Genomic DNA, 72089 nt, shown 5'->3' on the forward strand with positions numbered 1-72089 from the left:
AAACACCTAATAAAATCGTTTTAAATTCATTTATTAGTATTTGTATAGAAGTTTCAAAAGTGGTATAGACATTACACTCGATCGTACTAAAATTTTGTTAATTGTCAACGTAAACTTTGATACGAGTACTTGTCAAATACGAGTACGTAGTAGGAGAACCAATAAATGTGTAACCCAAAGGTGAACAAGTATTTAATTACAATAACTTAGGAAGAATTATAGAAGCTCAGTTATATAAACGCACACTCATGCAATAGGAATTTATTAAATACGGAGTACTTGGCAAGTTATTTAATTTAAGTTGAATAATTAGATACCCAAGTCTTACAAAAATAACCAAATCGGAATAACATAACAGTCAGTACTCAGTAGTAGGTCCATTGACCGTAGCTGTACGTTATGTACAAGTAGTTTATGAAAAATTACAGTGGCAAGTAGTTAAAGAAGTAAAAAGTAAGGTACTCCGTATTTAATTATTCATTAAATAAATTAAGGGACTTAAACACGGCTTACGACATAAATGGGAGATAGAAAGTGATGTTGAATGACAAGTTACGGCATTCAATTCTTTACTAGAGCTATGTTTATTTACCTTACACATAATTAACTCACTAATTAAAGCTATTTTTTGGTCCATTTTCTTACCCAGATTTATATTTAAGACTGAACCAAAATAGTACTCCATAGCTCATTTATAATTCAGTTTGTTGCCCTAATACTTCTATATAATTCGTCCATATTAGCCCTCACTGGCGGATTCAATGTGTACGGCATAGTTCATTCAAGGAAGGTGAGATTGAGTTACTTATTCTATTGTTCAATTCCTCTAATTGTTGTTTTTGTCGTATCCCGATAACATCTCAAGAAGGTAGATAATTCAAATAACAAGACTCATACAATTAAACGTTTTTCTTTTTGTGTTCAATTGGACTCGTTGGCTTTTTATTACATTAGCCGTAGCCTAATTCAGAAACGCACTTCTCCGTAATACACTTTTCTTTATACAAGTTTACTATTAATCTTAAAGTGTTTCCTAACCAAAAAAACCTCCGCACATAGTAATCCAAAGGTATATATGTTGATTAAAAGAGGTTAAAAATGAAATAAATGTTAGCTTCAAGTGTTGAACAAAAAAAACAATGAATGAATGAGATGAAAGAGAAGGTATCCTTTTTACTTCCCTTCCCACAAGGTCATTTCCAGAGTAAGAAACTAAGAATAGTGTGTGTGGGGCCCACTTCCCTCACCTCATACTATCTGCCCAGCTTCAACTGTCCCTCGACTCTTTTGTCTTTTCCTCCATTTTTATTTTTAAAATTTAACCTTCTTTTCCTTTAATTTTTTTTAATTAAATAAAAAAATAAAAAAACAGTGATAAGCTAGAGAAAGAGAAGTTTCTCTCTCATGGCCCCGGTGTTATTATAACCACCCCCCTCACATTCCGCTTCCTCATTCTCACCTCACCTCCCCTCTCTCTCTCCCTCTCCCTCTTTCTCTCTCTTCCCCCCTTCAACCTAGCCGATTTTCATGGGGGTACTATTCAATATTCATCCCAAAATTAAAAAAAAAAACAAAAAAAAAAATCAAATTTCAGAATGAGTGAGGATGGAAGCATATGAGTTGAGGGGAATGTTGTCTGGCTCGAGGACTCGTATGGATTTAGATCGAGATCTTATAATGGTCGCCGGACCAGGCTTCATTCCCCCCAATTTTCTCTGCTTCCCAAACACCTCCTTTCATTTCCTCTTCAATGGCCTTTTTCTTTCTTTCTCAGGTAATCTCAATTTTCTCTCTCCTTCTGCAGAGTTTTTTTATTTGGCAGTTTTGGGTTTGGGTTTGGGTTGATTGGTGTAATCATGATAATCTTTGACCCTTTTACTCTCTAAATAGATTCTGTAAAACCCAGTCAGAATAAAAGTTTATCATCATTACTTCATCATCTACTTATTTTTATTTTTATTTGTCAGTCAGATTTCAATCTTCTTGTTTTTTCAAAATTTAATCATCATTATTTATCCATAGGGATTTGTTTTCTGTTCAGATCTACTCTCCTTTTCACCCTTTTCTCTTTCTCTCTCCTAGGGTTTCAATTTCATCAAATGTTTTTTTCTTTTCAGATCTACTTCAATTAACATAAAGAATTGTACTACGATCTCCTTTTCGGAGTATGACAGATGCATGTATGCTGTCAAGTTACTAGAGAGAATCTGGATTGAATCGCACTCGATCCTATTCATACTAATTAAGATAAGATCTGTGTTTCCCAATTTTTAATTTTACTTTTTTTTTTTTTTTTTTTTTTTTAATATAAACTTATAAATTATGAGCTTCACATGTGGATTGTTGTCCTAGTGTCCTTAAACAATTAAATCTGTGTTAATATTGTTTGAAAAACTGATGTGATGCTTATTTAAATTAGGTGATGATAACCTAGGGAGTTAAAATCTGTTCCAAATTCTTTTAATGTTGTTTTGAATGAATGCAGGATACGATGAGAGAATCAGTGCAACACACTTAATGAGGCTTTGATTATTGCAACATTATTTTGACTGACTTTTCTCTGGGTTTTAATTACTTAGTCCTCGTACTAATTAATTTACCATTTTCTTCAATCATCGTCAACTAGTACAACTTGTTGTATTAATAGACTCCTCTAATTGCATAACAGTTAGACAAACGTTTGGCTAAAAAAGGGGAGCATACAAGTCAAAAGTTAGACAGGTGAAAATGGTGTGGGTACAGATTACCATGCTCATCTGTTTGCTAAAAGCCTACAACTCTTTACAATACTTAACCTCTTTTTTTGTCTCAAGATTTCCTTTTCTTTCTTTTTTTACAAATATTGAACGTGTGATTTGTGATGAGAAAACTCAGGACACAGAAAAAGTTAAAACAGTTGATTTGAAAAGATAAGAGCGGAGGTTTTTATGCATTACACTTTCCCCTCCACAAACTCAATTGTACCACCATGGAAATCAGGAAATGTATTTTCACTAATTTAATAATGGTACTAAATTGCTGTCTAGTTTTTTCATAGACGCTTCAAAGAGAAACCAAGTTCAAGTTGGAGATACGAAGAACAACATGCACTTACAAGTTACAAACGCATAGGATGATAGGAGTACCGAGTACGGAATAGTAACCATGGCATTGGGACATTGTGATCGATTATCAGCGTTATTATGTGATTATCCAAACAGCATTTAATTTTGCTATGCTATAGTCTTTGTTTAGAGTGATACTCCCTCCGTTCCTTAATAGGAGTTTAAGACACTTAAATTGACTTATTAATTTAATGTGTGTGTTTTTTTTTGTTTTTTTCATATAGTTAGTGAGAAATGTGTAGAAGTGTAGGTGAGTTAGTAGTTAAGTGTGAGAAATATTATAATATTGGTAAAAATTTCCATTTATAGAAGCGGTGCAAGTATTATTAGCCGGCCCGAAAAAAAAGCGGTGCAAGTATTAAGGGACGCAGGGAGTAGTTTGTACTGTATAAATACAAATCGAAGTACCAAGTATAATTCGTAATGTTTCAACTTTGATTATATTTGATCAGTAAGGACTAAGAAGTATTATGAAGGGAAAATATGTTTAGTAATAGTGACAGTCTTCACTACAAGAAATAGTACTATTAACGACGGGAAATCCCGTCGCGAAAGGCCAATAATTGTTGATTGACGACGGGATTTCCTGTCGCGAACCCGTCATAAAAGGGGGCCGTCGTTAATAGAAATCCCGTCGTAAATCCGTCGTAAAAGACATTTGCGACGGTTATTCCCGTCATTGTTTGGTTGTTTGCCCCGTCGCAAAAGTCTTTTGAGATGGGATTTTTGACCCGTCGTAATTAGGTTGTCGTTAAAGATACAAATTCTTGTAGTGCTTACTTAATTAGTCCACCTAGCTGTTTTATGTGTAATTAATCAATATGGCCGGATTTTGTATTAAGGTCCAATGTTCACTAACTAAATACGGAGTATAAACCATCAATTTCCTTCAAAAAATAGTATCTTCAATGTACGTTCTAATACGGAGTTAAAGTTGTAATATGCTAACAACGGGTTGAATTATTGTTAAAGGGTAGTCCGTACTAACAAAGATGTTCAAGAATCAAGCATTCTAACTTCGATTATCGACGTTTAACTACAACTTGAGAAGTAGTTGGAGTTGGTAACACAAAGCAGAAAAAAAGAAGAAATCCGTATCAAGAATCCAATTATAGACAACTTCATTAAAAGATGTTTGATGATGTGATTGGTAATTGAATTTAAAGCTTTAACTATTATGAACATCTCTTTAATTACTTCATAACCAAGTCAAAAGGTTATATCTTTTCAGAACTTTTAGTTAAGGGAATTAAAAGTGGTTCAATATAAATATATAATATCTAGATCTTCAATTGTAAGTCATGCCTGTTTGTCGTTTGATGTCTAAAAGGCTACTACCCATCACAAATTCAGAACTCGTACGAATAATGTTGGTAATAATCTTTTTTACTTTGTTCGATCATACAGAATTACAGATCAATAAAAGACTAATAATGCAGCAGCAGATAACATGAGAATTTTAATATTCATATAGGTCTGTTCTTTAGGATTCTATTTCAATCAGTTCAGTTCAGTTCAGTTCAGTTCAGCTCCATTGTGTTCAGTTTGATTCAGTTCAGCTTCATTCAACAAGTTACATTACATGGGAATTCTAATGCATGTTCATAAAATAGTCTCAGCTACTAGGGGATACATATATGTTAACTAATGATAAAATTGAAAGATTTCACGAGGAATAACAAAATTGCTTTCGAGTTGTGGTCAATTGTTGCCTCGCATATTGGCAATCCACATCAATGTCTTCAGATGGAGCTCTCAAGGAAGACAAAACTAAAGGGCATGGGTTCAGTAAACACGGGCTTCACTATCACAAAATAAATGCATTGGTGAATTAGTTGCCGGTTATGGACACCCTAATAAAAGCTAAGGGCCTTAATCAATTAAGTTGTTTTATACGGAGTATGTAATTATTGTATGCGGTGGAGTAACCTTGTTGCTACGATCCATTGAGATTCAAACATACGTTGCTTTAGTTCGTCTTTCTTTACTAGTTCCTCTTTACTAATTAATTCTTCCCTCCTTACGAATTATTACCTCCGTTTCAAAATGATTTTTTTGTTTTTTTTGTTTTAGCCTGTTTTATTACTCCGTATGTTATTTACATTTACTTTATTTTTTTTTGGACGTGAAATTTTACTATCACTTTCCACTACAATATTTATCACTTTTCACTCATTTTCTTTAATTTTATTCATTTTTCCTTACATTCACAGTCCACCCACCTTTTTACACTCTATACTTTATCTGTATTTTATTACATTCACCTACATTTTACAAATTCTTATCTTTTTGTCTTAATTTGTGTAAATAGTAATCGTAAAGAATAATATGAAACGGAGATAGTATATATATTGTTCATAGAGGTTAGCTGGTGAATAACATAATATTGGCTAATTAAGTACCAAGGCATTCATGCAATCCTTACACAAAATTATGCTATATGTTAGGGTAACTCGATGGCATACATGGGTGTTGGATATGCCTTTGCCAAAAAACTCAAGAGCGGGATCTTGATCAGTTTTACGAGGGGGAAGGTACAAAAAATTAAGCTATATACTATATAATTATACAATTATAACAAATTTTAAGATGGCGTAACTTTAACAAATGTGGATTTTCTTGGAAGAAATAAAATTTTCCTTAGATTTATCACTTCCCGATATTATAGGTGATGCACTGATGCATATAGGGGTCATATAAGGTCTTCTAGAACCATAAACGTCTACTTAATAATCGCATAGACACCGAGAACAACACGTCTCATGTGTGACCAGCCACACCATCAACTTGAAAGTGTGACGCGCATAGCTAATATGGATAAAGTTATTGACGGGTGTTACTTGACTTTCTATGTTGGTGTTACTTATACATTATATTCGCTGTTACTATTTTTTTTTTTTTTTTTTTCTGCAGTTTCTTGAATTTCTTTGAATTTCATGTATGAGGTTCCTTGTATAGACTGATGTTACTTGATTTTCTATGCTGGTGTTACTTTTACATTGTATTCGTTGTTACTTTTCTTGTTTTATTGTAATTTCATGTTAGAGGTTCCTTGTATATAGTCCGGTGTTACTTGACTTTCTATGATTATGTTACTTATACGTTGTATTCATTGTTATTTTCTTGTTTTACTACAATTTCTTGAATTTCATGTTCGAGGTTCCTTATATAGACTGGTGTTACTTGACTTTTTATGTTGGTATTATCTTTTAGTTATTGCAGTTTATTCAATTGCATGTTAGAGGTTTATTGCATAACTGATGTTACTAGACTTGACTTTCTATGCTAGTGTTACTTTTTCTTTTTCTTTTTGACGGGGAAGAACAATATCCATTAATAATAAGCCATACGGCATCTACAATGATAAAAAAGATCTGCATACCACAGATTCAAAGAAAATATATAACTGTTACAATCAAAACAATTACTATTCTGCATCCTAAAGCACATCTCGTACTCCACCGCTTCTAGCTTGACGCGAGCAGTGATTTTCGATGATTTCACATCTTTCAATTCCAAGTAGAGCCCTTCGCAATCTGCGCACGAATTGTTCCGATCGACGAGTTGATGATAAACCCTAAACCCAGTGGCGGACCTTGAACGGTTTTACGAGGGGGGCCGGTAGAAAAAAATTAAGCAATGTACTATATAATTATACAATTATACAAAAATTTTAGGGGGGGCCGTAACTAAAAATACACTACAAAAATTTTCGGTCGGGGGGACCAGGCCCACCCCAACCACAACAAAGATCTGCCATTGCCTAAACCTGTATGAATCCAAATCTCCTTCCCAATTATTGAAACTCTAAAAAATTCTCATCCATGAATGAGAATCAAGAACCTAGAAAAATCTAGGAAAAACCCAAATAAATTGGGAACAACTCAATAATAATTGGGAACAAATCAACGGAAAAGAAACCAAAACAAGAAAAAACATGAAAAGAAAACAATGAAAAGCAAGAAGAAGGGTTGAAAATAGTCTAATTTCCGAAGAAATTAGACTACTTCGGGCCTAAACGGCCAAGAAAATTAAAACCCTAAAAGATGAGAAAGAGAGAAAAAGGAGAGGGGGGGAGAGGAGCGGCGAGAGGAGTATGAGTAAAAAAGAATGCTAGTGTTACCTATACATTCTTTTCGCTGTTACTTTTCTTGTATTGAATTTTATTCAATTTCATGTTAGAGGTTCTTTGTATATATTGATGTTACTTTATTTTATATGTTGATGTTACTTTATATTCTTTGCTGATATTACTTTATTTTCTGGGATTTAAACACGTTGGGCTTATTTATAAGTGTGAACATGTCACACCATCAAGTTGATGGTGTGGCTGGTCACATATAAGACTTGAGGCACTGAGAATAGCTTTTCTTCAACAAAATGAGTAACAAGAAACCATCGCACGAAAATGACAATTAAAGGGGGCTTGAATAAATGGTTCTATACACGCAATATTCAAACTTGGGTCTCACGGGGTATATCAGTATATGGAAAACGTCCACACCCTTAACATTTTGGGGTCAGAATTGAAAATTAAAGGTATAACTTATCCAACATTTGAAGGCATTTACCGTTTTGGACCAAATTTTGAGATTTGCGAGACCCTGTCTCAAAAACTCCAAAAAAATTTGGAGGCAGTTTTGAAACATAAACACCCATGAATTTTGTAAGAAAATGGCTAAAATGCCACTTAAGAGTTGAAGGAGATGATTTTAACCACCTAGTACAACTCTCGGGATAACGTGGAGTACATGGAAAGCATCTGAACCTTTAATCTTTCAGGGTCGGGAAAAGTCCAATAACCCAAATTTTGAGAAATAACTTCTAGAGTCATAGAACTATAGATGATGGTTTTAAATCTTTCAGGGTCCAAAATATTGCTTGCGATCAATTGTTCCCTCGCATATAATTGGCAACACATTAATTGTTCAGATCAAGCCCTCAAAGAAGACAAAACTAAAGGGCATTGGTTCAGTAAACATGGGCTTTACTGTTAGTCTGTTAGAAAATAAATGCATTGGTTAATTAGTTGCTGATGAATGTTGTTAAAACTCGGCTCATTTTATAGTGTTATACATGTATATGCATGTTTTTCTTTTCACACAAATGTAGTACACTACCAAATGTCTGTTGATTCAGGGGTGAACTTGATAGGGAAAACTCGTGTTCGATCCCCCGTAACTACAATTGGAAGGGGACTGGAACCTATCCACCCAGAACTCGCCGCGAATCCAGATTAATCCTAAGGATGAACCGAATACTAACACCAAAGAAAAATATAGTACACTAGTACGTATTATACTTCGTATGTTATCATATTACTCGCAACTCCTAACGCTTATATGATTAAGACACCACTTTTTTCTATTTATGCAAATATTTCTTAATTGTTAATTACCAATATAATTTAAAACCTTTCACCCAAGCTAAAGAATCTTAGCTATTACGCAGCTACATTTCTTTTCTTAAAGGCCATATGGCCTTGTTTGTACGCGCACTCACTTTCGGTCCAGAAATAAAAAGCCTTTTCAACATTGGGCCACCACAATCTCATTAGTCATTACCAGAATATATAGCCCACATCCTCGCAGTCCAGTAGGTCCAACGACCTTCGCCTGTAACAAAACACGACTCATACAGTCATACATCTCACAATCTAATATATATATATATAAAGGGGAGTTTTTTGGAGAGATTTTGGAGTGCCACATAGGATTGCCATGTCATTAAGTGTAATTTAAAATAAATATTAGTTACAAATAAAAATGAAAAAATAACTTTTGAAATAGTTTATTATCCGTTTACAAATCTGAGTCCAACAAACAAAAAGATAAATTTTGTAAAAAGATAATATTTAAAAAATAAACAAAAGATAAAAATTTGCAAATTAAAAAAAGATAACTATAATTATCAGCTTTCAATATACGGTATTTTTTTGTTGATGATCTATATATATCTAAACCAATAAAGATTAATCAAACATGCCTTGGGAAAGAAGATGATCTGTGATTATCTCAATTGTGGAACCACACCACGCCATAAAACCACCATCACATTATGTAACTTGCTTGCTTATTATATGTACAATGATATGGCAAAACTTTTGTTGATTGATATTCTTCTTTTCGTTCCAGGTTGTTCAATACAGTACACTCCGTATCACATACAAAATACAAAGTATATATATTAGATTAGATTCGGACGATCGAGGATTATGCGAGAACTTCATAGAAAACTACAGAAGATGAGCGTGAAATTGAGATAATTGTACATAATCTGGTAAATATTTGGTATGTTTGGATATTCACTTAAAATATAATTGTATATCGACTTATTGAGTTTTTGTTTTGGAATTACAATTTTTTGAATTACCGGTTACAATCATATATGCATGTGCTATTTGCTTTTTTATCCTAATTTATTTAGGTGTGATCTCAAAATTTTCACGATGTATTATTGTCTTTTTTTTGTGGTCAAAATCATTCTTTTACTTTGGATTATTTAACACCTGCAATTAGTGGAATCATCATTTTGATGCACTGGAATTTTTTTTTTGGTTATATATAAACTTAACTTCTCATGTAATTCGATCAAGAGTATATAGGAAGTTGGTATTGAAGGATAACGTATTTTTCGATTGATGAGAAGGATGACAACACCGAGCAAGTCATTTGCGGTGATTTTAGTGATTCCAAAAAAAAATCAGTGCATCACCACAATGATGATTTTAGAGATTCCAAAAAAATTATCAGTGCATCACAATGATGATTTGCATTTCCTTAAGCGTATTACGGGTGTATAAACACACATGCAATAGGTAACTAAGCTATACGATTGGATAATTGTTAACAATAAAACCAAAATTTACATAAAATAAAATAATATATTCAAATATAATAGACATATATGAACAAACAATTCAATATGCATTATTAAAATTATTTGTATAATAATAATAATAAAAAAAAGACCCGATAAAAGATAATAATAATAAGAGAAAAAGATAATTTATCCCGTTTAAAATAATAAAATAGAATTACAAATGTTATCAAATCAATCATATGTTAAGTAGTTATGTATTGTGATAAAAAGACACACGTAATTGATTCTCATATGAATTCATCAAGGTAAAGTTAAAAAATAAATCTCACAAACAAAAATAAATATATTTAACCCGTGCATCGCACGGGCTTTAAATCTAGTCCATTATAATCACAACTTTTTTTCCTTTTTAAAGACGCAACAAATAGATATACACTTAAATTCATTCTTAATGCCCATAGTCAAGATTACACAAACAAAGATATACACCTATATATGTGCAAACTACAATATTATTTACCTTTGTTAATTACATGAAAATTATTAGGTGCATTCGGGTGCATGTAATAACGTACATGTTCATTTACTATGTATTACTACCTCCGTTCCAGAAAATTCTTTACAGTTACTATTTACACCGACTCCGATGCAATATTTAACTACTAATATATCCAATTTCGTATGTGGAAAAATTATAAAAAGTTGATATTCTGAAAATACATACCGAGATCAATCTAACAAGATCTTATATATAACGTTTTGATGTATATAATAGTGAGGATTTACGGTCAAACCTTTCATATTTTGGACACATATTCCAAAGCGTAAAGAACTTTTCAGAAACGGAGGAAGTATATTATTAAGTGTATAATTCACATGTGATAATAGACTAGTTATCTCACTTCAAAAAACAAAGAGAGATTGACTAACATATAAGATTGGTGGGATATTCTACCTATCACCAATTGATTTTAAATGAAACTCCATCAGACTTATATGTTAGTCAATCTACATTTATATTTTTCCACTAAAGAGAAGAGAAGTGTATTCATTCCAAACCCTAGTTCTGACTCCAAAATTATTGCAAAATTGTAATTAAAACTCTGATGAGTATAGACAATGATTGCACTCTAGGATCATATATGTGTACTTTATAATTAGAAAATAACACTTTTATTGTCAAATGATTTTGTGTTAATAACTATGAGTTTCATGTTAACAATTATGATTTTTTATACTATTAAATTTTTTTTATAAAGTTACACCTCATATAAAAATAATATAGAAAATCAATTAAATCCGAATATCATTGGTGTTTTGTTCAAAGATCTAAATATTATCCAATCAATTAAGCATCAAATACGGACGGGAAACAATTGGGCCCTAAAACAGAATATTGTTTGAAAAACAAAAGTTGGGAAATTTGTTTTGGTAATTTGCCGCGGATACCCCGAAATTGCGGTCTCCCTACCAATTTGCCGATTTGGGAGTACATATTTTGTTATTGTTACGTACCTGTCTATAGTCTATTCAAAGGACCTCCTTGTTTCCATTTACCTTCATTTCCCAAGGTGACTTATCTTTGATCGGTAACTCGACATGAACCGAACACGAAAAAAATAAGTTACTGATCAAGGTTTATGACCCGTTTAATCAAACATTCAAACGGGTCAATACGACGTGACACATTTAATTAAATAGCCGAGTTAGTGTTGAAACTTTCAACACGAAACTGACACGACTTAAATTAACTAAGATAAAATAAATTAATTAATTAATGTATTTGGTGAAAATCATTTATCAAGGAGCCAACTTTATTGAACAAACACGACATAGCATGAAACAGACAAAAAGAAAAGGTTAGTGTCAAGAGATTCCGACACGATTACTTAAACGGGTCAACACGACACGACATATTTATTAAACGAGTCAAGTTAGTGTTGAGAATTTCAACTTGTTAGCACGAACACGACCCGACACAACATTTTGTAAACTCTACACCGATGCATATATAATAACGTTGTATTTGCATTAAAAAATAGAAGGTGTAATTATACTCCGTACGATGACTAGTAAGACCGTCAACTATAAACTTTTTAGTAGAAGGTTTGTTATATGGAGTGCATTATATACGGCTAATATTTACTATATCCATTTGATAATGATATTCTAGTTTAGAATTTAACGTTGTTTATAGTTAAAGGAAATTTTTTAAATTATTTTCAACATATAAGAAAAATAAAAATCATGTGAAAGTCTTGTTTGATTCATCTCATTCACAATGGGTATTTTAAGAATATTGAAATTTTACAATTTTTAACATTGCATAACTAGAGATAAAAATGATATAAATTGTGTATTGATAGACATGAAAACAAAAATCGAAACATTATTATGGACCGGATGAAGTAGGTTGTGAGGTAAAAGAATTCCGAGCAAAACTGAAAAATAGATAGAAAGTATGAATTACCCTTTGTTATTTTTGTATTCGAGATACTCTCTCCGTTTTTTTAATTAGTTTCCGTTTCGCATTGTGATGTTTTTTTATATTTTAATAACCTATTTTGAAATCTATCCTTATTTGTTCAACAATTATTCATCTTTTAGCCTTATATTACAATTGTAATTTTTTTTTCCAGAGCAACTCCAATGGTGGGCTATAAACTGATGTAGCTAAGTTTGCCACATTATATTTCTAGCTACAATTAATTTAAGGTACAAACTTTCACATAGGTGGGCTACAATCCCTTGTAGCTCCCTATAATATTTAATTTATATCTTTCCCCTTAATTTTTTTTGAGCTACGTGCCCAAAATAGCTACAATATTTTAGTAGCTGCTAATGTCATTATTGCAACAATGGTGTGCTACCTGCTCATATATTCTTTTTTTTCGTAAGCAGGTCAATTTTCCAACCATTGGAATTGCTCTCATTCCAAATCCCAAATAAGTATACAAGTGGTTCCTCTATTTTCTAATTTAACCAACTAAACACTCCACTTACCCATATTTTCTTAATTGTTCTCTATCTCCTACCCACGTGGGTGAGATTATTTAGATATTCATATGCAATATGTCCTTTCAGTGGATTGTTCAAATTACATAAGAAACTAATAAACAAGAACGGAAGGACCGTTAAGATTGCGACATTTAGTTTCTATGTTTCCTTAAAATTAAACAGTAAGGGATTGTTTAGTTGATAACTAATTTTTCCATTTACAATCGCTTTATGTTGCTTTTTTTTAGTAAGGGGTGAAAAATAGTATCATTGATTGAAACTTTGAAAGAAATCATTTGCAAAACGTGTTTTACTTTGAAAGAAAGATAAACTACCCGTACCTTTTTTCTCTACTTCCCATTTCTCTCTTCCCATCGATAATCACCCATCCACTCCCATTTTCTGTTTCTCCATAGCTTTTCTCACAAGGGACCAAACACAGAAAATCTAGTTTGAACTATTTTTTTTCCTATGAGAATATTTTCCATCCAACCAAATGTTGTTTGAGATGATGAAGTAAATTTCAATATCAGATATGTATTACAAAAAATACATCTCAGCTAACAAAACGAAAATAATAGGCTAAAGACAAACTCTAAAGAACAAAACACAACAATCAATTTGTACTGTTAATGTGAAAATGGCGTTTGTTTTGGTAAAATGGCGTTTGTTTTTGAAAAATGACGTTTGTTTTTCTCTATTCTGTCGATTTACGTATCTGATATTGGTCTCGCTATTCTCGTTTAAGCCGGCCAACAAACCTCTAACGTGACATGGCACTATCAATCCTTGTCATCACCCATGTGTATTACGCGTGACTTAAAACATGAAAATCCCAACCCTACCCTTCATACGTTTAAAATAACCACCAACAGTAACAGGTAAAGCCGTCATCTCACATTCTGAGTTAGGCCCACAATTTCAGCGGGCCCTTACCAAAGAATGAAACGGGTTTCAATTCTCAGCTATTTAAACCCAATCTCACCTCCACCAAACTTTCTCTCTCCTCTCAATTTTTCCTCTCTTCCTAGGTTTTTTTAAAAAAAAGAAAAATACAAATACAAAAACCTTAAAACATGGCTTTCACCAAAACTCTCGTAAATTTCTCCAAATCATGTCCCCCAATTTGCTTCGTTTTTCTCTAAAAAATCCTACCCCCCTGATTTCCCCCTGTTTTTAACACCCTCTTAATTTTTTTATTTTTCTTTTTAATTTTTTGATAAAAAAATCAAGATGGGGGCAAATCTTAACCTATATCTGCCCCACAAGAAGCAGCAACAGCCGCAGCAGCAGAATCAAGGTTCATCAAAGGGTGGTGGTGGTGGTGGCGGCGGCGGGATTGGCGTTCCAAAGGGTTGTTTGGCCATTAAAGTGGGCCACACAAATGAAGAACAGCAGAGGTTTGTGGTGCCTGTCGTGTACTTTAACCACCCTCTCTTTATGAAGCTTCTCAAAGAAGCTGAGGAAGAGTACGGTTTTGATCAGAAAGGTACAATCACCATTCCCTGCCACGTGGAGGAATTTCGTTATGTGCAGGGTTTGATTGATCAGGAGAAATCTGTTCTTCATCACCACCACCACCACAACCATCATGATCATCACAATCCTATTGTTGGCTGTTTTAGGGCTTGATTTTCTTTTTTGTTTTTTTTTTAAATTTTGATCTAACGGCTGTGATATTTTCTTGTAAATTCCGTCGGCCTGGATCAATCTTATTAGTTTTGTATGGGGGGTAAGGGGTTAATTAGTGGGTGTTCCATGAATCATAATTATGTTTTTCAGAAATTATTATGATGATGATGATATGAATGATAATGACGATTAATTTTAATTGTTGTTCTTTTTAAATTATCTTTTTTTATTATTAAAGAGCATGACGTTATGATGACGGAATTATGTGACATGCGAAAAAATTGTAGTTAGTTGTAACAATTTTTTTTGATAATTTAGAGAGGAACAAGAAGTAAGAAAAAAGAGGAAAAAGTTGCGATTTTTTTTTTGACTATTTTGCAAACAGATACAAATAGAATTGATTTTGGTGAATGATTGTGAATGTGATGTCATTGTTTTCAACATTTAACAACTCCAATTCTCTCAGTGTTTTCACATTTCACAAGTCCATTTAGTAAAGATTAATTTTCTTAGTATTTTTATTCACAATAAAAATAATATTTCCCTATGTCAATTTTTTTTTTTTTTTTTGTAGTTTGACACATTTTGTTTTCCAAGTTTGCCAATGTAATAATTTAATTTTTAAATATCATTGGGTAAAAATTATAAAAAGCGATATCATAAATTTATATAGTGAGAAGATTATAACAAAATCTATACGACTAGAATATAAGAATATTGTCAAAATTTAAACGGTATAAATAAAAAAGAACAAAGAAAATACTCCCTCTGTCCCTTAAGACTCGCACCACTTTTCTTTTCGTACCGTCCCTTAATACTTGTACCGTTTCTAAAAATGGAAATTTATACCAATATTATATTATTTCTCACACTTACTAACCCCACCTACACCCGTATTAAGGGACGGAGGGAGTAATGAATAGAATAGAATCGAAAAGGAAAGAGATCAATAGAAAAAGAAAGAAATTAGAGAAAGTGCGAAAATGATTTATTATCATATAGGGATGGTGAAAAGCACCATCTCACCAAATACAATGCTCAATATAAACGCCAATAAATTTCACTTTAATTTATCAAATGCCAATCACTTTAGCTTAAAGCACAACGACCGGTACACATTAATTACCATCTTCGCCATTGTTGTGTTGTTAAATTCTTGTGGAATGTGATTATCAGTAAAGTGAAAATTATTAGGTGTATCAGGTGTACGTATCTTATATGTACTGTAAGTTAAGCCTATTTGGGTATCATTAAGCATGAGAAGATTCAGATATAATATCACTTTCTAAGAGTTGATTCCCTACTATTTATTTTAAAGAAAATCATTATTGCTAACCATAGATTATCAACAATGATTGTAGTAGTGGACACTAAACTAACTAATTTGCTTACATCTTACTAACTTAGCTTAAGCCATATTTTAGTTTATTATTAATTGTATATTGTCAACTTCAATTTAATAAACTCCAATAGTTTGTGACGCAAAAAAAATATCTATATGCAAACCATATAATTTAAAAACTTAACAAGAGTTGAATATACCTGCCGTATTCATGTTCCCACTACTTGTTAGTTGCTAATTGATTAATAAGCTGAAATATAATAGATACGACCGTTGAACCAATGAACCGAACATTTCACCATCATTAGCCCATGCATGTAACTATGTAAGGGTATTAGTGTATTACCAAAGGTTGATTAACACTTTACTTATAAGGGTAGTTACTAATGAGCGTGATGCATTGATGCTACAATGATTTTTTCTAGTAATTGACTAATCAACCAAATAACCTGATTTTCTAATACCCTTAAGTAGCCCCTGTTCTATCTGCCTTATCTTCTACTTATTTCAGGAAAAGTAAGGAGATTCGAGTGCAGTTTATAAATAAGATAAGTTTTATAAGTATAGAAAAACTAAATGAAAATTAAGTGAATATAAATGCAGTTTTAGTACTCCATATTATGTATATTCCCTTTATTTCGCAAAATTCTTCCATTTTATATACGTTTCAACCAGCTTCATAAAGTATTTTCTACTTTTACATTAACAATGCATTTTTGTCAAATACACGTAGTAATTAAATTTTATTCTACCTAACTAATGTTACTCAACTCGATCAACTCTATGAGGTTGAATTTCTTATTTCATCCTATCGGCTATCTCCTCAAAGGTATTCACATGAAACCATATACACTAAATTAATTTTTTGGTAACTTAGTAAGAGTGTAGTAGGATTGCATGAACATGACCACTTGTACTTAGCCATATATAAAAAAAAAAAAGAACTACAAAAAAATGATCAAGTATAAATAGGACATGGACGTCCATCCACTTGTACTTATGTCATGCACCCAATAGGAATATTTCTAGAAAGTCTAAAATCAGTTTAGAATTTAAAGACTTTGAAAATTTAATGGTACATTAATTATTAATTGAAGAGTAAAGACAAGAGCAAACTAAAGTGCATGGAGCCAAGAGTTTCCGGAGTGGCCTCTTACTATTTCATCACAAGACTCAGGTGTGAATGTCCTCCTCGTGGCACGTGCTACTCGCATGTTATCTACTGCCCCACACCTATTACCAAGCCCATAATTTGTAGGTCATATGCCCCAAGCCCATAGGGCTTGTGATCTTAATTTAAGAATTTCTTCTCATCAACTGTGTACACTATATATTAAAAGGCGTAAAATTTTACTCTGCTTATGAGTCGTCGTTCGCTTTATGTAATTATTATATACATAAAAATTTCAAATTAACATGGTTTGCATAAGATTTGAACCCTTAACCTTAAATTTAAAGGATAAAACCTTTACCACTAAGCTATTAGATGTTTAATGTTTTCATTTCAAAAAATAATATATAAGTAAAAGCAAATGTTATCAATGTACTAACCCGGGATATCTCCTGGCTAAAAAACTAGTTATTGATTTATACAGAGTAGAAATCATTTCTCAACGAATGCTCTCCCCGTAGTCCCGTCTTTAATTATTAGTCCCATAGGTAAAATGTGTTTTATTAAAGTTTTGCCAAACTTTTATAAGAAAATGTGGGTATTTTTGTCTTTTTACTTTTATGAGTCTATGTAAATGGGGTAAATGATGGAAATATGTTTTTTTTTCTTTTGACGGAGGGAATATGTTACTATATAAGGAAACGCGACAATATTTAAGGACGGACCAAAATAGCATATGTGGTAAAACAAATAGAGACGAAGGGAGACTAATATGGTCTCTAGTACTCATAGGGAGAGTGGTGCTAAACATTAGAACATATTACATACACTCGGGTGCACCGTACACCCTCTCACATAATTTTCTTCTTACGTGTGAAGAGAAAGTGTAATATGGACAACCAATAGGCATAAAAATACATTTGGCTGCACGGTGCACCGGAATATACCTAATGTTTTTCAGCTAAACATCACTTGATCAAAACTAAGAGACTATTTCTATTTTAACAAAAGCTAAATTCCATGTTCGGAAAAAGTAGTAATTGGCTTAGTTTTAGATTATCATTCTGATTGGGAAAACAAAAACTGTGTAGTATGGTCCTATCCTTGGCTAGAAAATTCTAAAGGTCAACGAAAAAATGGTCCATGATCGAGCATGTAAATCAACCGCATGGCCATTATAGTCTTTCTTTCAATTTCCACAATACATGATGGAGAGATCGAGTACCAAGATGTAGATAATTGAGGTTATCAAGACAAACTTTACTCCATAGATAGAGTAATTTTCATACTTACTTTTCTCAAACTTTTCTAGAAACAAGAGTTTATAGTGAGCGGTATAACAATATGAAACGGAAAGAGTACATCAAAGTTTATGTTTTCAATAATTGTTTCTCATGAAAGATTTGACATAATTGACTTTTGAACACCAATGTTAGTGGCTACTATATCAGATATGAAAAAATTTCTCGCGGTTCTAATGATGTACTCTGTATATTTTAGAAAAACAAGTTTATTTTATTTAGACAAGTACAACTCTGAAAAAATAAAGGTTATACAAGCTTAATTTAAATTAAAATAGATTCTTAATAAGTTAAAAAGAAGTAAGTGGAGATACTCTCATCTTTAAGCTCCGTTTGGTTCGAAGTAAAAAGTGTTATGAAAAACGATTTCCCCTTTTAATCATTTTACGTTGTTTGGTTTGTCAAGGAATGAAAAATAATTTTTCCATAACTTAATCAAATGTGAAAAAACCTTTTCCACTTAAAAAATCGAAAAACTACTTTTCCACTTTTTCCCTTACCTCCCTTTTCATTATTCCATCAATCTTCTCTCATTTTCTATTTTCATTAATTTTCTTATAAGAAAATTAGACAAAGAAAAACAAGTTTGAAATTATATTTTACTTTTAAAAATGATTTTCCGAAACGCGACTGTACCATTGGGTTACTCAAACAAAAAAATCTATACACCTATGGCAGTTTTATTCCACAAAAAAGATCTCTTTTTCATTGTAGATGATTAAGATTCTTTTTTGTTTTTTACGTTTTGATAATTATTTAATGGGAGATAATTTTATTGATAATGATGTGGGCTTTATGGTAGGGCCAGGCCTTATGTTGTCTACGGTAGAATGGTCCATTAACAAGCTTTGTTAATAGTACAAAGAACAACTTCAAGATTTGCTTTTAATCAAATCTTCCAAACAATGCGTAAAGGATGTCCTTGGTGTCCTTATTGTGTACTAGCCTCTTGTGTTTAGCTTCCTTTCAGGTATTCCAACACTATCTTACTTATACAGTAATCACAATTGAAGAGTAGGCCTCATATAAAACCACCGTATACTTATACAGTTATATTAAAATAAATTTTAATAAATTAATGAGTCAATCCTAAAATTTTATATCGGTTAAATTGGGGCGAGTATTAAGTGATGGGGGAGAATACCTTGTATCATTGTATGGATTAACATCAATGTGTGCTATGGGCCTACGGCTTATTGGCAACTTTAAGAGTTTGCTTGTAAACTAAGAAGCATATACTTCATTTTAATTCGATTTATATTATATTTCAACATTAACTGGAAATGACATTCTAGTACATAAATCGAATAAAAACAATATTAAAAGACTACGGAAGTGATTAGTGTGTTCTAAGGAGATTTCTCCTGTGTACTGTTGGACACTTTGTCTTTAATTGAGCATTAAAAGTTAAGCCATTAATGAATCATCTGTCAACGCGTCACTCCCTACAAATTTTCATACAAATTCATTCCTATTGACATTATTTACGGCTGGCTACCCGGACCGTTAATGTATACGTAAAAATATGAATCAAAGCATACTGGATATTGACAAAATGTGATCAAAAGAGAGAGAGTTTGTATTGATGATCAAAACTAATGAATAATTATTACAGTAATGAAGGCCTTTTATAGCTTAATACATTCTAGAAGCTACTGAAATCTGTTACAACTAACTCCTAGAAATAAGGAAGCTATACTAACTGAAAGTGCCAGCGTGGCAACTCTCATGCACTACAATGTAGTACGTACTGAACTAATGCTCAAGCTGATCAATTGTGCAACATGTATAAGCTTAACAGTCCCCCTCAAGATGGAACATCACAAGTTCCAATCTTGGACAATAATAGTTGAAACTGTGCAGATGAAAGAGGCTTGGTAAAAACATCTGCTAGTTGATGTTCAGTGGGTAAGTAAGCAAGATGTAGAAGGCCTTCTAACACTTTGTCACGTGTAAAATGACAGTCAATCTCAATGTGTTTCGTTCTTTCATGAAACACTGGATTCCTAGCAATGTGTAATGCTGATTGATTATCACAGTGAAGGCAAATAGGTTTAAGATTAGAAACTCCCATGTCTTACAATAAGTTAACCAACCAAGTTACCTCAGATGATGCTGCAGCCATTGCCCTATATTCTGCTTCTGCAGATGACTTAGAAACTGTGTTTTGCTTTTTGGATTTCCATGAAACTGGTGACCCCCCTAACAGCAATACATAACCAGTGATGGACCTTCTAGAATCTGGACAAGATGCCCAATCTGAGTCTGAGAAAGCTTGCAACCTGATACACTCTGAAGCTTTTAGAAGTATACCTTGTCCTGCTGTGTGTGCCAAGTATCTCAAGGTGTGTTGTAGAGCTGTAATGTGAGGAAGTCTAGGATTTTGCAAGTACTGGCTTAACAACTGAACTGCATAGGACAAGTCTGGTCTGGTATGAGTTAGAAAGTTAAGTTTCCCAACCAGTGATCTATACTTCTCTGTGTCAGTGTACAATTCTCCATCTGATAGAGTTAGCTTTACATTAGCTGGTAAAGGGGTGATTGCTTTCTTTGTGATATCAAAGCCACAGTCACTGAGCAATTCTTTGGTGAATTTCTTTTGGCTAAGAATGATACCTTCAGAAGAATAGCCAACTTCAATACCTAGGAAATAGTTCAGCTTCCCCAAATCTTTGATACTGAACTCTTGGTGCAAGTATGCTTTCAAAGCAGTGATTTTGTTGTGATCTGTACCAGTAAGGATGATATCATCAACATAAACTGCTGCTATATTAATATGACCTTGTTGTTTGTGAATGAACAAACTGTAGTCATGCTTGGATTGAATGAACCCCTGTGTTTCAAGAGCAGTCATAAGCTTTTCATGTCATTGCCTTGAAGCTTGTTTTAATTAAACCATATATGGACTTGAGCAGCTTGCATACTTTGTTATCAGGATTATCAATGCCTTCTGGTACTTGCATATACACCTCCTCTTTTAAATCTCCATGGAGAAATGCATTGTTAACATCCAACTGGAAAAGAGGCCAGTTTCTGCTAGCTGCAACAGCAATCAAACACCTGACAGTTGTCATCTTTACTACTGGACTGAAGGTCTCTTCATAGTCAATCCCATACTTCTGGTTGAACCCTTTTGCAACTAATCTGGCTTTACACCTTTCCAGAGCACCAGTTGACTTTAACTTGACTTTGAACACCCACTTGCAGCCTATAGCCTTTTTTCCTTTAGGTAGTTTTACCAATTTCCAAGTAAAATTCTGATCAAGTGCATCGAGCTCTTTCTGCATAGCTTCCACCCATAGTGGTTGTTTAGCTGCTTCATCATAAGTGAGGGGTTCTGTGATGTCACAAAGATGTGATAGGAGAGCTTGGAACTCTTCAGGATAAGTGTCATAAGACACTAAATTGCACCAATGCTGAGTGAACTGAGCTGGAGAGATTGGTTTTGAATTTAGGATAGATGAGTAACATTGATAAGAATCTAGATAAGCTGGTTTTCTGTGTGTTCTAGTGGATTGTCTAGGTGGAAAGTTTGTAAGGGTATTCTCAGATGTAACATGTTCATGAGGAGTAGGTGGAGTGGAATCAACATCTCCAGAAATAGGTGAAGAAATGGATTGAGTGTGAGTGGAGGGTGAGTTTGGAGATGAATTTGGGAAAGGAAATATAGTGTCTTGTGAGGGAGATTCTTCCTGAGGAGTGGAGAGTGAGTTTGTTGATGGGAATATTGTGTCTGGGGAAGAGAAATCAGGTGTATCAAAGATTACAGGAGAGGAAATAGCAGGTAAGTAGATGGCATGTGTATAAGAATTGTTTGGAGAATTGTGTTTGTGATAGAGATGAAAGGGAAAATGTTTTTCATGGAAATGAACATCCCTTGATACAAAGAATCTATTTGTATCAAGTTCTAAAACCTTGTACCCCTTCTGAGAAGTAGAGTATCCCATAAAAACACATGGTGTTGCTCTATGGTTCAGTTTGGTTCTTCCTACTCTAGATGTGGACACATAACAAAGACAGCCAAATGTTCTCAGATGAGATAAGTCAGTAGTCTTTTTGTGCAGTCTAAAATATGGAGAATCAAGATTGATTGATTGCAATGGCATCCTGTTGATCAAATATGCAGCACATAACACACACTCACCCCAAAATCTGGCTGGTACCTTAGATTGAATATACAAAGCCCTTGCTGTTTCTAAAAGATATTTGTGTTTTCTTTCTACCACCCCATTCTGTTGTGGTGTATCACTACAGCTGGTTTGATTTAGGATTCCAAATTTCAGAAACAGCTTTTTCATATCTCCTTCACACAACTCTTTAGCATTATCAGATCTAATGCATTTAACCATAACACCAAATTGTGTCTGAACCATATTGAAGAAATTAGTCATAACAGCAACAGAATCATTCTTATTTATTAACAAGTGTATCCAAGTGAACCTGCTGTAATCATCTACAATTGTCAAGAACTGATTACATCCAGAAGGTGTTTTTACAGAATGAGGACCCCATACATCAAGGTGAACCAGCTCAAAAGGAGCAGTGGTTTTGATGCTACTATGAGGAAAGCTAACTCTAGTTTGCTTAGCTGCAGGACACACTTGACATATTGTATCCTGTATACAAGTAGTCACCTCACACTTAGGGTTTATTAATCTCAACTGACTAAAGGGAAGATGTCCTAGTCTTAAATGCCAAAGTTTAGCATTGTCTACAGAGCTAGAACAGACTGTATTACAAACATGTTCCTGTTTCTTCTTCTGCAATTCTGCCACATTGTAAAGACCTGACCTCACATCACCAAGAGGAATCAAATTCCCTTTCTGACAATAAACAAAGCACTTATCATGAGTAAATCGAATTTCACACTTCAAATCTTGACACAGCTTGTGAACAGATATGAGATTATATTTGAAATTTGGCACATATAGGACATTCTGTAGAGTAATGTCAGCATTCAAATCCACAGTGCCAACATGTGTTACAGGAATTTTGCTGCCATCTGGTATGGTTATGTATGTGTTGGGTATGTCAACTGGTTTGCAAGTAGAGAATTGGGACAAATCATGACAGAAATGGTCTGATGCACCACTATCTAACAACCATTTAGAATTAGATTGTGAGAGTAAGCATATACCTGCCATCATAGCAAGGCTAGGCTGATTTCCAGAAGCTGGTTGTTGTTGCTTAGCCATCATATCCAAGAGCTGCTGATATTGTTCTGTTGTTATAGTGGGAGCAGTAACAGTTTGTTGCATACCAGATGTTTCAATATCAGATTTGGTGCCAGAAGAGAATGCAGCTACTTTGGAATCTCTGGAACCTTTGAAACCTGGTGGATAGCCATGAATCTTGAAACACCTATCCACACTGTGCCCTTGCACTTGACAATGTGTACAAAAATAACTGGAACCTGTTCTTCCATATTTGTTGGTGTTGCCAGATTGAAAACCACCATTCTGCTGTGTTCTGAAAGTTTTGTTGTTGTTGTTGTTATTCCAATGATCTCCTCCAAAACGCCTCTTTTCAGCTGCAAAAGCTAATGTTTCCAGTTGTTTGTTAGACTGAGAAACTTCTCTGTGTCTCTCTTCTTGAGCAAAAAATCTGTATGTCTCAGATACTTTGGGCAAAGCAGGCACCATCAATATATTTCCTCTAATGGTAGCAAACTGATCAGAAAGTTTCATCATAAATTGCATCACCATCTTCTCTTGTTGTCTGTCAAAGAACTTTTTAGTAACATTACAAGTACAATTGTTACAAGTGCAATATGGAAGTGGATGAGCTTCCTCAATTGCATCCCAAACTGACTTGATCTCAGTGAAAAATTCTGAAATACTCTTATCTCCTTGAACAATTTCAGCTAGCTTTTGTTCAAGAGAATAGATCTGAGCCAAAGATGCAAAGCCAAACCTCTCCTCTAAATCAGTCCAGACATCTCTAGCTGACTTCAAAAACATCACACTCTTAGCAATTTTATCATCCAGATTGCCTAAAATCAAAGAACATACCAAGTCATTGCACCTTTCCCAAGCCTTACTCTCCACTGAACCAGGATCAGGTTTAGTATAGCTTCCATCAATGAAGCCAATTTTATTCTTAGCTGAGAAAGCAAGCAGCATTGATCTCTTCCAACTGGTGAATCCTTCACCATTGAACTTGAACGTGACCAGTTGAGTGGAATTCGCATCCGAAGGATGAATATAATAGATGCTTGCAGGATCTTGATTAGGAGGAAGTGTGGAATTGCGCCTCGAAGTCTCTTCATTGGAATCAAAATCTTCAGCAGCCATTTTTCAGAAATAGTTTTGGATCAAAAACAGTAGAAGAAGAACAGAGAAATTGAGAAAATCAACACAATCTGTGAATCAGAAAAAATTTGTGGCAAAAAATTTCGAAGAAAAACAGGAAAATCTTGCGGAATTTCAGAAAAATTGAGCCAAGAATCTTTGATTCTGCTCTGATACCATGACAAAATGTGATCAAAAGAGAGAGAGTTTGTATTGATGATCAAAACTAATGAATAATTATTACAGTAATGAAGGCCTTTTATAGCTTAATACATTCTAGAAGCTACTGAAATCTGTTACAACTAACTCCTAGAAATAAGGAAGTTATACTAACTGAAAGTGCCAGCGTGGCAACTCTCATGCACTACAATGTAGTACGTACTGAACTAATGCTCAAGCTGATCAATTGTGCAACATGTATAAGCTTAACAGATATTCGATAATTTGAAAATGGATCAAATAATGTCAAATTCAAACGATTCAAGTTTTGTATTTTTCCTCGAAATAATTAGGTCAAGCTAAAATAGAGATCGTCAGCTCTATATGTGGCATGATTGAGCTTTCTTCCAGTTCTAGCTTGTTAATAGTTTCTACCGACATCAACATCAACGTGTGAAAATGAGGCTAGTAGTACTAAGATGATACAAGCTAGTCAACAAAGACCCTTAACAAGTTTGGAGGTTCTCTTGGAAATATATTAAATTATACAGACTAGGAGGTTCTCTTGCTTGGTGATGCTTTCATGTCCAAAAGAGCCTAAAAACTTAAAAGTAAGAAACGGGAATAAAAAGTTTTGACATTAACCGTTTTAGACCAATTTTTATGATTTCAGGATATGGTCTCGGAAACTCACAAATTCGAGTAAGTACATCGGGAGGTCATAAAAGATTGTTAGAAACCCATAAATTAACAATAAACACCCATTAATTGATCACATATAAGCTCGGAATCTATTGAAGATAAAGCAGTTATCCTATATGATAGAATATCGTATGTAGTAGACCTAATCAAGATGAGCCCGGCCTGGCCCGCCCGAATTTTTGCGGGGTCGGGGCAGAATTTTCAGGCCCTGTTTTCGGGCCCGGCCCGAAAATTTTATTTTTTTTAGGCGGGTTTGGGAACACAAAAATACACTTTTTAGTTATAAATTTGACTCGGTCCGAAAATGGCCCAAAAAGCCCGGTAGTTTAGGCCCGAAAATAGCAGGTTTGGGCACAAATTTTTGGCCCGGCCCGACAAGGCGGGCTAATTTTTCATGTCCAAGCCCGCCCTGGCCCGCCATTTGATCAGGTCTAGTATGTAGTAAAGTTATGTTATAAATAAGCTATATGACATAAGATATAAATCTATATTAATTAGAAAACCTTGATTCAATAAAATATCGACTAAGCCTAATAGATGGCTCTAACAGCCCAATGTACTTCTAATCTTTTCGGATCTGAAATAACTCGCAATTCTCACAAATATAAAGGCTAATATACCGTTTTGCACCAATATTGAAGATTTTAGGGGCTTGGTCATGAAAATTCACAAGATATGGGGGAATGCGTGCTGGGATCGTGTAAGGTTATTTAGAACCATTCTACAACAAAATTAGGCAAAAAGACCTCAACAAAATAACCATGAACACCACAACTTGGTCACATAAAGACTCAGACTCACAAACCATCCGAACGGGAGGCAATCTGTCCGGTCTCAGAGTTGAGAAATATTATTTTCCGTTCATAGATTCGGTCAGGTTCTTAAAACCGGATTTTGGACCAGGTCTTTTCTTAAAAAGGTATAATAAAAACTATTTAAAAAGTTAAATGTCCTCCATTAATATGTTGGAATATATTATGAGATATTTTATTTTATATTAAAAAAAAGGGCGTTAAACAATTATTTTTCTCCATATACATGTTTGTTTTTTCACCTTATTTTGTAGAAAAATAAAAAAAAAACATATTGATATAGGCGTACAACAGATCCAAACCGACACTATTCGGGTTTTGGACCGATTTTTCTGGTCCAAGCATAACCGGTCCGATCTGGGTTTGAACCTGTAAACACCCTATAATGTACTTCATACTGCTAATAGTACTGCTAACACTAGTCTAGGTCCTTTTTTTTTTGGTGCAAATGAGCCATAATAGCGGGGATGAGAATCGATCCCAGGATCACCTGGAACCGGGATGAGAACTCTAACCAACTGAGCTATCTATCACTCTCAATGTCTAGGCGAAGACAATTTATACTAGAGATTATCGTTACAAATTTACAATTCAAAATTGTATTAACGAAACATATGACGGGTTTATTCTCCATGCAAGCGTTCTCACTTCAAGTAGTTCCTTTCTTCTCTGAATAACCAACCCAGAAAACAAAAGGTCGAGTAAAACTATAGAGGTAAAAGGCGCACCACGGGGCGGTTGAGAAAGGAGAGTAAAGAAGACAGTTTTGTGCTCAAACCCCTAACATATATTTTATCAAAATCAAGTGACCGGAATGAGCTACATTTACAGAACCCATTTATAGTACATTTTTCCCTCGACAACCTTCGCTAAACTTGACTAATATTATTCATTTATACACATCTTCCTATGCTTTCCAAAATAGGGAAAATATAAAAGCTTTCCTTAATAACCTGTAATTAGGCATGAATCTAAATTAATCATTTTCGACAACGAGCCCCCCTTTCCTTTTGGTAAATGATAAACCTATTGATGATGTCTTGTATTAGTGCTACGAATAGTCACCCCATGCAAAAATTTAGTATATCCAAGAAAACTCAATTTCCCATCCGAGCTCCTAATCCAATCTCTTAAAATTGAATAAGCAGTTGGTCCAAGATTCAATTCCTGCATTTATCAGAGGATTCACACAAGAGCTGAATTTAGGAGGAAGAGAAACAAAACATGACATGACTTTGACTGACGTATTTTGAGAAAGCAATACATACCCTAGCAAGCTCCTCAACCGTGATAATCCGATTGCCTTCCTGCTCAAATTGATCAAAAGCCGTAGATGCAATCTGATCCCAACCTTCCCGACCTTCGAGTTGGTGTGTACTGATCGAAGCAGCACAAAACTCATCAAAATCCATCTTTCTGTAAGAAAGAGTTGTCATCTGTACCAGAAGCAAATCACAACGTTAGGTTTTCTCAGATGCAGTCTCGTTTCTATGGAGATCCAGTCAAATAGGGATGCAGTACCGTATTTAGGATATCAGGAACCCTGGATTCCTTCATCGCATCAGTAGCATTACTCAAAAGAGCCTGGAAGAAAAGGAAATAATCTTAAATTACAATAAAGAAAAAACGGATATTGTTGTAAGAAAAGGAAGTTTGCACAAACAACTACTATGTATGTAAACTTCTGAAGAAAAGAAGCAAGGCAACAAAAAATAACCATTCTAAAGTTCTCAAAAGATACACGGCCTTCTTTGGTAGGCTCCAAAAGCGCGAACTCTGCCTTTAAGTAAAACAATTCATCCTCTGTAAGGGCTTTTGAGAGAGCCTGCAGTTTGCACGGGGCAAAAAAGAAGAGAAAACTAGTTATACATCAGATGAAATCAGTTAAAAACAATTCTTAAAATAGGAAGATAACCACATAATTACAAGTTCAGCAGAATCCTCAGGTCAAATTAAACCTAAGTTGAGTATCTAGAACAGTTTGATGCTATAGTAAAAAAAAATGATAATACTGTGAGCATAACCAAATTAGAATATCAGAGCATGTACAAGTTCATGCATGCCGTCAAACTTCAACCAAATAAGAGCGTTCCAGATATTCAATGCATGGTACAAGGTTCTCCTGTTCTGATGTATGGCTGTTGTACAGACTATAGAATGACCATATCTAGATTTGGGGATAAAATGAATAAATGAATAACAAAAAATTACAGCCCCAACAAAAATACTAAAGTTAATGGAGGATCATCACGTCGAGGGCTTCCCAAAAGCCCAACACAATCCAAATTGGATACATAAGCACTTAGACAAGAGAGAATTCATTTAGCTCCTCCACTCCAGTCCCCACCCAATAAACACCAATAGGTAAAAAAACACTCGACACATTATACACGACAAATGTAAAAAAATTGAAGTTGGAAAAGCCAGCAAAGCCAGTGAACTTCCGAACAAGAAACTCCGTAAATTGATTGGCGTTGTTTTAGAAAGTGACGAGACAAATCAATCAGCTCGAAAAGGTAATATGGTTGGCATAAAAATAAATAAATAATAGTAATACTTGGCGTGCAAGTTAGGAAGATTAAAAAAAAAAAAAGAATAATAATAAATACAGTACTGAAAAATACAGAGTACAAGAAAAAGATGATATTTTGAAATATACATTGAAATGAATCTAACAACACCCTACATGGCTAAATTTTTCCTTATAAATTAATTACATACAATTATCAAAGAGAAGTTTGTGTTATAGTGCAAAAAGTCAAACTATTGCGAGTAAAAAAGAACGGAGAAAGTATATAATACGAGTAGTCAAAACTCAAAGTATACTAAGCAATCCAAGTTATTCAATAATAATACTAGACCTTGGGAAAGAGTCAAGAACCACAGTCCACAATCAGACCTAACGTCAAAGCAGCAAGATTGACAGACCAATTCAATGTGCAGAACAATACCTTCAATGCGGCCCTTTTAAAAGGAGTTGCATGGAGGTACGACTTCCCCAATTTGTAGATCAATATATCTAAAGGAATAGGAAGGTTTTCGTCCCGCAACCAGGGATGAGCTGCACAACACAATAGCGTTTCCTTAAGCAAATGTTACATGAAGTACGCATAAGCCTCTTATTTGACCAAATTAGGTAAAATCAAAGCTCAAATCAAAATACCAGATTAAAACATAGGGTACAGTACACCAGCTCAGAACCTTGAATTGCCAAAGAACATAATGAGAAAACACTTACTCAAAGCTTGGGCAGCAGTCATCCTCTTCCTGTAGTCCTTGTTAAGCATTCTTTTAACAAAATCCTTAGCTTCAGGAGACACAGAAGGCCAAGGCAAATCATCAAAATTGGGCTCCGCTCTTAACACTGCACGAAAAATCCCTGATTCTGTCCGTGCCCAGAAAGGCCTGCTTCCACATAATAATATATATGTGATAACACCAATGCTCCATATATCTCCTTCTAGGCTATATGATCTATGGAGGACTTCAGGTGCAACATAGTAAGCACTCCCCACAATATCATTTAGTCTTTCATCTGCATTAATAACAAAGATGATCTATAAGAATGGAAAAGGTAAAGGAAAATGAAAAGGAAAACTCGAGAACTGAAGAGGACCTGAATAAATTCATCCCCGATCTGACTCCAAGTAAATAAAATTTAAACACGGATAACATATACATGCATATCTCTATGAGTATGTGAATCTGTGCCTCGGTCTCTCAAGTAATTAGGCTGTCCCCTCCCAATTTTAAGGTTGGGTGCTACCCTAACTTAGCCGAGGGCTGTTAACAAGAAAAGAGAAATTATGGCGAAAAAAGGGATTTATTACACTAACAACTTGAAAGTGCACAAAGCTGGATATAACATCTAGAAATGATCCAAACATCGGAAATTCCCCTTTGGTCCTTCTACACAGCTCAAGGGGGTAAAGAACGGTTGTTGCGTATCTCCTCCACCCCAAAATAACAAATTTTATAATATCAGCCCTATAGAATTTTTTTATTTCATAACTACGTTCCCTATGTCAGTGACTCAGTGTAATCAGTAATTGATACAATAGCAAAAGGGAAACTTTAGGCAAGTGATATTCACTTTTCTGAATTCCAGGGCTCCTTAAAAGCCCTTAATTAATTATGGTCGACTATCAACAATTATGAAGGATATAGAAGGAAAGGGAAAAAAAACAATAACAAATAAATGTAGAAATATAGCAAAAAGTTACTAATGCCAAAGTCCAACAAGAAGCAAACATAACAAAGCATAGAAAGTAGGTATAGAATATAGAGTTGCATTTCTGGAGGGAAACTATCCTAGTTGAATTGAAATTTTTAGGACTCCACCCTCCAACATGCACCAAAAAAAAAAAGCTGGCCAACCAGAATATCCCCCCAGGCTTATCAGTAACTGAGTAGCAACCCCAGTCAAAAAGCTCCAGTACACATGTGATCCAGGGCAAAGAGCATTCTCGTCTAACAGACGAAATGGATGAATTGACTAATGAAGATCCAGAAAAAGCATCATCACTAGTAGATAAACTGTGCTAAGTGATTCAGAGGTCCTTGGTAACCCTTATTCATTTGCAAATTCATATTTGAAGGATCCTTAATCCTCACATTGCATACAATCATGAGAAACTGCATACTCAGTAATATATCTAAAGAAATGACGATAGACACTTCGGAGAGCAATAGCCAAAGAATAAGTGTAGTACATATAGATGAATGGTTTGAAGATTTGAACAATCATGGTAAGTCAATCATTCTCCCTAAGGAAGATAAGCAAAGAGCCGAAAACAAGCAGGAGTTGTTTTGTTAACATATCACAAGAGCAACATGGAGATCTTCAACCCTAATGGAATTTCATGATAGTTACCTGGCCTAATAAAGTCTGAGAGGCCAAAATCAATTAGCTTCATGTGTGCATCTTCACTTCTAGACGTAAACAGGAAGTTCTGAGTAGGAAGTAAATTGGTTATTTGAGTTGTGTTAGGCGAATAGAGATCAAGCATCAACAAGTAAGCAAGTTCAGATAGTAACCTCAGGTTTCAGATCACGATGCACAACACCCTGGAGATGACAGAATGATACAACGTTTAGAATCTGTTTAATAATGACCTTCGCGTCTTCCTCAGGGTACCTTCCACCTCTGCAAAAAAAATTAATTCCCTTTACTATCAAGCAATCTAAGAATGTCAACGACAAAAAATTTAAGATTGACAAGAGTAAATGTTACCTGGACAATATTCGGTCAAGCAATTCCCCACCTTCACATAATCTGACACAAAAGTAAAATCCAACACTTCAGCCCCAACGTAAACATCACGATGCAATGCTAAACTCTTAGTTCTCAAATTCACTATAGCCCCCACCCCATTTATTACACAAATGATAAATTTCAGAATAACAAAAATAGAATTTGACAATTTAAAAATTCTGCAATAAAGCCACTACAAAGTCAAACAGAAACATTTTCAAATAATCTGATAATTTCAGCAATTTTCTCCAATTAGGCCATGGCGTTGAGTTATACTTTCCTCCATAACCCAGATCCAGCAGATGTGTGGTGACAATTAGCAGAAAAATAGTCTTTCATCATGCATAAAATGGAATACATAGAGATATCTAGCTCAAGAGAAAAGACATACTCCATGACAATGTATACATTGTTTGAGTCCTCGCATGCATCATAAAATTTGACCAGATGCTTATGCCCTGAGAGGGCTTTAAGGATCTTAACTTCCCTGCGAACATCTTCAATTGATATCGCTGTCGTCATCTGATCAATAAATAACAAAAATCATAAGAAATCGCCATAGAGGGGTGACCGCAGAAGTATCAAAAAATAAAAAATAAAAGACACCAGAAGTGGATGAAAGATATATACAGAAGTTATTGTCTTTACACAAACTCAATAGAACTAATAATATCATAAATAATCCGAGAAAAATAAGCACCGCAGAGGTTTACAGGGATGAAGAATATATAAACTTCTTGCGAAGTTACCAAAATACTAGAAAAAACAGTTAAGGAAATAGAAATTGTATGAAAACCCGTGCAAATTACATAATCAGCGAGACTGCTCCATCAAACTAGCTAACCTCTAAACCAACACCATATACTCATCAACAGAAATCCGGCATAGTACCATATTCAAGGCTTCAAAAAGTGGAGCAACATCCACTAAGATGAAAAGGCAGATAGCAACACACACCTCACACGCAAAAGGCAAAACTGTTTTTAAAGCCTCGAAAGCACCCTAATAAAATTAACAAAATTATAAATTTTTCATAGACACACTTTTCATCCCACGGGGACTTCTTTTCTTCATTCCTGATGTCTTAAGTTCTTAACCATGACAAAATTAATTATTTTATTTAATATTTACTATAAGTGCTTATTTTTTAATATGGTTACTAACGTTAAGAAGCTCAAGGCAATGAATAAGAGTTTGTTAAATTTATTATCCATTGATTTAAATATTTCATACCATACAGAACCTTTAACCAAATTTTTCTAGCAGTGATGGATTAGGAAGGTTGTGTCTGCGTAGTGTTGCCTGTAAAACCGCAACAAAGCTATTCTAATCTCGGTTACTCTTACAACAGTTACGAGACTTGTTCTTTTAAACCCTTGCGAAAAAAAGCTAAAGGCAATTGACTAGTCTATGACTTCACAACAGCTAGTAACTAAAGAATAGTTTATTTGAAGCAATTGTTTCTCACCACCGTAGTCATGCTTAGAAATAAAAGCCCACTTGAGGGTCTTCAACTTTGTAAATGTGGGTAAAATTCTTACTAATTCAGGCGATCAATTGTGCGTGCTTTAAAGTAGAAAATAACAAATAATGTTGCCAAACCAATTACTACTCAACACTTTTTGGAGAGAAGCACGGATTACCAAAGATAAAGGCTTCATAAATTTATATAATTTTGGTACAAAATAAAGAACCAAAAGAACTTTCTATCTGAGCAATATCTTAATAAGGAACTACATCTCCGTCAAATATTGCTACTGTTATACAACATTAGGACTTTCGTAGACTCTATCTCAATGATATTCAACCAAGGTTATTGGTGTGGTTGAACTTATTTTCAGCTTATGATTTACGGCCTTGTTATACAACCACTCATTTAATATATTAAAAAGCCGTGCCTTCTACCATTTTGATACCTTTAACATACATTCATGCGTTCATACGATGCAGAAACAATAAATCAAAGTTCGAGTAGCAAATTACCTAACTCAAATTTTTGCTTTGGGATAAGGCGTATAAATAATCATCTAATCACATTTATTACAATACTAAAGTCTAAACTGTTTTCCACCTGAACAGATTAAAGTTCTTAATTACAATCTTAGGTAATCTATATAAATGTGAATCGAAGATAATCTATATAAATGTGAATCGAAGATACGAAAAAAGGCCTCGGAGTTGAAGTTACTCAACCTCGCCCGGGCATAGAACCTCATCGTCAACATTCAACATACACTACGTATTTAGATAAAATAAGTCCCCTCTTATTGCTCCTCTATAGGTTCCCTACCTCACCGGATCTCCGTTCTTTTCTAGTACTTTTCTACCAAAAGTATAAAAAGGCTCAAGGCGCAACAAGGTGATTTGGAGTTCCTTAGACGCGCCTCATTGAAGTGAGGCGCCGTAATAAAAAGTGAAAAAATGGTGTTTGCCTTGGTAGGTGCGCCTTTTTGCTCCTCAAAATGCGCCTTGGTGCGCCTTTTGCGCCAGGTGCGCCTTTTGCGCCTCATCGAAATCGCCTCGCCTAGACAATAAAAGGCGTTGGCTCCAATCGCCTTGCGCCTCAGAGCCTAGGCGCGCCTTTTTATACACTTTACAAAAATAATCTTAACAACTTTAGTACTGTTTTTGCTTTAATAATACTTCTGCAAATGTTTTTTAGGTTGGTCTCTTGGAAAATCCTAAAAATAGCAAACATATTGTGATTGTTAAGAGAACTTTAATGAGAAGATCGTTAAACACATGAGTTTATCAAATCCCATGTTATCTTCATTGATTCTATCAAAACTTCATGAGATGCCTTGATAAAATACCTCCTAATGTGCATCCAAAAGACCAGGATATTGCTAACATTAGTATCTTCCAGATAAAAAACACACCTACTGAAATTCATCCTTCTTTCTTCGTTTTTTTTAGGCATCCAACTATACAAAATGTTCTTAAGGCAGGGAGGGATTGTATCAACAATTCTTTTGTTTCCATGTACATAAATGAAACTGAAGTAGACGTTTTCTGGAGGCTGTAGCCATGGAAGAGATTTCTCCAAACAAGTTTTTTCTCTAGAAACTTTATTACACAATCTTTTCACTTCAAAGATCATCCCTAAACATGGTCCCAAACTCCCGGTTCAGCTAAACTAATTGAAGGGGGAGGGGGGGAAAGGGAATCAAATTAGTTGGTACCTAAACATGGTCCTAATTCAGCTAAAAAGTTGGATGTAACATTTGCTGATGTTCATGACTTCTGAGGGGGCTACAAGAGATAATTATTGGTGGACAGCCTATTTTATATAGAATTAACACAAGGGTGGAATAATCTTACATCACAGAATAACCTAGCAAGATAGTCCCAGAGGCAGTACACAAGTGCCTCTATGATTGGAGTAGAACCTAGTTAGAGTTTCACCTCAATATCTGAAGAAAAAAAGAAAAAGAAATGCAACGAATATCTCATTCTCATGTCCCCACATAAGGCAATAAGGCATTGTAAATACAAGATAGAAGATCCTAAAATAGAAAGGAAATTCTAGATAAGCTCAATTATAACCTTAACAATGAAATCACTTTCTGAAAGCACGATAATAATCTAGAACCTTGTTGGTTGAGATCCAGATATGGTATGGAAGTACAGCCTCCACACGTTGAACTGAAAACGAGGGGAACCTAAGTGCCTAAGAATGCATGTTTTCTCCCTCAAAATAAAATCAAAATTATCTCTTTCATGGACAATATCCAGAGATACTGGGCATTTGTACATACTTACCCTGTTTTCCATAGTATACTACATATACATCTTTGTATAGCATGATGTGTAAGAAGGAATAAGCCAAACGCTGGCAAAGCCTTCCCTTTGCCCGCCCAGAGCCAGATTGCGGTGCTTTATGGACATTTAATCTCCTATAGCAAGCTGTCAAATCAAATTATCCTAGACATACTGAACAGCAGAACCACTAACTACACTAACTAACATAAAAATAACATCGCCTTAGTTTGAAAGAGAAGGGATGACTGACGATAATCCCAATTAATGACTGCATCAAACATTCCACTTAATATAATGACTTATCTTATGACTGCTTCAAATAAAACTATAGTATGATACTTTTGGAAATAAATAACAAACCAAATTATGCATAAATCATACTAATAGTTAGTAACTTCATTACAGATTCTTAAGATCAACTAAACAAGTCATTACCAATTTCACACTAATCGTCAACAATATCATGTTCTAACATATGAAACTCTCTATATGAAGGATTCAAAGTTAAAGAGTTGTCGTTGGATTCAAGTAAGAAATAGTTTGTTGAGCCAATTATATCCCCAAAAAACAATATAATGACCCTATTGAGCACATCTCAATTGGTCTGTCACTTAACTTCAAAAGCAAATAAGAAATTTGAAGGATAAACCTAATCATACACTTTTTTTCATTTAACAATTAGAGACACCTGTATAGTTCTAATTGAAAGCTAAAAAACTAAATACTATAAATCTTTGGGCAGGCATACAAAAACTGGTTTCAGTCACATTTAATCAATACCCATGACCCATGAAGCATAACCCCCCTATTTCAGAAATACTTTAACAAAAAATATGAATTCTCTCAAACTTGTTAGCTTCGACCATCATTTTCCATCACTATGTCATAGTAAAAACATAATTCTAGTAATGAAAATTTGAAATTGAAGTAAATATCAACAGTTTACCAACAATTCAAACGTGACCAATTATTTTGGACAGATAATAGTACAAATGAAGGAGCATATAGATGATCACTGATAAGAACCACCCAACAAAGTCCAAAAAGAAGCTCCAGTAAAAGCCAGCAACATCACCATCATATTAGCTCCTTGTAGAATTTTCAAATTTTAACTAATACTACCACAAGTTAAAAATTAAGCACATTTATCAAACATACACAAAACCATAAAATTATTCACATTGCTATTTAGTACTATCAACGTCTTTCTCCAATATTTCTCCACATTTCAATTCTATGATCATCAACCAGTAAAATTCCAATTCAAGTGATTGAAAGTTCGAAACCAGCAGAATTACACAAAAAACACTGCTAATAATCAAATTTAAAAATTAAATAATAAATCACCTTCGCCTTGGAAATGATCTTTACAGCAACAGCTTGATCCTTAAGCTCTCCTTTTTTCCCCTTTGCAGAACAAGTATGACCAAAATGCCCTCTCCCAACCTCCTTCCCCAATTCATACTTCGCCCCAAAATTCTTGGCATACCCAAAACTCTTATCCAACAGTTGCCCTCCTTCGTTTCCCCCACCGTCCTCCGGTATCGTCCCCTCTTTCGGCTTTGCATTCCCAAGCCGCTTTGCTAAAGACGCTTTTATATGCTTCGCCGGGGACGGAGGCGGAAACGGCCTCCGGAAAAACCTCCTCGGCGTAGACCTCGCCGGAGAAGGAGACGGCGCAACTCCGGATGGATACGGGCTAGGCCACGGAGATGATCTCGCCGGAGTATTCCTCACTGATGGAATATTCGCAACTTCCGATGCCGGAAGTGGCGACTGAGGATGAACACTTACGCCACCATCCGCGGCGGAAGAAGGAGCTACTATAGTTGTCACAACGTCGCCATCATCGCCGGCGACGGCTTTACCGTAACACTGCCCCATTCAAAGGAGTACAATTTCCTCTCTCCTAATTCCGCCAACAAAAAAAACCTAGTCAAAGTGAAGTAAACATCAGACAGTTGGGGGTTGAGGTAGGGTTTTAAATTTTACTTTCTTTTCAAAAATAAAATTGATCAAACATTTAAAACAGATCTATAGAGTGGAAATCAGAAATCGGAAAATCTCACCGGCGAAGAGATCTACGGCGAAATTATCGTATGCGGGCGAGACTACGGGGAGCAGGGATCATGGTAAAATGTGGAAATGAATCAAGGAACGTTGAATTAAAAAAGAAGAGGAGGAAATCAGAGGAGAGAGAAACGGGGGAATCAAAGAGGGATCTACTCCATGATCACAGCAATCTGAATTGATTTCTCCACTTTCTCTCTCTACAAAAATTAAACCAGGTTTGATTGATGATGATGATGCTTCTTGCTGGGAGTTGGTTTGGTTGCTTCACTCACTCTAGTTTTTCTTCTTTCTCTCTCTAAAACAAAAGCTGTTATGAATTTTGTCTTTTTCAACTTTTATTTAAATTTTTTAACGCCAGCGGGGAAAAGGGAAAAAAGAAAATAAAAAAGGAGTAGAAGTGGTGTGATTGGGTGTGATTGGGTGCAGGGGTAGGATGCTGAAACTGGATTAATTAAGGGTGTGGAGATTTGGGAATGGGGTGATTTGGACAGGTGGCGGTTAAGGAAATGAGGGTGCAGGGTAAAAGAGTGGAGAAGAGGTGTAGGGGAATGGGGTTAGTGAGAAATGAGAATGAAGAAGGTAAATGGTGACGCGAATAAGCGCATGCATCGAAGGTTCGAAAAGAAGGGAAGAGTGGGCTAGCTGCTTCCCGGTGTTCAGTTATACTGTGTGTGTCAGGAATACCTTGTTTATTCACTAGACATGGCTTTTTCTTTTCAGTTTTGTCTTTCGAATTTTTTTCAGAAGAGGTTGCTCCCCTCTTCGGTAACTGGATAATTTAATTACCCAAATAAATTTGGTTCAAGTTTTAAAAGTTAATACTTCCTCCGTTTCGGAAATATCGCATAGGGCTGTCAATTTTCAACCCGAACCGTTGAACCCGCTGGGTTAATCCGTATCGTTAAGAACCCGAACCGTTAATAACCCGTTAATTGGAACCCGAAACTAAACCGAACCGATAATATTCAACCCGAACCCGAACCGTCTCGAAAACATTAACCCGATTAAGACCCGATACCGGATAACAAACCGCCACGCGTCAACCCGAACCGTTCCTACCCGAACCGAATGGACCCGAAAACCGTTAATGACCCGATTTATTTCAACCCGAACCGTTTCGACCCGGGAAAAACCCGTTCACAACCCGAACTGTTTCAACCCGAACCGTTTACAACCCGAACTGTTTCAACCCGAACCGTTTACAACCCGAACCGTTTACAACCCGTAACTCGTTTACTACCCGTTTAATTCAAACCGTTTATAACCCGCCTCGAAAATAAGTTTTAACTTAAAATGTTTTCCGCCATACCAAACAGAGCCGAAATGCTAAGATATCAAATGAATTAAACGAATTCATCAGCCAATTACTACGTATTATGAAGTCCTAATTACGAGTTATGTCACCAACTTGCAAGCTCTTTATTGTGTTGCTGCACTTGGAATGAATATTTATGTCTTAATTCCTAATGCGAGATAATTATATTAATAAAAACAACTAAATTAAAAATCAAGAAAAAAATAAAATTATGATGATTGGAATTAAAATATTACAGTTTACAAATTTCTTTTACGTGTTATAAATAAAATTATTAGATTTTGTTTCTTTTACGTGTTATAATAAAATTATTAGATTTTGTTTGCACGGTTGTTAATCAAACGAGTAACTGAACATATATTTCCAATAGGATATATTACTGTATGTTAGGGATGTTAACAAGCCAAACCAACACCAAACATGCTAAGGCACGGCTTGGCTCGAAACTAGTGGATGTCAAGCACAACAAGCCTCCAATATTTGGACTCGACTTGAGTCCAAGCTGGGCTTGAGTCCCGGCTCAAAACTTAGTTTGAAAAAATTGGGCTTAGGCTCAAGTCAAAAACTAAAGCTACCCACCATATGCTTTTATAATTTGGTTTCTCTCTTAGCATTGATATGTTTTCAATGTGGGACTCCATGTTTTGTTTAAGTCATCCTACATACTTCGTATGTTTTTATAAATTGGTTTCCCTCTTAGCATTGGCTAAAATTTCGATGTGGGACTCCATGTTTGTTTAAGAGAAAAATTCACCCTACATATTCTTATATAACTTGGTTTCACTCTTAACTTCACTGAAGTTACAATGTGGGACTTCATGTTCATTTAAAAATTTTCAAACAATGAAAGGAAATATTATTATAACAACAAGACTCTAAGTGCATTTAAATAATAAATTATTAATTAGTTTAATTCAAGAATAATCAAATATTTTAAAATATACTTCATTCCTTTTGTGAAGAAAATAGAGTACAAGGGTTTTTTTCCAACCAATGTGGTACAAAATCAAACTCTAAGATGAGGGGAGGAGGAGTAGCTATTTATAAAGAAAATAAGATTGGTGCTTGTTTTCTTAACCAATGTGGGACTTTAGTGTATAGTGGAGTATTATTTAAGGCCCAAGTTGGATTACAAACCGAATCAATACCCCTCCGAGCCAAGCTTTGACCAAGCCAAATCCGAATAGTTTGTGAGCCGTACTGGCTCGTTAGCACCCCTAACTGTATAGTTATAGTCTTGTACAATTAAATAGATGTAAACGGATCTATAGTCTCATAAAGTTATTTATATATTCACATAGTTATATAATTACTGTCATACATAGTTATATACTTGTAAACTTATAATCTCATAAATATATAGAATTAATTAGATAGTTCTAAACTAATAATCTCACAAAGTTATATACTTATATAATTACACTATATCGTTACAGATTTATATCCTTACATAGTTATAGTTCTGTGGACTTTTAGTTCAAAATAATTATAATCATCAATTCATCAGTTATTAGCTTATTAGAGTAATAAAATATAGAATGTTATATTCCTTAATTCTTGACAATGTTATAAAAGTATAAAACTCATGAATTTGTATTGTTTTATTAGTCTTGCACTCTTTTATTGACTCGTATTCAACTGACTAATCGTCTAATCGATCATTAAACTATATTGATCTAATTCAATACCAGCTTATAAGCTTATAACCCAAGAACTAATAAAAAAAAGGTATGTTGTTTTAATTGAATCGACTTAATTCATTAACAATTGAACTTGTTTTCTCGTTCCGTTGTTGAACATGTTAAGCTCGTTGCTATTTAAACCAATATGAATGTATGACAAACTTGTATTTACAAAATTTACAAATTCATTACGTATTAATTCATCATTGTCCGTTATTAATTACTACGTTATTAGTATTTAGTTCATCAATACATGTTTCATAATACTCTGACATGGTAGGGGAGGGCATAGATGATTTTGTTTCCATTTGAATAATATGATTGGTAAATACTACAGGACATAATAAAAGACATCGACCGACTTTTCTTAATTAAGTTTATGAAATTAATTGGATAGTGAACATTACTACATTAGTTGTTCGTCAAAAAAGAAAATAACATTAGTTATAAATCACGTAATCAAATTGTATGGGCTCTTTTACATTTTCACTTTGCTTCAATAATGTAGTTATTATAATATAAGCGCATTGAAAATTGTGATTTTAATAATAACCCGACATTTTTTGTAATTTGTATCCGAATTGATCTGACTAAACACGAACCCGGCCCGATATAAACCCGACCCGATATGAACCCGACCCGGTATGAACCCGACCCGATTACAATCCAGCTAAACCCGTTAACGAACCGAACCGAATTGACCCAACCCGACTATAATCCGACCCGATCTGACCCGATCCGATATGAACCCGACCGATATGAACCCGACCCGATTATAACACGAACCGATATGAAACCGACTTAACCCGTTTTTGACCCGACCAAATATGACCCGACCCGATATGAAACTGACCCGGCATGAAACCGACCCGATATGAACCCGACCCGGTATGAACCCGACCCGATATGAACCCGCACTACATAACCCGAACCCGAACCGAACCGTTTGATTTTCAACCCGACCCGAACCGAACCGATAGCAAATAAACCGGTTTCAACCCGAACCGATGAACCCGAACCGAAACCGAACCGATGACCCGATTTGACACCCCACCATTTCTTTTTTAACTATTCACACTACGACTTTGACCGTTTTTTGTGATTCATACGTAAGGAAATTTTAGTCATGTGGGGTCTTGTTATATTCATATCAATATATATTTTCTAAATATTATTTTTTTATAATTTTTACTTGTATACGATTTGATATATTAAGAGTCAAAGTAATGGTTAAATGAGAAAAAGTCAACCATGGTACGATATTTCCGGAACGGAGGAAGTATAAGTTTCACTCAGGTCATGTCAGTTTATTTTTTCAAGTATACTCTCTTGAAATCATGTATGATTAGGTCATACTCCCTCCGTATTTATTTAAGAGATATACTTGCATTTTTCGGCCGTATTTATTTAAGAGATATATTTGCCATTTTTAGTAACTTATCAACCCACCATTGTAATCCCCCGTAAATTTATAAATTTTATTAATATATTTTAACGTATATTATTTATATTTAAATAGAATTTATGAATTTTAGTAATAAATATTTAATTAACGTATATTAATTTTATTTCAAGTACGTTCTAAATATTTAACGATTTTTGAACTTTATTATATTTATATATTTAATGTATATTTAATTTTATTTAAATATATTCTAAATGTTTTAACATTTGTACAATCAAGAGTAATTTTAGAATTTTACGTTGAAAAGAATTCGAATTGCGGAAACCGATTGAATTTAGAAAACCATCCTAATCGGTTTTCGATTCAAGTCCTAAAACTAAATTCTAATCCTAGCCCAAGTTGACAAAGCCCAAAGTAATTAAACCCAAAACTTTTTCCTCCTCCTTGCCTTTCACGTAAAACTCAAAGCCAAACCCTCCCCTTGCAAACTCACGTGAAGCTTTCTCAAACTCTCCTCCTTCTCTCCGACGTTGCTACCCTAGCTGCTGTTGCTCAGCCCCGCCGCCACCAGCCACCGACGATCCATACCGCCGGTAACTCCTTCATTCTCTTCTTCTCCTTCCCCCTCTTCTCTTTTCGTCTTGCCCTAACCGTTTTGCTCTCCTCCTTAATTTGATGTCTTCGCACGCAGTCACAGCAGCGCCGCGAGTCTTTCCTCGCCGCCAGCCCAGCCGTCGCGAAAGCTCCACCATCGCGCCGCACGGTAGAATTCTCCTCCTCCTCCTTTCTTCCCCTTCGTTTTTATTTTTCTCTTACTTTCGTGGATGATCTTTGCTCATCAGCGCAGCCACGACCACCGCACCACCGTGCGCCGCCGACCTTGCTCAGCCGTCGCCGTCGTGACTGTCCGGCCGCCCAAAACCCTCCTCTTTTCTTGGTTATTTCTTGAACTCTAAGCAATTGAATTAAATTTTCTAATTTAAATGTTATTAATTTAAGTGATATTTTAATTAAATTGAATTTATGAATTTATGATTTAATTAGAATTTCAGAATTTTATATTATGTTTAAATAATATATTTAATTTTCAGATTATATAAATACATTGAAATATTAATTTTGATTATTGAAAGTATGAATTTCAAGGTTTTAATAGTTGTAAATCGTGGTAGGACGATTGTGGGTTATTAAATTTATTGTTTCGACGTTCTAAGAACGTAGATTGGCCTTGGTGAAATGTTTAAATGAGTTATATTGCCGAAAATTTAAAGTACGATGTTTGCGAAAAGTTTTCAACAAATTTCAACCACTAATTCAATAATTATGATGCTAGGAAATCAAATATTCAAGTTTTGATATTGGGGAACGTTCTAAGTATGTTAAGGATGCATTTAGAATGCTTTATTATAGTTGTGAATGATTAGAAGTTGATTGGGATTCCTTGTTGGTTGTTTTTAGGCGGAGAATTCTTTGTAGGCGATTTTTGAATTCGTTAAAGTGGCCTATCAGTTTGTTTACACAAGGTACGTACATACCTGTGTGCTTGAAATGCGTGTGATTTGTTGAAACCATGTTGAAATTGTTGATGAACTTAGTTATGTTGAAAGTGCATGTTTAATATTGTTGGATGGACATGTTGATCACATATATTTCGTTATGATAATTATAACATGTTAGTATGGATTATTGATGCAAGCATGTCAATTGGGAACTTTATTTTATATACATTGATTCAGATCGATTAATCGTTGTTCCCTTTTAGTTTTTCACTACTTTATGAGGGCCGAGGACCTTGTTTAGTAAGTTGGAACCTTATACCCATATAGAGGGTTGATCAGTGTTAAAGGAAAGGTTGAATTAATTGGAATAAGTCTTGATTGACATCTCTGTGATCACTTACTTAATTCCAAGATAAAAACAGTCGTGAATAAATGTTGTTTGTATGCCATATGTGATTGTTGAGTCACAACATAGTTTAGTTTATAAATCATGTAAAGTGAAACTGAGTAGCAATAGCTTTAGACTGTGCACGTCTAAAGTGACGGACAATCAGGAGTTGGGGTCATGGGTAGCCTATGGCTTTTTCTGGGGCCGGATTGATCACCGGTTCTATTTTTATTTAAAAGTCCCTCGATATCGCAGGTCATTGGGGTTTACGGAGTCGCGCCCGTACCTCGTCTTCCTTAGTGAAGAAGAAGAAGTTTCTAGTAGACAACTCAGTCCATTGACTATTTCAAATAAAATAAGGTTAATGAACCAAAGGTCTAGTTCAGTCAAACATAGTCTACAAGTCAATATATCTTGATTATCCTTGCTTATGTTTTATTTAGTACCATGTTAGGGTAGTTCGTTTAATAGAACCATGTTAGGATTACTATTGATTTAGTATGTAGTACTCAGCTTTGCTGATTACGTGCTTTTGCTTGTGCATGTTGATCATGGCTATGCCTTATTGATCCTGTGATGACCCAATCTTTGGTAAGCAGTCTCTAAGGATCAATAAGCATTGTCCATCTGCAGGTTTGAAGATGATGCATCATTGGGGATCGGGATTAGAGAGCTTGTAGTTAGATTTGCTTTTTTTAAGTGATTTGGTTTGTTAACTTAAATTTGAAATTTGTCGTACTATTCGTATTTCCTTATTTCAGTTAAATGGGTTTTGGACCGAATATGTAATAAGATTAATTATGAACCTACAAATTAGTTTTATGTTTTCCGCTGCAAAATTCTGAATAAGCCGTTACGTTTTCACACGGGCGATAATGCCTTGATAATTCTCTACGTTTTATATTAAAATGTTGTTTTAGAAAAGAGAGAATTGTCGGGGTGTTACAACCATCTAATTAAAAAATACATCTAATTTACCCTATGACCCACTATTCTATTAAACAAATAATTTCATAAACCCACTACACCTCCCACCCCACCAAAATTACATGGTCCCCACTTATTTACTTATTAAAATATCTACCCAACCCCACTTCCTTCATTATTTTATTTCATTCAATTTTTTTTCTTAATACCCGTGCCCGACCAAGTGTATCTCTTAAATAAATACGGAGGGAGTACCGTCAAATGAGTTAAGACTTTGTGAGTCTGTTTTATTCGACTTTTATTTTGTCTAAACCTTTGTTATTTGAACATATCGATCTCATCTTATCTAAATAAGTTATATTATCTTATCTAAAATAAGTTTAAATAAGTTGAACAAAATCATGTATAAGTTCAGATAAGTAAAAATCAGGTAAATCAAACAGATCCATTGTCCCTTCCCTTTAATCAGTGGAACAAGTCGAGTTAGCTTGTTTCTCTAAAAGAAGAAAGAACGACTTATAAAGTCCCTCAATCTAAGTCTATCCAAAAGCTTTCAGATCCCTCATTCATTCTTCTGATACCTTTCTTTAGAGAGTCAACACAGAAAGAAAAGGAAACTACAGAGTATCAACTAAATGAAAGATTTGCTTTGTTGTACTACCTTAACTCAATTCCAAGTAGACCTGGTTATTGGACAGGGTAGTTCAATGGATATAGGGTTAGGGTCAAGTTAATATGGTTTTTATTGGGCATGACTCTTATTGGACAGGGCCTTTATTGGACAGGGTCATTATAGGGTCAAACTTATACTACAATTATTTTGAAAATTAAAATAGTAATGATACAAAAAATTACGCGTATAGCTTCGTATTTACTTGTACTTGCACATGGCTCTTTCATTTTTCATTTTTCATTGCTCGTTTATTGACCCGCCCATTAATGACCCGCTATTGACCCGCGACCCGCTTTTGACCCGCCCATTATCGACCCGCTAAAAATGACCCTTTCAATACCCGACCCTCTTTTGACCCGCACCGACCCTGACCCGCCCCGCCCGATAACCGGATCTAATTCCAAGTATCCTACACCTTAGATGCAAATTGAGTTTATATGATCTATGAGTAACTATATTTTAGCTATTGTAACGTGTATAACGTAATGTATTCGTATAAAAGTATACCGATGAGGCGATGATATATTGAAATTTAGTGATTTACCAATGATAAACCCTTTAGTAAAGAAATTACCAATAAGGAAATAGTTTTGAAATTCAAACAGTAATACCGATGGTATATTAATTTGAATTTAGTGATTTGCCAAATACTTTTGCTTTCTTTCTTCCATGATTCATTCATAGTCAATTATCCCGCACCGCACTCTACTCGGCTATGTTTAATTAGTTGAGCGTCTCTTGTCAACAAAGGCAATAAATCTATACCTAGTAGTATTTAAAAAGCAAAATCACATTTGATTAGATGATACGTGTCAACGTATTTTATTAGATGACACGTGTCGTCCATTCTTTCCTCCATCAATTTCGTTTTTTTTTTTTGTGTTGTTTGATATATTACACAACTCCAATTGCCTCTTTAACTTCATCTTTCTAATACAACATCAATTCACCAATCTATTCATTCAACATGTTCCACTTCATCTTAATTCCCGGTTAACACCCAATATTAATACACTATTTAATTTATGCATTATTTCAACTTTCAAATTTTTCCTCTATATAAATCATATATTCTCTTTAAAATCACAAGATCAACAAAATTAGAACTTAAAAAAATAGATTAAATAATCACTATACAACCTCACGTTCTTTGAACGGGCTCAAAAGCTAGTTATATATTAAAGGAAATTACCAAAGCGATTGAGGTTAATTACAGATAATTATCAAAATGCGTAATTGTTAGGCATTTCACTAGTGTGATGATATATGCAGTTCTTAGGTCCGTAAATAAGCATTTATGGAGAAATACCTTTTCTAAATTGGAATTAACTTATAAATACATGTCAAAATCACGTGTTTGATTGACATAATTAGGGGTGCAAATGAGCCGAGCCGGTCAATAAACTACTCGAGTTCGGGCTCGTTTAAAGCTCGTTCATGTTCGTTCATTTATTAAACGAGCCGAGCTTGAACAACTTTTGAAGCTCGCTTAATAAACGAGCTTGAACATGAACATAGGTATGCTCGTTCATTTAAGTTCATGAACAACTGGTTCATTTATGTTCATGAACAACTCGTTCATTTATGTTCGTGAACAACTCGTCTAGTTATGTTATGTATCATATTTTACCATATATACGTTTTTTAAATATAAATATAAATCATGGTTTTGACTTTTGAAATCTATAATAGAATAAAAATATTTTGAAATAAAATTTTAATTGCTAAATTAGTGTTCTTTGACTATTTCTAAATTATTAGTTTGTTTATCAAATAAAGCAATGTACTTTAATCTTTTTTTTTTTTTTGGTGTTAGCACCCGGTTCGCCCTTAGGGCTAATCCGGATTCGGGCCGAGTTCTGGGTGGATAGGTTCCAGTCCCCTCCCAATTGTTGTTGCGGGGGATCGAACACGAGTTCTCCCTACCAAGTTCAGCCCCAATCACCACTGAACCAACAGACAATTGGTGTTTAATCTTTATTATTAGACATGATTATAATTTGTTAGATTTTCAAGTGGTTATACTCTAAAGCTCGTTTAAGAAAGCTCGTTCTTGAAAAAAGCTTGTTTATAAACTCGGCTCGATTAATAAATGAGCCGTTCACGAACAGTTCGCGAACACAAAATCTTTTAAACAAATCGAGCTTGAACAGATTTTGGGGCTCGGTTAAAAGCTCGGGTTCGGACTCGAGCTCGCATAAGTTAAATGAACATGTACATGAACAGGGTAATACTCGGCTCGGCTCGGCTCGGCTCGTTTGCACCCCCAGACATAATTAATGTTAATTGTTAGTTTATGTATTTATTTCAAATTATCATATTATAACACTTAGAGTTGCGTATAACGTTTTCCTTCCAGTAGTTCAGCTCTCATGCACTCTCAACAATTTAGCACGTTCGACTATGGAAGATTAGAACACTAACGGTGTTGCATTATCGTAGTCAAAAGATTGGTACAACAACTATGCTAACAGTATTATTAATGAAAATGAAAACTCATCGCATGGAATTAATTATGGGATCTTATGTGGCTATATAACAATTTAATTTTAGAAATAAATGAATTTTAACAATTTATTGCAAGTCTCAAAAACAGTTGCAATATAATTAATCTTTGCTGAAAAAGAATACAATAGTACGTAGTACTAAACTAAATCTATCCATATGATTGTTCCCTCTGTTTCGAACTGAGGGTTTATATCGATTTCTTTTGATGGTATTTGGAAGAAATTAATTAGGAACTCCATTTTCCTTATCGGTCTCGCCATTTAAGGTAACACGTAACAGTAGAATAATCGATTTTCTTAGCGTATTACTCTGTACGGAGTATTTCGTTGTAAAAAAAAAAAAAACACTCTATATTTGCCGCACTCTATATTTGCCGGATATACACTTAGAAATAGAAGAGGACAAAATGTCTTCCACATACAGGTTTACAATAAATTTATTGTAAATCAAGTAACTTTTTATATGTTTTGATTTTCTTTATTACGAGACATGCACTTAATTAGGATAAGGGGGAAATGTAAGGGGATCCCCATCCCCAATCAAGTATTTTCACTTATTAAGATCTGGGGATCCCCATCCCAGATCAAGTACTTTCACTTATTAAGATTCGAACTACTAGATAAGATTCGAACTACGAGATCAATAGCAAGCATAGCTTTGGCAAGTTGTTCTATATAAGGCGTTATAAACAAAGTCATGACAACAATCAAGGGTGGACAAACAAAGAAAATGTTATCTTAAAAGGTTTTTGTAATTCTTTGCTAATGAGGTGTGTAAGGGTTTCTAATGATTAGTCTGTTGTGCATACGAAAAAGAAGGATCAGATGTATATTTATAATTCGTAACATCTAAAGGCTTTCATAATTGGGCTATGTTTGACTTATTTTAACTTGTTTCAAATAAAATAAATTCTGATAAGTTAAAAAAAAATCATATATATTTTATATAAAATAAGTTTTTTTTTAACTACAAGATTTTGTATCTTTAATGACAACCTAATTACGACGGGTCAAAAATTCCGTCGCAAAACCCTTTTTGTGACGGGGCTAACAACCAAACAAAGACGAGAACAACCGTCGCAAATTAAAATGTGTTTTACGATGGGTTAACGACGAGATTTCCATTAATGACGGCCCCCTTTTATGACGGGTTCGCGACATGAAATTCCGTTATTAATCAATGATTATTGGCCTTTACCGACGAGATTTCTCTTCGTTAATGGTACAATTTCTTGTAGTGTTTTTAGTTCAGATAAGTTCAATTAAATTCCGTTAAGTCCAGATAACTAGATATGTGTAAAACTCACGACCTTCAGTATAAATAATAAAGTTTTTGCCAATAAGCTATTACGTACATGTGTCATGTTATTATTGCAAAAATTATATACTTGTATATACATAGTATATAAGTAAATGTGAATGTTACCTCAAAAAAAAAAAGTAAATGTGAATGTTATTAATAATTGATTGTTCAAAGTTTTTTAGCCGAACAACACACATAATTTGTTTTTAATAATTGATTGTTGAATAAATATGGTGTTATGGAAACTTTTTATGTAACTATTTCACAGGCTTATCGCCTTATCTACAAGAAAGTACCGAAATAAAAATAAGGAGAAAAATATAATTGAATGATTACGTTAGTACTATTAATTACGAGTATCAAAAAGGAACATAAATAAATCGATGATTTGGGCTTCTGTAATCTTTAAACCTTTTATCATCTCACGTATTCGTTATTCAAAATCGCAATTAGCACCTAACAATTGCAACAAAACACATGAAAACAAACATTAAGCTCCAACAGGCGTGCATGGCAGCTTGAATTTTAATGATTTTTTTTTAACATATAAAGCATACATTATTATATTATGTGTCGCAAATGATGAAGACCGTGTTATAAAAATACTTGAATAGTAACAAAATCACAATTTAGTCGTGGATTAATAACGTATTAACAATAACAATCAATGATAATGACATCAAGGCCGGTGTCTAACCTACCCGATTGATGATAAGTAATTCATAATTGATAAGTCGATGATATAATAGCTCAAGTATATAATTATGTACTACTGTTTATAATTTATCGGTTAGCAACCAAGAAAAGATTCTATAAATAAAGTGCATGCCACTTTAAATTTTAACCACTCAAAATATTTTCCTACTTAATTAATTTTATTAAATAGAGTCGTAGTGGTTGATACATGAAATTATTAAAAGTTTAGTAAACAAATCATGCATACAAATAATTGTTCTTTGGCGGATTTAATTTATTTGAGCTCTTCGGAATTTTCATGATCTCTATACAACTAATTGTACTATGTGAAAGGTGGGATACATGTAAACCCAATTTTCAAAACCGCGGTAATTGTAAGACAAAATAAATATAATGTCGTTTAATTTGTAAGACTAGTTTCTTAATTGTACGAAATACTTGTAAGTTTGTGCCCTCTTTTTATGAAAGGGGGTTGGGTGAGGCGTGAGAGTATTTACTATTGCAAATCAAAATTTATCGTCATTGTTATGAATAAAGGATTTTTTTGGTTTTAATGTTGATTTGTATGACAATTTGATCTTGGAATAATGAAAATAAATAAATGAAGAAATTAAACAATACACAAGGATTTAAGGTGGTTCACTCTTCAATGAGCTACATCCACCATGGAGGACGGTTTGGAGATTGTATTACTCTTCAACGGAAAAAGGATTACAAAGAGGAATTCTCAAATGTGAAGAAGAGAGAATTCTATGTATGCTTAGATATAGGGTTTCAACCTCACTTGTTTTTCTCTTTCTTCATTATGAAAATCTCATTAAATTTGGTATTTAATTATAGTGTTACACGTCAAAACAATCTAAGGGACAAGAAAAGACCACATTCATTGAAGCTTGCGGAGAAGAAAACAGTTCACTCGTAGGCCGCAGGGTTCGGTCGAACCTATAACAGGTTTGGCTGAACCAACCCAAAGTTCGGCCAAACCTCCAGAATCTCCAAGCTACTGATTCTTTTCTTGTCCGATCGAACCATCAAAGGGTTCGGGCGAACTTCCAGCAGGTTTGGTCGAATCTCAAACAGGTTCGGCCGAACCTCCAAAATCTCCAAACTACTAACTCTTTTCTAGTTCGGTCGAACCATCAAAGGGTTAGGTCGAACTTCTAGCAGGCGGCCGAACCTCCCCTACTTCAGGCCAGCTTCTCGTAAATAGTCATAACTTCCTCATTTCTCATTCAAAATGAGCTTATGATCATGCGTTGGAAATCTATTGAACCAAGCTTTCACCTCCAACTTGAATCAACTCAATCTAATGAGTAGATCATGATATATGTCCATTTAAAGTCAATTCTTCCACTATAACAGTCATAACAGTCATACATAACCGTCATACTATATAATAAGTATCTAATTTGTCGTTAGATAAGTTAGCTACCATGTTATCGCAAGAGCACAATAAATTACTACACTTAATTAGAGTGTTGCCGCAAGCTTGAATATCAATTGCTTTTACCACATTCGACCTTATCCATAACTAAACTTTTGAATGTTTCCTAAGTACTTTGGGATAAATCCGTAAGAAACGTGAATTAAGAAAAGAGAACCTACTATTATGGCCACTTTGTGACCAATTCCAATTTGGATTTGGATTTACTCTTTTTTTGTTCCACTATTATGGACTTGCTGAAATTCGTAAGAGTACTGTTGTTTCTATGGCATCAGCATTTGACAAAACTATATAATTCCATGCACTAAAAATCCGTTATTTGGGAATAATTAATTATATTTGACTATAAAGTTTGAAAAGGGTATTTATGTATTTAACAATTTTAATCAACCTCGTTCAAGTCAATTTTTGATCAAGTTGAGTTAATCGCTTGCAACTTACCTCGTACTTCTAGCACCTTTTTAGTCATGCATATTTATTTAGGGTGTCAATGAACTTTTTTTTTTTTCCGTGCGCATGAATTATAAGGACATTATCAGCTACTACATATAAATTATAAGTTGGAGAATGTGGATTTGAACATTTGAACTAACACAGAGTTTCATACTTTATCACTCTTAGGTCAAGCTCAAGTTGGAAATGATTGACGTGGACCAATGTGTCATAATATGGTCAAGATCCCCATTCAATCAAATTCGAGCTCACCATCACTAAGAATGGTAGATTTGATAAGTGTATGACTACTATAAAATGAGAATAAAAAATACTCCTTAGTTAAGTGATAAGATAATACGTTGTACTCTGTATTATTTTGTGAGATATACTCCAAACGTCGTAACTTTTTACAACAGATTTCAATTCAGGTTCTCATTTGTAAGGATAATGAAACAAATTCTGATTCTGGTTCCGACTTCAAAGAACCAGATGCAACAAGTTTCCTTTTCAATTTTTGACATGGTACCCTGTTGACTGTTGTCATACACTCATACCCCTGAGTCCCTGATTACCACTTTAAGGCACTAGACAATTAGCCATAATTGTTCAGTTGTTAGTTTGTTACCATGCTATGGGCCCATCTTGTCCTGACCAAGTTATTTTGGTATTTTGTGTGGGATTCATAGGCCCAATATGAAATTCAAGTGTTATAATAAGTTTTAGGCCCGTTTGGTCCATCTTGATTTTGCCATATTTGGACAAAGAATTACAGACCGGAATTAAGCACATGCCTATTCAAAGCGTGTAATGGGCCTCTATACTTTTAGCCCGAGGTACACTACCATCGGCATTTCTTATCATGAACGAAGTATTTCTAGGGCTGTCAAAAAGTGATTCGATTCAAGAAATACTGCGGGTAGCCTATATCTCCACCAAACAGCTCGCGGATGCACTCATGAAGCCATTACCAAGGTCCATGTTTACTAACTTGGTTCACAAAATCGGTCTCTCATGTTGCCGATCGTTTTGAGGAGGCGTGATAAGGATTGACTGAGTCTCGGTTAATCCTTAGGTTGTTAAACACATTTAACTTGTACTTTTGTATATACTACGTATTTATCTAGGACTTATTCTATGCTTATCGACCAAAATTGTATGCAATTTGCAACAACTCAAGTTTGATGTTACTAACTTGCTACCAATATAAGGCATTGGACCATTAGCTACAATATTAATTGGTAGTATGTAAACCTCTAACATATTAACATACTACCTATTAATCAAGGCATTGTACCATTAGCTATAATTGGTTACTTGTTCCTCTTTGAGGAAGTCTTGGACAATAACCGATTTGCTTAAAATGGACGCAATTAACTCTTATTTGTACAAATTAGTTTGTTAATGGATTTGTCACTATCAATAAATCATAAAGTATAATTGGTACTAACTGGCACTCGTAATGTATTGGTAGACCAATAACATACAAATTTATACCAATAGAGTCCTCCGTAGTGGTGAATTAAACATTTGACAAGCTGGATTTTAGTAGGGAATTCATGGAGAGTTGGAGGGACTATACACTCAATGGGCCTCTATATTTTCTCTTTTGGGATCTCTTATCATGTATTTATACTCACTCCGTTTCTAAATAAGTATTCGATCCCACAAAAGGTTGTATAAATACCTTTTCATTAGCACCATTATACTTAATCTTTCTCATAACTCTATCATAATTAAACCTAATTGATATGATAATAACTTATTACAACTTATTAGATCTGGTTTGGGAATTTATTGGACCCGATAGGACTTAATTGCAATAAAAAATACTTACAAAAATACTAAATTGGTAATGAATCCCTAAATCCCAGCTATGTGATGAGGTGTCTTAATTACTCCAATTGAATGGATTAGTTTGCAAATATCTTACCATTTATCCTAATATTTTAAAACACAATGTTTGCATGAAGTGATGCCACGTGTTATCTCTGCCACGTGTCATCTCTTTTATATTATTTTACTTTTGGTCAAATCATCATTTATATTTATCCTTTTCAATCTCCTCCTTAATTAATTAAATATTCATTTTATTTCAAAAATAATTTTATTTGTTTCACATTCTAAATTTAATTTCTTAATACTCCAAATGCTTCACATTTTAATTATTACTTCAAAATTTGTGTATCCTACTTTATATTACATAAATTATGTACAGAATGTTTAAATTAAGAAACCCGTGCATCGTACGGGGTAAAAACTAGTTTCTTGTTCATGCACACTTGCATATAAATACTATTAATTGTTTTTTATGATTAGTTTTTATTTTTTTTTTTTTTTTTATTATTATTATTATTATTATTATTATTATTATTAAGTGTTTGGTGGCACCACTATATATGAAGACAACTGAACTTCCCTCGAATAGAAAAATAGAAGAATAGGGATTATGATCCATTTCTGAAGGAATGAATTGAAAGTAGCTAGGTAGGATTTGTTGGCTTAACCCTCCTCCAACTGATAGGCAGATAGCTAATCTCAATCCCAATAAATTAAATTGCTTTTATTCAGGAATCAATCACCTCTAAATTTGGATAACGTCACCTTAAAACAACCAGCTCAACCTAACTTATACCATGCCTTGATACTTCATACTTCGTATGTAATACTCCATACTTTCAATCATTTGACTTTTGTAATGTTCATACATTAAGTTTAACCAAATTTCTTACCAATATATAAAGATCAACTGCTTTAATATATGATGTCGGATTAGTCTTACTTTAATGATTGTAGTTAGAGACTTGTTTATAATTTGTAAAATTTTCAATCTAGTAACTTAACCATTGGAGTGGTTTTAATAAATTAGCATGGAAAAAAATTGCTCAATTGGGATGCAAGTTATAATTAAAATAAAGTTAAAATTAAATTGTTAATTAAAAAGTGGACTCAATTAAATAACAAGCTAGTTTGGTAAATTAGCTCGTCAGTGGGCACAAACTAGCTCAAAATAAACTAGCTTAAAATCGTATGTGACATGACAAACTACTTTAACAAGTAGATTGCCATTAATATATATTTTTCAAATATCAATTTTTGTAAGTTTTTACTAATATGTAATTACATATAATTATGGTCAAACTAATGACTTAACAAGTGTGTAATCTAGTATTTTTTTCCCCTATAATTCTATTTGTACATAATAGTTTAAATTACTCAAAACACGATTGGGATCATGGATTCATGGGTGGTCAACCGCACGACACCTCAAATAAGAACAAAGTCCAACAATACTCCATTTTGAGGGAAAGGAAAGGATTCTTAAGATGGCTTGAAAGCTACTCCTTTACCAATTCTAATGTGTGTGCAGTGTGGGTGTCTCATTTTGTATGCTTTTTTTTTTCTTTTCATTTTAAGTTAATTACTTCTTTTAGTTTAATTATTTTGATTTTTGAGGTGTGCGAATTATACTACTACTCCGTATATGCTTTGATGTCAAGTTATATTATTATAGTTTTGGATGGACAAAATTAAAATAGTAGGTGGAAATCATAATAAACAATGTTTTTTTTTCTTTTCGACGGGTAATTAAGAATATTGCCAAAGAACGTAATTAGAGATTTAGAGTCAATCTATATATATATACGATCGATGCATGACATTTAAGCATAATAAAGTTAGTTATTATATATGGTTGCTAATTTTTTTGTTGGAAGTTAACGACGTTGGAGTTGCAGCTCATTGATATACATACTCTTTTAATGTTCTGTTAAGAATTAAGATCGATCTCATGAACAAACTTAATTAGAAATAAGTAGATCAAGACGAGTTGTCCGGTTGTCTCATATTTATACTAGTTTTCTATGTATGTGATGTGTGCTTGTAATTTAAAAATACGTATAAAGTAATACTTAGGTTCCGTTTTATTGGACTTGTTTTGACTGGACTTAATTGAACTTATATGAACTTAGGCTCCGTTCTATTGGACTTATTTTGACTTAACTTATATTATTAGAACTTATCTGAATTTATCTGAACTTAACTAAACTTATCTAAACTTACCTGAACTTATTTTATCCGGAAATAAACTTATTTTGTTTGAAATAAATTTAATTTGTGTGTGAAAATGTCTGAAAACAAGTTATTTTTGCTGAACTTAACTGAACTTATTTTTTCTGAAATAAGTCAAAATAAGTCGAACAGAACGTAGTCTTAACTGAACTTATCCGAACTTATTTTGTCTGAAATAAACTTATTTGTGTGTGGAAATATCTGAAAAACTCTTATTTTTCTTTAACTTATATTATCTGAACTTATCTGAACTTATTTTGTCTGAAATAAGTCGAACGGAACAGAGGCTTAAATGATTAATTATTTCTTGTCCTTGATATGTTTCCAGTTTTAATATTTGGTGATTTTTTAAACATCTTTTAAAAGGTTTTCGTTATACGGAGTATATTCCGGTGTTTTTATAAAGGAGTAAATGGGTAATTACTTTTTTGACGCCGCCTCATGCTTTCCCTTATCTAATAGAGATTGGAGCTAGAGGGGGATGATTAAATCATTTTAACTAATTTGTATGTATGCATGTGTGCTTAATTATAATTTTGAAACGCACACACAATAATACTTATTCTGTGTTTTGTTAATTGTTTCTCAACTTTTTTTTTGGTTATTTTTTACTAACTTTAATATTGGATGATTTAATAAATATCTTTTAAATTGATTCCCTTCTGCACTGTGTGGTAATATAAAGTATTTTTTTTGTTTAATTTGTTTAATTTTTCTAATTTTATTAAATGGTAGAATACGCGCTCTTTTTCTTTGATGTCTTCTCAGACGTTCCCCTATATATGTATACTAGTTTTATATGCACGTATGCGTGCTTGTAATTTACAAATGCATGCACATTATTTGGTTAACTACTTTATTCCCTTTTCATTGATAAATTTTTTTTCTTAGTTTTAATATTTGGTGATTCGAGTAAATATCTTTTAAACTAATTCCCTTTTACGAAGTATATTGTAATATAAAATATTTTTGTATTAATTTGTTTTTATTTTCTAAATTTTAGTAAAGATTAAAATAGGCAATATATCACTATTTACGCTGCTCAGGCGTTCCCTTATATAATAGAGATGCATATCATGTTAATTAAGGGACTATTTTTCTTATCTTCATACTTGTACACTTTTAATGCCACAAATTTCACTACACGAAATTGTCTTATTAACGACGGGAAATCCCGTCGCTAAAGGCCAATAATTGTTGATTAGCGACGGGATTTTCCGTCGTGAACCCGTCATAAAAGGGGGCCGTCGTTAATGGAAAATCCCGTCGTAAACCCGTCGTAAAAGCTATTTGCGACGGTTGTTCCCGTCCTTGTGGGTTGTTATCCCCGTCGCAAAAGCCCTTTTACGACGGGATTTTTACCCGTCGTTATTAGGTTGTCATAAAAGATGCAAATTTTTGTAGTGTTCTTATTTAAAGATGGTGTACAATAATACTTCGTATTATACGTAAAAGTTAACTCAAAATGTTTAAAAATTACCCCTCTTTATATAAAAGCTATCTATTTTTTAGTGATAAAATTTTCTATTTTAATAAAATTATTCCTTCAAAATCAATAATAATAATGTACTCCGTATAAAGGAAATCATTTAACCCTTTAAAAATTTATCCACCAACTTTTTTTTCATAATTTAAAATTTAATTAAATTATATTAAAAATTAAAAATTAGGTAAAAGTTATTTCGATATATAATAAATTTATTATACATAGTGAAATACTTTTTAATTTGATTTGATGGAGTAAGATGGCACATACCTCGTTTTTGCTTGTAAGTGGCCTGTGTGAAGCTGTGAACTCTCAATCTCATCAATTAATTGATGTGGCCTAAAGCTATTTAATTATTGATGACGAGATTTAATAGGCCAAGTCATGTATTGACATGCAATATCACATCTTTATTTCAGTGGTAATTATTGAAATTGATTAGTGTACAGATTATACCATTGCAGCATGGCAAACAGCATAAACTGACTATTAAATAAAATATAATCCGTAATTAGCAGGCATAAATTACAGTAACAACAGTTTTATTAAGTTTATGCGTGGGAAATGACGAGATCCATGTCGTTGTCTATGCATGCATGCATGGATGATGGATCCAGTTCTTGTAATATCCTCACATTTTTCTCTATTTTTTATTAATGAATCTATGGTTGGTCGGCTAACTATTGCACATTTGCACCAAATTTAAATAAGTTATTTCATTCCTATAAAATTATACTTCAAAAACGTAGTAGATCTATATGGGACAAAATACTAGTCAAAATATTCACTAAGAAGATCCATCAATGTATAATCGTCTATGCGTGGATCTATTTTATTTATTTAATCAATGTATTCTCTTTATTGGATGAAATCTAAACTTATCTAAATTAAATTTATTAAATCTGGTTTTGAAGATACTATATCAAGGAGATATATTTTTCTTGATTATAGACTTAGAGTATATAAATTATTTGGTGACAATCAATCAAAATCACTTAATTATAGTATCTGTTGTAGATCTTATTCTACTCTTATTGTACGGAGTAATGCCATATATAGCGTAATTGTAATCTTCTTATTTATATGTAATTTTGTAGTATTCTGAGGTTGTATAAATACTTTTCATTAGCACCGATATATTTAAGCTTTCTCTTAACTCTGTCATAATTAAACTTAATTGACGTGCTGATACATAATTGTAACTTATTAGACCTATTAATTCAAACCCGATTATAACTTATTATATGTGATTAAATTTAATTACAAGAGAAAAAACTTATTATTGAAACTTATTAACACCATTACAAGTATCAAGACTCACTAACTAGATTACAATTTACAAGTAGTGGGAACAATGATTCAATTGTAACACTCGTAGAATTAAGGTAACACAAGTCGACACTGAAAAGATGGTCCCTTGACATTTGACAATATAATAAGATAATGATAATTCACTGAATGCAATACATAAACAACACAAGTTAGACAGCTATTTCGAGATGTCCCCTTCTTCTACCCTTATTCATTGTTCATCATTTTACTCACGGATTTCCACTCCTCTGAATTCAGAATCTCACCCCACACCACTTTCTCTTCTCTTGCTTTTATAACTTCCATAAACTAAACTCTTTTTGTTTTCTTCCTCTTAAAACTCATCCATTTCTCAATCTTCAATGTTCAACCAACCCCCTTTAATAATCCTTAAAAATTACTCCACCTTGTCAATTAATCGATAAATAAATCCAAAAACATGTTCTAATGCTTTTTGGTGTTTTCCAGTGATGTTTATGTTGTTGAAAAACTCAGAATTATAACCCAAAACAACATAACATAAAAAATTAAGATGACCCTTCTGTTTCGATCCATGTCTTGTCGACTCGGCTGCGACTCGGCTAACTCGCCAACGAGTTCCTCTGTTTGGGAACAAGAAGGCGAATATGAAGAAACAGAGGAAGACGAAGAGTATGATTTTGAAGAAGAAGAAGATGATGAAATTGAGGGTTTTGAGGGCCCGATATCAACCCCATTGATAGGCCCATTATATGATAAGAGTAATAGTAGGAGAGAGAAAGAGAATGAAAGTGGAAATGGGCAGTTTCCAATTCTTGCATTTATGGCGGCGGCGCTTAGGAAATCACTCCTTGTAACTTGTAGTGTGGAGAGAGAAGATAGTACAAATGTTTCATCCTTGGAAATTAGTTGTCCTACAAATGTCAGACATATTTCCCATGTTACTTTTGATCGCTTCAAGGGTTTCCTCGGTTTACCCGATGAATTTCAGCATGATATCCTTAAACGGGTTCCTAGTGCAAGGTCAGATTTGGCGATTTGCTTCTTCTTGCTCCTCATTTTGTTGGATATATTATCAGTTTATTAAAGTATTGTTAAGTGTTATTGAGATCTAGGATGTTTAATTTATTGAAATTTCATTTACTTGTTTGATTTGATTGTGAAATTGTAACTAGAGATTTTACAAAGGTTTTAACTCTCCTGAATAGTGGTGTCTTTGGAGTTATATACAGGAATTCAGATTTAAGTATTCTTTTTGAATCAATTTTGGTGGAATTAATGTGAGATGGATAATATATATATTGGGGAAGAAGAGAAATTTACTGTAATTTCCATGAATTTGAAAAGAAGCAAGGTATTTGTGTCAAAATTACTTTAAAGTCTGGTTCGATTTCGTGCGAATATAGTAGCTTTAAGCTGATGCAAATGTGCAATTGATAAGACTTGATTTGATAACCATGGCTTTAAGAAATAGCCAAGAATTGTATAATTAAGATTTAAGAATGAAGATTCTTTGCATGATTGTGGGGGTTTCCTCTACTCCATCTCTCTCAAAGAGGGTTAGGAATATTATACAAGTTCATGATATCAAGCCACCTTTGACAATTCAGCTAGGAGCCTTCCCTGATTCTGTCAGTTGTTCAAATCATGCTGAAAATGTGTTGGATTAGTCCGTTCGAGTCTTCTCATGCCCGAAGGTCTTAGTTTCTTCCTACCCTCCTCTCCCTTTCTCTTCCCCAACTCTTGTTAGGTCGACATTTAGGCTACGTTTGGTTTGGTGTAAAACGTTTTCAGTGCAAAATGATTTTCAATGGAAAATATTTTCCAAGGGAAAACACAATTCTAGACCAGTTTTCTTTTGTTGAAAATGGAAGAAGATGGTGAAGATTGAAGGGAAGAATGGAGAGGGAGGAAAGGAGGAAAGGTGGAAAAGTAGTTTCGTCCCTTTCAAATGGAAAAGGTTTTTCCACCTTTGAATTGTTTTTCATCACTTGCCAAACCAAACAACGTAAAATGATTGTAAAGGGGAAAATCGTTTTCCAAGAAAACGTTTTACCCTCTACCAAACGGAGTCTTACAGTGATGACTTCGATGGTACTCCTCATACATGACCTGTATTGTGTATTGTATTCAGCTGAGGGTGCAGATTTAAACTAATATTTCGAGGCCTTGATATTGAAGGCCTCAGAATTGAGCATATTTGGAGTATGAGATGATTATCATCTCTTTTAGTCTACAATTTGTAACTATGGAACAATGTTATTTTGTCTTGATGTTTGAATTTTGTGGTGTTGTGCAGTGCAAGTGTGTTTGGTGTTTCTCCTCAGTCGATGCAGTGTTCTATTGACGAGAGAGGAAATAGTGTGCCGACTATACTTGTAATGATGCAAAAGCGCCTGTATAAGGACGGAGGCCTTGAAGTATGTTTATTGATTTGATAGTTTAAATAGAGTTGTGATCAAGTATTGTCTGATCCGATCTTAATAGTTGATATGTGTATGCATGTTTTCTTTCTTTTTCCTGTTTGAAGGCAGAAGGAATATTTCGAATCAATGCTGAAAATAGCCATGAAGAGAGTGTTCGGAATCAATTGAACAAAGGGGTTGTTCCACAGGCAATTGATGTTCATTGTTTGGCTGGACTAATTAAGGTAATCACTCGATCAAGTAACTGACTATGTGGTAAATCTGAGGATCAGCAACTACTCTGGTAATTCCCTTGTTAGCACAACTGCACAAGTGACTTACGAATTCCAATTAGTTGAGCTAAGTGATGTGCAAATATTGTGTTGTACAGAGTACTACTGGTACTTGTTTCTGTTATGTTTCAAATTGGCCATTATAGAAGCGGTAAACATTCATATGTCTTAATGCTGTTTTAGTTTTGGAAGACAAATAATAGAGGATCATGTAGGAACTCAATGGTTGAGCTCCCGCCTTCTGACCTTAAATTCCTATTTAGGGCCCGGTAGCCCATCTTTAGGGCTCCGTTTATTTTGACGAAAAACTCTTTTCCAGAAATTGATTTTTCCATTTTCCTTCGTTGTTTTGTTAAGGGTGGAAAACAGTTTTCCCAAAGGTGTAAAACAACTTCTCAAGGGGAAAACTAACTTTCCCTTTGAAAAGAAGGAACGCCACATTTTCCCTATGGGTTTGGTTGGGTCCCCTCTTATGGGTTTGGTTGGGTTCCCTCTTTTTCTACTCTAAACCTCACAGGGACTGATTTCCTTACCAACTGTTCTTCAGATTCGGATTACTTGGTTTCGAGATTATTGTAATAATAACAAAGGAAAAAAGGGAATGACTAGAAATATGAAATAAACTTGGCTGAAGTAGTGACATACTCTATTGATATTAGTGAGCAGTATATTCTGAATTTCTATTTGATTGCTGGTACTGCAGGCGTGGTTTAGAGAACTGCCAAAAGGAGTGCTTGATTGTCTTACACCAGAACAAGTAATGCACTGCAATACAGAAGATCAGTGCACTCAACTTGTGAAACTTCTTCCACCAATGGAAGCTGCACTCCTTGACTGGGCCATTAATTTGATGGCAGACGTCGTGCAGAATGAACATCATAACAAGATGAATGCAAGGAACATTGCCATGGTCTTTGCCCCAAACATGACTCAGGTGAACTTCTCCCCACTAATTCATTGTCATCCATATTTCCATGATTCTATCCCCTCCCAACAATGCTGACTTGGGCTCTGTTTGGTTTGACGGAAAATGTTCTCAGTGAAAAATGATTTTACATAGAAAACATTTCCCAAGGGAAATCACAATTCCGAACTAGTTTTTCTTTGTTTGGTTTCTTACAAGTAAATTCATAGAAAATAGGAAAATGAGTGTGGGTGAGGATTATAGGAAGATAGAAGGGGAGAGAAAGTGGAAAAGTGGTTTCCCTTCATTTCAAATGGAAAATGTTTTTCACCCTTTTGAGAGTTATTGGAAAATTATTTTACACCCCTTGCCATAACAGACAACGTCAAATGATTGGAAAATGGAAATGTTTTACACCAAACCAAACACTCCCTTGCTGAAACAATTGTTTAATGTTCTTGGGTTTTATTGCTGTCACAGTTTTTGTTCATCTTTTGGTCGATTTGGAACATATCTGCCAAAGCCCGGCTCATGATCACCTCTAAAACATGTTTTGGTCGACATAAACATGTGCTAATGTCGATAATACACACACCTAAATTTTGTCTCCGTTGCAGATGGCTGATCCATTAACAGCACTGATCCACGCCGTACAAGTGATGAATTTTCTCAAAACTTTGATCATGAAAACTGTCCAATCAAGGGAAAACGCTGCTGCAGAGAAAGCAAGGATGATGTCATCATGCTCGGACTCCCCGAACACAATTAGCAGCAATCCACACAAGTCCATCTCAATCGGAGAACTGATTTTTGAGAAGCAGCAAGACGACGACAACAACAACAACAACAACAACAACAACAACAACAACAACACCAGTGGTAGTGATCAAGTGCACAGCATAAAGTTTATGAGAAGTGTAACTTTAGACGACGAATTCAGTCCTGAAAAAAAACATAGAAAATCTCAGGAGAAAAGCAATGAAAGAATCGCATATTGCTCGATTTCGCATGACAGTTCTCCAGTGGCTGCCATATCAGGAGATGAAGATAGAGAAGTGGAAGGGATATTGGAAAGATTAAAATTCAGAAATGGGGTGAAAAAACTTTGCAGGCATCCTGTTTTCCAGTTGAGTAAACCTACCAAAAAAACAGCTGAACTTGGGATTGTAAATAGTAGATGAGATAAGAAAATAATCACTGCCCAGTTTAGAGTGTGACCAGTCTCTATATGTTACTCTAGGATATGATTTATATGAGTGCTTAATTTGCTTACAGAATTCAGAATTCTTTGATTTGTGGTGATTTCTCTGAGTTTGATGTAATTTTTTTTTTAATAGGAGCTAACCCAAGGGTTTCAGTTTCAGGTGAATAATCATTGTTAGTACAATATTTTCCGACCTGGAATGTTTCCTTAGTACTCCGTATATATATGTTTGATCTTCATAAAATCATCAATATATGGTATTGAACAAGTTTGGGATAATTACCGGCTTTTCTCTGTATATACTATATACTAATCAATACTTTTTCCTTTGATAGAATTTGAATTCCCTCTAAGGTCTTGTTTTTTTCCAGCTCCATTTGGTTTAGCTCGGCTTCATTCAGTTCAATTCAGCTCTATTTTATTCAGTTCAGTCAAATAAAGCTTAGAAGAACATGGCCTAAACAAATATACAAGTATCAAAATTTTAATTCGGTGATTTTTTTCTCCCCTTTTATAGGACGGTGAAATTTCTTTTAATGAATATGTACAGATGTAAGGATCCGTTTGTCTGGAAACCATTTCCATTTTTTGATAGGAAAAAAATTTATTATTAAATAATCATACGACATCTACAAACTAAATTTAAATCTAACAAAATCATAACAAATCGAATCAAATAAAGGCTACGACGTTAACTACAATTGTTGGATAGATATTACAATGCAGGACATTTCTCGCACATATCGCTGGAATAAACTTTTCTGGAGAGATGATCTAGTAATACTAAAATAGTTTTCCTTTATTTATTTCATAAGAACAATTATTATTGAGAAAAAAATTGCTTTTCACCATTAACAAAACAAAGAAAGGAACATGGGAAAATATTTTTTGTCAAAAAATACACAGCCTATGAGGCTATAACTTAGAGATTATGTATCAAGAAAGCCCCCATGCCCATCCAAAAGAAGTAAGCCCAATAGCTCATATGAATAGTTTTCCGGTCTTTCAATAATAACCTTCGTGTCCCTCGGTTTTTTTTACGTGCTTGCTTGACCGCTTATAATAAAAGGTAAAAAGGGTGTTTTACTCTTTTATATTACCTTTTGCAATCACATTTTACCATCATATCATTTACCGACTATTACATTATTTCACCCTCCTCTCCTATTATATATACCTTTTTTTTCTTAGTGGTTTTCTAAATGCCAAGTGGCTTGTGACCAAACCAGACACAACTCACCCAAATACTCAATACAACTTTTTTTAGTACAAACAAAGACTAAGTCAATATCATAATACAAGTGACTCTTATTCGTACTAATTAACAGTGAACTATTAGACCTATAGTACAATATTAGCACAAGTACCAAATTAGTCAGTACTAATATGAGTCGTTTGGGTTCATTTATGCAATACAATTTTAACAAGGCTTTCTCTTTTTTACACTCACCTACCCTTTTATTACCTTTGTTTTACAAAGGACAATAAAGGATAAAAAAAAAAGGACAATAAAGGATACATAGAAAACAGAGGGAGCTAATATTGGGCTTTGTGATGATGCACCAACACCACACCAGTCCACTAGAGATTCTGGATCACTAGTGTTTTGGAGTTTTAATGTGGGCCAAAACTTGGGAGCTGAGTAAGCCAACATCTTACATCTCTACGAATAAAAATACATAATTGGATACAATGTAACCTCTGTTCTCTTCACATGATATGGTCTGATTTTTCTAGTTTATGATCTGATTTGGTCTGGTCTAATACATATATTTTCTGTAAGTATTTTTTACTTCTTTTAGTTTGTCTGGTCTGATATGATCCAACTTTTCTAATATGGTCTAATAAGCAATAAGAATAGGTGAAGAGAACAAAACTTAAATATCTCAAAGTTTTATTTTGATTTAGCAACCCTTGACCACTTGTCCAACCAGTTTATGAAATGAACATTGACCTCATTTTCAGGGCATCAGAGGACTACATAATGGTTCCAAACTGTCTTATCTTTTTGTCCCTCTTCATCTTCCTTCTTTCCCCCTAAATTATTGCTTCATATATAAGATGAATACACAATGTGTACCCTCTTCAACTTCCCTCCTTTTCCCTAAATTTTCTTTCAAATTGTCCTTTTTTTTTTTGAGAAATAACCATTAAAATGTGATAGGGTTTCTTACTTTATAAAATGGCTAATGGTTTAAAAATTGCGGTTAAAGTTGGGCTCACGTAAGGAGAAAAAATTTAACGTTTTGCCGTTAAAGGCAATGATACTCAAACTTTTTATTAAATAAGGTAGTTATTTTTATATTTATTAAAAAAAATAAGGGTATCAATTCATAAAACTGGTAAATTAACAAAATTTCCTTTATACTAGTATTTGGTGAGAAAGTGATTTTTTTTTTCTTTTCTCTTTGCACAAACTTTTCAGAAAGCCGATCAACGATAATATATCGTGTGGCGGCCTAAAAAAGGAAGGTTATCTGCATCTATTCTGTTCTTTTAGTTACCCTTATTGATGTTATTAGTTTTGTTTATTGTAGTTATAAGTTACCTTATTTCAAGGTTATTAACTCAAATGGTAGAACAAAGTACAATATTGCAAATGGTAGAACAAAGTACAATATTGCACATAGTGTGGGGTTCAAGCCCACATAGCCTACTATTTATATTACACTTGTGTATTGGTATATTCTCGTTGTTGGTGTTGGTCATACTTGTAACAAGCATATCACTCTTGATAAGAGTCACTTCATTGATTATTGTTAGGGTCACATTTTTCATTGGGTAAGGTAATTTTAGTCCTCGAATAAGGTCACTTATATCTTTAGTCGGATACACTTTTATCTTTGGTCTGGGTCACTTTTTACTTTGAGTGAGTTTTATTTTTCACTTTTATGCGCTATGTTGGTGTACAGTAAAATACCGTAGATCGGGGGCACACAAAAGTTTTTGCTCCCTTTGGTGTAATATTTGGTTAGAAAGTGAATATACTTGGTTGATTTCATATTTGATTTAAGCATAGTTAATGATTTCATGCGAACATAGCGGGGAACTAGAGGTACTGTAACTACTGTTATAAGAAGCGGACACATAGACTTGTTTTTAAATTTTGGAGCTTTTGTATGATTGCTACTCTTGACTATAGAATAATCCACTTTAATTTCAATGTAAAGCACCAATAATTCGATAGGATTAGATAAAATATTGTGATTAACAAAAAGAAGATGAATAAAAGAAAAACAAGTGAACTGAACACAATACGACTGTACGAGGAGGAATAGAACGAATCCACTATTATGATAGATAACAATTAATTTACAAGGACTCTGGAAATGACGAAATTATACTCCTAAAATAGTCTTCTTTCACCAACTAATCTATGTACCTTCTGATAATCCTAAAATAACTTACTTTATTGGATTCTTTTACAAGATTTACCATATATTTTTAACTGTTCAAAACTCGATCAATTACTCCCTCCATCCCAAATTTGATTGAGTTTTGATGATTGAGTTTTGATAATTAAAACTGATTGGGACGGAGGGAATATAGTATATTGCTAAAAAAAATCAACCAGCTCCCCTCATAAAACTAATCAAGATTCGCCCGGCGATCACATTTAACACGAGCTGTGATAGCTAATTTGAGACGCGATCCTAACAAGGTTCATTGTTGAATACATCTATATCATACAGAGTAATATTCAAAATTCTCTTGTTTATTACAGAAAACTCTTTCAATGCGGGCTTGTTTTGCAACATTTTGACAATTTATATTCGGTTAACAAGTACTCTGTACTCACTTCCTAACATGAGAAGTTATTTGTCTAATCCCTTCTTGGTAGAACTGTCGCAAATCAACCCAACCCGTAGGTCTGACCCAAATCCGACCTAAATTTTTGGATTTTGACTTTTGGGCACGATTTTCCAGCCCGAACCCAAATAAACACAAATCCGTAAAATTGTGGTCTTATAGCCCAATTTTTCACGACAGTTCCTCCACCATAATCCCCTTTCCGTATTGAGTTTTCTTTTTTATTAGTCCCTTTTAGAATATTTTTTTATATGTTCAACATTTATTTCCATTATACCCTTATAAATATCTATATGACTCACTTGTTTACTCCAAATAAATTTTTATCCCCAATAAACCTCTTAACTACCTACATGGGTTAAATTTTATTGAGATTCGTGTGACATGTGTATTTATTTTGGATTATTTTAGATTCTAAAAAGGACTAACATAACATTCAACAACAGAGGGAGTACTTATTTTACACGTTTATTTTACGGAGTAACAAACTTTTTTTTTTTTTAATTATTATTATTACTCTTTTATTGAGGGATTTTATCTTTTATTTAATAAAGTGGTAAAAGATTCTATTTTAACAAAAAATTCTTAACTTCACGTTTAACACTATCAATTTATTACTCCATTTAACTCCACTAGTAATATTTAACTTTTTTCCATTTAAAAAAACAATGATGTCATACTTATCTTTTCAAGTTGTTATATAAAATCTGCTTAAATTTGTAAAAATAAATAAATAAATATTACTTCCTCCGTTTCAAAATGTTTGTTACGTATTCCTTTAATAGTGTTTCAAAATATTTGTTACATAAAGAATCTTTCTATTTATAAACTTGTTACTATTATTATTTTTTGAGCCAACTTTTATTTCTAATTGGTCCAACTTTTCAACTCAATAAATCTCATGCAACCAAAAGTCACATTATGACAAGTTAGCAATCCGTGTGATTTTTAATTATTGGTTCATTTTGATAATAAAACAATCTTATTGGTTGTTTCAATGATTAGTGGATTGATGTATTTTTTTTTAGTAAAACATTTGCACTATATTCAAAGAGAGTAATAAATGTCAGAATTTGAAAAGATAGAATCAGATTTATGATAGAATATAGAACATTTAAAATTAAAAATTAAAAAATCTTAATTATACGTTAATAAACGTGTCAAAATTCAAACGTAACAAACATTTTGAAACGGAGGGAGTAGGTGAGATTTTTTTCCCCTAAGTGAGCGCGCGACATGTGTACTTCAAGAATTCTTTTGGTAATTACTCCGTACTTTAGTACTCCGTATACTAGAATGTGCCCGTGCAAAAGCACGGGATATATAGAGGATTGCAAATGAAAAAAGAAGGTATATAGTCAATTTTATTTAGGCCCTGTTCTGTTCACCTTATTTCCACTTATTTCAGGAAAAATAAGTTCAGATAAGTTCAGTTAAGTTCAAATAAGTTCAGATAAGTTCAGTTAAGTTCAGATAAGTTCAGTTCAGGAAAAATAAGGGTTGACCAAGTACAATTTATAACTAAAATAAGTTTTGATAAGTTCTAATAAGTTCAGATAAGTTCAGTTAAGTTCAGATAAGTTCAGATAAGATAAGTTCAGGAAAAATAAGTGAAAATCAGGTGAAAAGAACGCAGCCTTAAACAAAACGGTTATTGATTAGAACAACAAACATATTTTAAACAAAAACACGGGCTATATTGAATGTTGCAAATAAAACAAAGGTATATATAGAGTAGTCAATTTTGAAATGATAATAATTACAAATAAAATCATATACTCCTATTTAAATAATTCAACATTTTTGTCATCCCGTGTCCATGTTTAATCTAATTATAGATTCACTCTGTTTTAAAATTAACATATCTCTTCCGTTTCTTAATCGTTTAAATTGATATAAAGTTCATTATTTTCCTTTTTATATGGGGATCTTATTGCGAACGACATTTCAAAAAATTCGTTTGATAATACACAAGTATTTTAAAATTTTACAAATATTATTTAATTCGTTTTACCTTTTACAAAATTTAAAATCAAGATCGATCTCTATGAAATCCTTACACATAAATGAGAAGAATGAGTTTTGAATCAATTTAAACGGTTACGAAATGAAAGAGATATCTTAATTTTAAAATTAATGAGAGAACTATAAAGTGGTTGTGATTCCAAATAAAAATATACATTAAGCCTCAAGTTTAATAAGTTGATGGTGTGACGTGTTTACACTTATAAATAAACTTAGCGCGTTTAAAGCTCAGCGCGCTGCTTAACGGAATCTGAAAGTAACACCAGTATATAAATCAAGTAACTCCAGTCTATACAATGAATCTCTAACATGAAACTGCAATAAAACAAGAAAAGTAACGACGAATATAATGTATAAGCTAGTAACACCAGCATAGAAAATCACGTAACATCAGTCTATACAATGAACCTCTAACATAAAACTGCAATAAAACAAGAAAAGTAACAGCGAATACAATGTATAAGTAACACTAGCATAGAAAGTCAAGTAACACCAGTCTATGTAATGAACCTCTAACATGAAACTGCAATGAAACAATGAAAGTAACAGCGAATACAATGTATAAGTAACACCAAAATAAGAAGTCAAATAACACTAGTCTATACAGAGAACCTCAAGCATGAAACTGAATTAAAACAAGAAAAGTAACAACGAATACAATGTATAAGTAACACCAGTCTATACAATGAAGCTTTAACATGAAACTGCACTAAAACAAGAAAAATAACATCGAATATAATGTATAAATAACACCAGCATAAAAAGTCAAGTAACACCAGTCTATACAAGCTTTTCTTTAACATGAAATTAAAGAAACTGCAATAAATCAAGAAAAGTAACATCGAGTATAATGTATAAGTAACACCAACATAGAAAGTCAAATAACACTAGTCTATACAAGGAACCTCTAACATGAAAACTACAATGAACAAGAAAAGTAACAACGCATACAATGTATAAGTAACACTATCATAGAAAGTCAAGTAACATCAGTCTATACAAGGAACCCCTAACATGAAATTGAAGAAACTGCAGTAAAACAAGAAAGGTTACAACGAATACAATGTATAAGTAACGCAGACATAGAAAATCAAGTAACACCGGTCAATAACTTTGTCCATAATAACCGCGTGCTAGGAAGTTGCGGGCGCGCGTCACAGAAGACGCTTTGTTCATTAAGATAGTAAATTAAAATAAAATTTTCATAATATAGTAAATATAAAAGTGTTTTTTTTTAAGATAGTAAATACCAATAAATACTAAATTTATTCTAAAAAGAATAGTTCAAGGACTGCGTATATAATTGTGTGTAATAATAGTCCGTACTTTATTTTCATTATAGTCTTTATCCTTCACGTGAAAACTGGTACGGTGGTACCCAAACGTAAGACTGCCTCTTGAATAGGAATGGCAATGGATCAGACTCGGGTCGGATGTAGTAAACTCCATATCTGATCCATTTAACATTCGGACTCCGAAATTGCATCCATATCCAAATCCATTTACAATTCGGACTCTAAAATTGCATCTATATCCATATCCATTTAAAATTCGGACTCCAAATTTGCATCCATATCCAAATCCGAATCCATATCCATATCTAAATCTGAATCATGCGTTAACTTTACTTACATAGAACTTGTATTTTTTTAATTTTAAACTAATTTAGAAATCCTATTTCTCATTTACCAAAATCTAATGAGTTTCTAATAAATTAATAAAATAACAATTATATGCGCTTTAAACAAATATATTAGATTAAATTAGGAACTTCCCTTTAAAAAGAAGTTATGTACGAAAAATAATACACTTTGAAATAATTTCAGGTCGGATTTGCACTCGGATTTGGGTCGGATTCGGATTCGGGTCGGAGTCTCTGCAGACTCCATATCCGATCCACATCCATTCAGATTCAGATGTTTTTAATCGGATTCGGATTCAGACTTTTTTTTCTCGGATTCGGATCGGATTTTTTCCTTCAAATCGGGTCGGACTCGGTTCGGATTCGGATGTGATTGCCATCCCTACTCTTGAATCTTGATTCTATTTTTAAAAGTTTAAATGTATTATTGGGACAACATGTCCCATATCCATAAATAGAAGGTACACATTAAATATATGGCTAACCTAATTCTAATTTCGTTGCACTCATACTGTTTCTACGAGTACTCTTCGTCCTTCTTTTTTTTAATTGTCTTTAGGTCAAAATTGTTAAAATTTTGAATGTAGAATATTAACATGGGTTGATATTGTACCATGAGGTCGTGAGAAGAAAGATAAAGAAAGAGCAATCGGGATAGTGTTCTATTTAAGGTATGAAACAATCTCAAACGGACACCTCAAATAAGAATATATGATGCAAACAAAAGGAGAAAGTTTAACTATAAAGTACTTTGTTCGTTTCGATTTAATGGCTACACCTTACCTTTTCATGCTTGTCAATGTAAAATTGTAAATGCCTGAATATTAATATCTCTGATTTTGTATTTAGAAAAAATATAAAAAAAAATTAGATCCCAAAAATCACAAATGAAAGTCAAATTGAAATTTGTGAAGCGTCAGAAGTCAATGTGCATCCATTAATATGAAACAGAGAGAATATTAATCTACTCCCCTTGTTTTTCTTAAGAACATCTCCAATGGAAAGTTATTTGTCAAATTAATTAGTTTTTCATGCCACCTAAGATTTTAAGTTAATTAACTTTCTAGATATTTTGTATTTTCAATGGTAACCTAATTTACTAAACTAGCTTGATAGTTAAATGCTAAAATTCTTTTTGGTAATATTTTAGTAAAATCGTTATATTAATAAAGGTATTAATTTATTTACTCATTATACTGGTTAATTTAGCATACAAAATATATAAAATATGTAATATACTTCTCCGTATATAATTTTTAGTAGGAAGGAAATTGCATACTCTGTACTAGATGATTAAATGAGTACGTTCTGAATTTATTAATTATGC

General features: G+C 33.7%; 3 protein-coding genes and 1 long non-coding RNA gene across 5 annotated transcripts; 3 read left to right on the top strand and 1 right to left on the bottom strand.

The window, feature by feature from the left end:
• Positions 1-1237: 1237 nt before the first annotated feature.
• LOC110786705 (uncharacterized) lies at positions 1238-3415 on the top strand. The gene is made up of 2 exons (XR_002532919.2): positions 1238-1774; positions 2118-3415. It is a non-coding gene; the product is annotated as an uncharacterized lncRNA (long non-coding RNA).
• A 10498-nt stretch (positions 3416-13913) lies between these two features.
• LOC110785095 (auxin-responsive protein SAUR32) lies at positions 13914-14754 on the top strand. The gene has a single exon (XM_021989540.2). The coding sequence runs from the start codon at positions 14157-14159 to the stop codon at positions 14553-14555; it is 399 nt and encodes a 132-aa protein (XP_021845232.1). The 5' UTR covers positions 13914-14156; the 3' UTR covers positions 14556-14754.
• Positions 14755-27036: 12282 nt separating this feature from the next.
• On the bottom strand, positions 27037-37785 carry LOC110786712 (CDPK-related kinase 3). 2 transcript variants are annotated; one of them, XM_021991285.2, is made up of 12 exons: positions 37358-37785; positions 36636-37220; positions 31918-32048; positions 31506-31547; positions 31310-31418; positions 31146-31224; positions 29511-29807; positions 29224-29333; positions 27990-28097; positions 27794-27856; positions 27541-27708; positions 27037-27439 (listed from the first exon to the last, which is right to left on the bottom strand). In XM_021991285.2, exons 2-12 carry the CDS (start codon positions 37170-37172, stop codon positions 27299-27301), a joined length of 1785 nt encoding a protein of 594 aa, XP_021846977.2. In that variant the 5' UTR covers positions 37173-37220; positions 37358-37785; the 3' UTR covers positions 27037-27298. The 2 variants fall into 2 exon arrangements, with proteins under 2 accessions (XP_021846977.2, XP_021846984.2); XM_021991292.2 differs by having other exon boundaries at positions 36636-37197; positions 37358-37700.
• Positions 37786-58672: 20887 nt separating this feature from the next.
• LOC110786725 (rho GTPase-activating protein 5) lies at positions 58673-63564 on the top strand. The gene is made up of 5 exons (XM_021991303.2): positions 58673-59502; positions 60779-60899; positions 61010-61129; positions 61881-62111; positions 62699-63564. Exons 1-5 carry the CDS (start codon positions 59033-59035, stop codon positions 63260-63262), a joined length of 1506 nt encoding a protein of 501 aa, XP_021846995.1. The 5' UTR covers positions 58673-59032; the 3' UTR covers positions 63263-63564.
• Positions 63565-72089: the final 8525 nt, after the last annotated feature.

Source organism: Spinacia oleracea, chromosome 2 (genome assembly GCF_020520425.1).
Source record: "Spinacia oleracea cultivar Varoflay chromosome 2, BTI_SOV_V1, whole genome shotgun sequence".
Taxonomy (NCBI): Eukaryota; Viridiplantae; Streptophyta; class Magnoliopsida; order Caryophyllales; family Amaranthaceae; genus Spinacia; species Spinacia oleracea.

Excerpts from the sequence above, each read along its gene's own strand:
- LOC110785095 (XM_021989540.2), top strand. The coding sequence starts at position 14,157 with ATGGGGGCAAATCTTAACCTATATCTGCCCCACAAGAAGCAGCAACAG.
- LOC110786712 (XM_021991285.2), bottom strand. The coding sequence starts at position 37,172 with ATGGGGCAGTGTTACGGTAAAGCCGTCGCCGGCGATGATGGCGACGTT. Across the intron at positions 29,334-29,510 it reads GACTGCTGCCCAAGCTTTGA|CTCATCCCTGGTTGCGGGAC; the intron begins GTAAGTGTTTTC and ends TGTGTTGTGCAG. Across the intron at positions 28,098-29,223 it reads TTAAAAGGGCCGCATTGAAG|GCTCTCTCAAAAGCCCTTAC; the intron begins GTATTGTTCTGC and ends TGCAAACTGCAG.
- LOC110786725 (XM_021991303.2), top strand. The coding sequence starts at position 59,033 with ATGACCCTTCTGTTTCGATCCATGTCTTGTCGACTCGGCTGCGACTCG. Across the intron at positions 59,503-60,778 it reads AAACGGGTTCCTAGTGCAAG|TGCAAGTGTGTTTGGTGTTT; the intron begins GTCAGATTTGGC and ends GGTGTTGTGCAG. Across the intron at positions 60,900-61,009 it reads ATAAGGACGGAGGCCTTGAA|GCAGAAGGAATATTTCGAAT; the intron begins GTATGTTTATTG and ends TCCTGTTTGAAG.